Genomic DNA, 72,089 nt, shown 5'->3' with positions numbered 1-72,089 from the left:
CACTCAGAAAGGGATTCCTACTACAGAGCAAAAGGGGCACAGGTGGATCGGAATACAGCGTAAAACATTAAACAGCAAAATCCAGTTTTCTCTCATAGTTAAAACTGCGAGTTCACTGAGATTATGAAGTATATCCAGCAGTTGCTGGGGATGTGGAAGAGCCTCGGTCTGAATTATGGCTCTAAGTTTTCATTGCGAGACAGGAGACCTTCATGAGATTCAAGTCTCTTGGGCCTTTACCCTATGAAGACAAGTCCAGATGACTCTCTGTCATTGTTATGGCCGCAAGGAAAGTGATGAGAAGGTGGCAAGCTGGCCTTGAAGGTGTCTCCACAACAGCTGGGACAGAAGATTCCTCCTGATTGATTTCTTTTTGAACTGAACTAGATGGCTGTATGTGACTTTTGCTCGGCCATTTTTTCTTTCTTGCAGTTACTCGTTGCCTCGAGAAATTAAACATCACACATTTTTTGTCATGTGCCTGCCAGTTTGTTCAAAGCATTACCCTCCTTTGGAAAGTCCAGCCCCTAGGCCTGTGGTGAACTAGGCCATCCTTCCTGCCATGTCTCTGGGGACCAGCAGAGAGTCTGATCCCCAGTACCTTGTGCGAAGAAGATTCTAGTACAAGGTTTCCAGCGCAGCCCGAAGGCTTTGGATCACTGTGGATCAAACGCAAAAACACAGAAAGCGCGTAACTCTGATTTGTACATTTCAGAGTTCTGGTTACTCACACCCTCCACCAGATCTACGCCCCTGTGTTAGCGCAGTGTTACACGACCGGTGTCCTAGTGATGTTAGGTATAGGGTGCAGCCAAGTGTGCAGAACACCTGAAAGGTCTTTGTTTAACTCAGAGTCTCGTCGAATAAGTGCTGCTGTTGTTTAACGCGAGGAGGGTCTTACCATCCTACAAAACATCAAATGGGTGTTTGAAGGGTGTCTCTGATAGTGATGACTGTTATATGTTAGGGTCTAAAAGCAGGACAAAAATAATTGGCCTTTCACTTAATTTCGCATGATTAAAAAAGCTGTATTGGAAACGTCCATACATTTAATAAATAATGCATTATTCTGTAGCCACAGGAGGGCAAATGAAACTTCATAAATAAGCTTCAAAGACAACCATAATTTGTGTCATACCTCATGATAAAGGTTCCTTCTTTAAGGCCATTCTTACTAGTTGCGACTTTGTTCTGGTAGTCACAGTATATAATCACAGGCAATTGTATGTATGCATTTATCTAATTAACGTGTGACACATACTGAGAGTCAAATGAAAGTCACTGTAGGATACCACTGATGAGACAAAGAACAAAGTCATCTCTGAGCACACACAGTTTGAATGGAAATACATTTTTAACACAATTTTTGGTTTTGTTTGTACAGAAAGCACTGTAATTTTCCATTTATTGACGGATACTGAGCAATAGCCCCTCTCCGTTTTGTGGCTGCTTTCTGGGATTGAAACTGCTGCTTTTACTCAGACTGTTTGACGGAGAGCACCCAGATGGCAAAATGTAATGGAATACTCACAGAAATCATTTAATTTCAACTAAAGCTGGGTTGTTTTCTGAGCCAATTTAAGAATTAATAGGATTAATTAAATATGTAAAAAATTCTTGCTATATATTCATTATTATGCCAGTCATTAATTTATTATGGAGTCACTGTTATTTCGAAAATAACACCATTTAAATATTAGTATGAACTGTAGTCCAGTTCTGGGAAGTTATTGTGATGCAGAATCTCGAGTGTAGTGGAAAAGCAAACTTTTAAATATACTCCCTTTACCCAGCTGAAGGAATCTAACAAATGTAAATAGGAAAATACTTCTCTTGCCCAATGTGTCACCTTTTTGTGTTGAAACGACTCTTTCAGAACAAGAATAGCTGTTAAAATCCCAGACGGTGTTCAGAAGACTGACACCTTGCACTGTACGGTGGGAGGACCAGCATTCTTTGACAGGCGTGGTTCTTCTTTTCCGTGCAAGTTCTGTCACTGACTCCAGTGTCACTACAGCTAGCAAAAAGGAAAGCAAAGCAAGTCACTCACAGGAACTCTGCCCTCATTTTGAAGTCCTGAATGAGAAAGACAAACATCATTCTCAGGAAATATTTTGATTAAAAAAATCACAAAATTCTATCTAGTTATTGTAAAAAATAAAATAGAGATAAAATGGCACAAAAAAGGGACCTTTCAGTGTACACCTTTGATCTTTTCCTCTATAATAATAATAATAATAATAATAATAATAATAATAATAATAATATTGACGCTGATATTGTTATTACTGCTTCATCATTTGAGCGTTATTACTCACTAGGGCACATACCATAGCTGTGTGAGTGCAGAGAGAAGCCCCAGGGGTGTGAGTCTGGGCCCCTCTTGCACTGTGGGGTGCTGTGCGGTCTGAATCGTCATTAAGCAATGATTAAAAAGGAATAGGCCAGGAACAAATGTATAACCCACCATAGCTGTCTCTTCCAAAGGGTTAGTGATCCAAATGCTCCCCATCCTGCATTGCAGAGGCACACAAGAAAAGGTTTAAAAGAAAGAGAAGGTGGGATATTACCTAAAATATATCACTCTGAGCTCATGCAAAGCAGAAATCTATTATGTAACCTATTGCAGTCCACATCAAAAGTTCACTCTGAATAAAAATGAATATTCGCTACCTCCTCTTTTATAGGATCATAAAAATTATACTGTTGTACTTAAATTTTTTAATAAAGTGACACAGAACATTTATTAAGACTGGCATATGTTAATAATATAGTGAGCTTCGTAGGGTCTTAAAATCCAAATAAGGCTATTTCTAGGCCTCAGCTACCAATGCAACTGAAAGGTCAATAGTATTTTTATAATAAGAATCTAATGGGCTTTCATTTCTGCTGGGAAGGTCTTTAAATCCTGCTGGGTGGCTAATTTAGTCACCAGCACAGAAAGTGAAAATGGACAGAGAATATAACATAAAAGTGTAAAAAAAGAAGGCATTTCTTTTTTACAGTCTGAGCAAAAAAGAAGAAGGAAACATACAGTATTTCTATTGTAATCGATGTACATATGAAATTCTGGATGCTGTATGGATGAGGCATGCAGTATGATGAAGGATATATAACTAAAGGCTGTTTCCGCAACTCGCACAAGAGCGGTAAAGTTACTTTGCTCACAGCTTATAAAATGTTTTAGACCCCTTTAGACAGCCTGTAGAACTGTTAGAAAACTGGAAAAACTGCAAGAATTTAGTTCAAGTATGATAACTGAAGTTTGTGTATCCAATGGGTGGAGTGGTGGTTTTTTCCATACCACGGGACAAGTGGAGAAGAAGTGCCAATAGGGACTATCTGGATCTCCTACTCAAACTGGGACCAGCTTGTTAGGAGACCCCTGTTCCACCAAATTGTCTCCTGCTCCTCTTAATTGGATCCATATAAACAGAACCTGTCATTCAAGGACACTCAGACAAAACACTCCTATGTGCACTATAAACCCCATAAGTGCAAGAGTACAATTAGTTCAATGGTCACTTTTGCAACGACATGCTATATGTTACTCAACACAGTACTGTCCCGTTCAAAATAGATTTGGTGCTGAAACATATGGTGACATAAAAAGCGACCTGCTCCTCTTGGTTCTCTATGATATGCAAACTTGTTTTGAATGAGGGTAACGTATGCCTTTACTCATCAAATACCAAACAACATCCAAATGAGGAACTCCTGATTGACATAGTGCAGCCAGTAATGCTGCTCTGTAGGTACATACTATTTTGTAGTGAAAACGTGGTGATTTGTACACCATTAAGGCATGTAGGCAATTTTGTCTACAGAATGGGACTGTATGAAACTTCTGGCATACTCTGCAAAACTACCTATAAAAGCAAGTGGGACTTGCTGGTACTTACTTGCTGGCGTTTTTAGTATAAGAGCGTGGTGGTCGTGGTAAAGGCAGCACACTAATTCCTAGGTACTGACACCTTTTCAATTTGCAACTAGATAGGCAAAAGTTCTTATTTTGCCTGGTCCTAGATCTGTGCTTCTGGCCCAATAGTGGCTCACCTGTGGGACTCTGAGGCTGCAATCTTCTGAACTAGCTGCCATCCTCCAGTCACGACAAAACTCCACTCTGGCTCTGACAAGATCCTACCCCGGTAAGGTCAGGCTCAACAGAATGTCAAAGATGATGCCGCTTTATTTTTTTATTTTATTAATCCGCCTATTTCTCTCTTTTATATTCCACCCTTGTGTCAGTGTCAGGGCTCTGTCTTTGACATGGGGGGAAAGGCTATAGAACCAACAGCAAGACCACAGACCCATGCATGGCTGGCTGCAAATTGCAGTGGAGATAAGATCTGACTGAGGATACAGATTTGGAGGCCTTAAGAATGGTCTTCCGGTTGTAAGAACTATTGTTAACTTTCTATTTGAACATGTAATGTTTTTTCATTCCTTTTCCTCCAAATTTTGTCATGGCCAGTTATCAGGTTCTTATGTCTCTCACTGAATCATTATACCCATGTCAACTCAGGAGGGGTTTCTCTGAGCCACCCACTTTTTTCCACTGTATGGAACACATGCTTAATTGGGTAATGTTCACTCAATTCTATCCAGAGCCCTGTAGACATCTGGCAGACCCCAGGTGTCCCTATGAGATACAAGGTAGTGAGAACCCTGGCCATCTCCCCCACCCAGTAGAACACGGATCAAGCTGTATTGTGAGTGTTACGATTTTGCCATCATAGGGTGCTTGAGAATTTGCTTACAACCACTGTAACTGGAACTGTAACGTCAAAAATGCAATGCGACTGGATAAAACAATCAGTGGTGGTACATTTATGAGCATCATAAAAGTGTTGAGGCTTTATAAGGCATTAGTTTGCAAATGAATTCAAAACAGTACCATTGAATCTTAAACTGTACAGCTGATTGATCAGCTGTAAGATCGACTGTTTCAACTAGGCTGTGAACTGAAGAAACACATTAAGCTGTTTGGAATTACTATTACCGCATGAGTCCCATCCTTTAATATTTTAAACCAATGATTTTCATAAGGGATGAGTCATCGAAGTGAAGGTTTGACAGCTAACCACTTTGGGGGTTTTGAAAATCCACAATCCAAGTTGGTTATGTTGAAAAATTTCACCTTTGAATTGTGAGCTGCTGGAGGTCAGCCCAATGTGAAAAAATGACCTTGATGGAGCAAATCACCCTGGATCCAATTTAAAGAATGCCATCAGGTTTATCACCTCATTTGACTCATAATGATATGAATGGTTGAGTAACATAGCCAGGAGTCACCGACTCAACCTGGAAAGGCTTTGTATGAGGGATAATGAACAACTCTAATGCAATTTCATAAATTTAACCATATCTTTTAAATTAACAAGGTGAAACACTGGCAAATGTATATGTGTCACAAATCTATTTTCACAATCTATAAGGCTAAAATTCCAAAGGTATTTTTGACAGCTACCATTGTCATCCATAAGAATGAGTTCTCTCAGTTAAAAACAACTTGCATCTTCGGATCAGTCTGTACAACTATTAAAAGCACTCTGATGTAGCAAACTGTGTGTTTATAATTAAAACCTAATAAAAATTACCCCAAAATTAAATGAGTCCACATAGCCTGATATCAACGATTTTGTTTCCATGTCTCAGACACACAACTCTGAACACAGGCTGTACTGCTCTTTCAACTAAATCTAGTACACATATCAAAACCACTGCGCATTAAGCTTTTACAAACTGAACTGCAGGATTTGACATTATACATTATGAATTTTATTCATGGTCATGTTAATTCTGATAATTTTATAATGGTCCGAGGCACCTCAGGATTCCATTTGTGTCAATACCTTTTATTTGAGTCTTCATAAGAACTGCGAGACTCACTTCATGCTGGTACATTTCTGATCTTTGTTGTGTTTTAAATTTAGACATACGAAGTCTACAACCGCTTGTCCCGAGTGGGGTCGCGGCGAACCGGAGCCTAACCCAGCAACAGAGGTTGCAAGGCCGGAGGGGGAAGGGACACACATCAGACGGGACGCCAGTGCGCCACAAGGCACCCCAAGCAGAACCCGAACCCTCGACCCACCAGAGAGCAGGCCCTGGCCAAACCCGCTGCACCACTGCATCCCCCGCCGCATGCCCCCGCATCCCCCCGCATCCCCCCTCTTGAAATGTACTATAATTTAAATAATTTACAACCATTCCTTTAATTGTTCATTTATATAATTTCTTTAAATGACTATATAATGTGGTGAAAATATATTATTCACTAATTTTTTACATTATTCTTGTATTAATTATGCACTCATTTTCCGCTTCCTGTTTTGTTTCCACCCATCTTCATATTTTTGGCTGACAAGTCCAAAACATTATGAATAAAAATATGAAAAAAAGCATCATTATAAAAAATTCCTCTTGCCCTTGACAGTAACATCTACCGATTAGCGCCTTAGGGTGACAGAAGTTGCTGTGATTCTGATATTGTGCCCCGAGCTAAAGGCTGAGGGCCCGGCTGTACGTTGGAGGTGTCTCCTGTCACCCACAGGCAATAGTTTCAGGCAACAGCAACAGCAACAATAAAGACAAAGCACTCACGTGTTGCCTTGTTACAGGCCTTACTTTCCGCCCTTTCATCATCTTAAAAAAAGAAGAGTGACTGAAAGGAAGGAGAAAAGCAAGAAAGAAGAATGCAAACAGTTTCAGAATCATAGATGAGTCTAACCCTAAAGATGGGCTTAGCGGTGCATTCATAATTTCTATGCACTGCATATACTGTGTATGCTTTGATCCCATTTTATGTCTTACCGTACGCTAATGTTGCCTCTAAGGGTACCGATTATGCTGGGCATAAAATTGCATAAACGATAACCTTATCTCTAAACAACAGTCTGCTTGAAAGTCTTCTTATAAGCGTGATTTTGTTTTATATACTCGTATAAGTCCATATTGCAGGCTAGTTGTAAAGCTGGTGTATACATATGATGAGGTTGTTCTATTCATTAAATTCCACATTTTTCTATTTATGATTCATAGGTCTGTTAAAATACGTTTGTTTGTTTCAAATGTTCTCTGGTAATGTGGGCACCACAAGATCTGCTTTGCTTATTAAGTGATGTTACCATATGGAGGGGAGGACAGACGGTAAAGCAAACCAGCATCAAAGAGACATTTCAGGGGAGACTGTTAGCATATTTCTTTGCCATTGTTTTTAGTTTGTTTTGCCCCTTTTCATATTCAGCTGTCTTCCTCTCTTGACCTTGCCAATCACATGAACTTTGCACATTCCTGTAGTGCCCCTCTCCTGAGAGCAATAAGGGTGAAAAAACCCTTGACACAAAAATAAAGATCCATTGGCAAACAAATGTAGCCTCTCAGGTGGGCTGCTCCTGGATGAATAATTTCAGATACATTTATTCAAAAATTTGTGCGCGTTTATGTCTGTGTGTTGAGGCTCCGGCCACCATAGCCAAGGAAGTGTCACAGTGTCATGACAACTTTAGCGACTACGGCATGAGATCTGACCCCGGCAAGAGAGGGGCTGCGTTCCCCACCCCCCCGCTTCCGGATTCTGACAGATGTCATATACCTCCCTCCATGGGCGCCGTATGGTTCCTGCTCACCTTCCTGCCGTCTCATATGGCAGGGGTCCGCACGACGCTGTGTCTGCCATCACCCCCGCCGTTCTCATGCTACGTGGTCACGTTCGCTATGGCCCGACCCTCTCCCATTCATGTCTCGTTCGCAGGTCTTTCTGCCCTTAAAACCGAATAAAGACAGAAACCAAGAATGTGAAATTTTCATTTGTGCTTGAAAAAAATTCATTTTGAGCGAGGTGAAGTGGCAAGATGTCGTGATCGGATGTGCCCAACAACCGGCAATTTTACCGCAGTTCAGTATCAGCATGAGTGCCACATATCAGCAAACACAGAGTCCGGTTTACCAATACAAAGTATTCGGACGTAAATCACATTCTTCTTTCACTTACCTGTGTCAAGGGCTGGTGGAACTGCTGCACCTCAGTGACATGGAAATAATCAAAGGCAAAATATTTACTTCTTAAAAACATTTGCGTTCGCATTTTCTCGGTATGCCAGTGTGCTTCAGTCCCACAATCTCGCAGGGCTCAGAAGTCGCAACTACTCCAAAAGAAAGTGATCAGTTCAAACGTGGCAACAAGCAAATAAACAAACAGAAGCATCTCCCCTGTCGTTACTTTAAGCCCTTCACAGAACAATTTCCAGGCAAGTCATTTTGCGGGATCTTCTCTAGTTAGTATGCTCTAGCTCTTCTCTGGATAGCATGTCTGTATAAGCAGACTATTGTTTCGGCTTACAGCTGATATTTCATAAAACGCCTGAAACATGTTACTGTTCAAAAAACAAAAAAAAAAAAAGATGTGTTAATTAATCCATTCTGCAAAATTGTTTAGTCAATTTTTATTTTAAAGCATCAATTTGTCTCTGTCAGTAGATCTTGATGCTGGGTAAGTTGTGGAGGAGACCAGTCTATGGAGGGAGTCCCAGAGCTTCCAGGCAGGGGGTGGGATGCTGGGTTACAATATGCCTGTGCATGCAAGACTGGATCAAATCACTTAACTGAGGAAGATACATACACTTCAAACACAGAAGCGTTTCATGTAGGACCCATCAATCACCCTGGCAATGTCGCGGAGAGATAAATATTCTAATTTCAGCATAACAATGGCACTGAAGACATTTGGTGGGAGAATTAATGGATAGGCTTTTTCCATTAAACAAAAGACAGTTTAACCCACTCCAGCCCACAGTGAAAACACACAGCGCTCGCAACCCACTTCCAACATATACACTGATATGCACATTTTTTACCTTTCTTTACACTGAACTTTCAGTTGGAAAGGGATTGGGAAATTTGTACTAAATTCATTCAGGCCAAAAGATGTCTGCTATGGTATCATTTTAAAAAGATGTCTCTCTGGTTACCTAATGATCAAAATAATGACAACTTCATCATTCTAGCTTATGTACGCAGTTTAATGGCCAGTGAAAAGGATGTGGTTTTTCCTCTGTCTTTGCAACACTACACTTCCAATGGATTCTAAGCAAACATCTCACTTTTTCCTTCATTTCGCACACAGGGAAGGCTAAACAATTTCACTGTACTAATTGGCCAATGTCAATCCTGACGGGAAGATAAACAAACGGAGCACCGGAAAGCTGCGACAAATGTTAGCTAATTAAGCTGATGGAGGAGAAAAAACTGACAAAAAAAAAATTTTAACAAAAATCTTCCCAGTGTAGAAAGCGCGGTTCCTGTTTTGAACATTCACCACGTTTAATTAGACTTCATTCACTGCATTGGACAAACAGAGCAAACTTCCCTAGGTTGAAATCACTGAACACTTAACTGCGAAAAAAGAATTCAGGAAGAAAAAAATATTTTGTTACATATTTAGTAATTTGGCAGGAGAGCAAAAATTAGGCTAATGATTTAACTTCATCCACTAGCTAGCACTTTCAGACACTCTTTCCCTTGCAAAACACCCTTCAAAGTTCTTTAAATGAAACTTTATAGCTATCAAAATATGTTGTGAGATACTATCATGCATATATAAATGAGTGTGGTGACGCTGCTACAAATTTAGAACTGACTATGTTTTAACGGTCTCTGGGGTGCGTTTCGTCCACACACCCACACACACACACACACAGTTGCTGAAGCTGCTTGTCCCAAGCGGGGTCGCGGCAAGCCAGGGCCTACCCCAACAACACAGGGAGCAAGGCTGGAGGGGGAGGGTATACACCCAGGACGGGGCGCCAGTCCATCGCAAGGCAGCCCAAGCAGGACTCGAACCCCAGACCTGCCAGAGAGTAAGACCCGGCAAACCCGCTGCGCCACCGTGCCCCCCAAGTCAAATATAATTGTATGGAAAAAAATACATACACACACACCTTCAGAGCCGCTTGTCCCATACAGGGTCGCAGGGAGCCAGAGCCTAACCCGGCAACACAGGGCGTAAGGCCGGAGGGGGAGGGGACACACCCAGGACGGGACGCCAGTCCGTCGCAAGGCACCCCAAGCAGGACTTGAACTCCAGACCCACCGGAGAGCAGGACCCGGTCCAACCCACTGCGCCACCACAGACCACTCTGTAAAAAAGTAGCACAACATAAATTGTTACGATTGAGGATCACATCTTGTGTTTCAATCTCCAAGAACAGCTAGAGGACAGTGGATCGCCTCATCTGTGTTTCTACCTATGCTTATGCTCTGTGCTTGGGTCAGGTGCCTACAGATTGCACGGCTTTGCACAAGTACTCTGAGAGGCTGCACAGTGGGTCAACTTTTCATGAATTCCTTTTATTCCTCTTTCCATTTCCTGCAGACTATCTGTCAGAAGCAGTTTATGGACCCTTGTTTTCTGTCCTGATCACCACTGCCACTGAGTGCTTCCATTACAGATACTCCTTGATAAATGACGTCCACCCAGACGCTCACAGATACAGCTGTCCTTGGCTGTCGTGGCATCTGCTGGGGGGAAACAGGAAAGGTTCCGGGTGAGATGGGTGGACCCATCTGTCGATTAGAGGCTGGACTTAATATCTCAGTTCAAATGCCAGCAAGTCAGTTTCATATTCACATATTCACAACAAAATAGAAAGGAGTATAACTTTCAGTTTAAAGGCTTTGCAGGTATGTTGTTGCATGAGTAGAAACCCTTGCAGCTCTGAAGTGATGAAGATTCACAAATGGGGCTAAGAACCACAGATGACCCTTAAGACAGCAGTGGGAAAATGTCTGGTTTAGCATGACATGCATGAAACATGTGGCTTTTTGTGCCAAGAAAATAATTGGCCTCAGTCTGATGCACTGCCATAGAAGACACTCACCCAGAAGCTGGCAGCCACCACTCTGGAAGGTGGAGATCAGCAAACAACACTTCTATTGCTGGCAAATAGCTTTACGTTGATACAGCTTAATATTTGTACTCAGGTCAGTCAGGTCAAGTACCTTTCTCAGGAGTACAACCTCAAGGTCTCTCTAGGGACCTGATGCTGAAACCTTTTGGTCATAGGTCACGTACAAAGGTTTGGTTACATTGAATACATACTAAGACACTAATAAACACTATAGATTTATTTGAATAGCTTGCTGTGATCAGGCTTAACTGAAAGCTTACTAGCAAATTGATAAATGCAAGGCAAAGAAAATAATTTGATAATATATACTGTTTTAAGGCTGGGGAAGTGTCAAATCAGTTTCTTTTTTTTTTTTTTTTTTTTTTTTGTCTGTTGAAGGGTTTTTTTTTTTTCCATCCCTCCTCATCTTGTCATGCTGCACAGTTTTCTAGAGAAGGAGGGGAGCTGATGATGAATTTCTAAGATCACCCTGATAATTGTATTTCAGAATTGTCATTTGTGGGAAGAGTGTCCACAGAGGTGTTGGGGCTCCAAGGAGCTATTTGTGTTCACGTGTCTACCTTGGCACAGCCTTCAATAAAGTGCAGACCGCTGGGGAAATTCTTAAATCTTCTGCAAGGATTATTAAACTGAAAGGGAATTTATGGGATGACATTTTATAACAATTAATCAAGATGTTGATTAATAAAGATCCCCCTCCGCCTTGCCAATTTCAACAAAGTGTGCGTAGGTCCCATTATTAGTGTAGGTATTGCGTGTGAAAAAAAAATAAAGTAAAGATGCTCACAGTAGCAGACATACATGAAAATGTATTCTAAATATTGAGTGATCTTTGGAACCCAGTTCAGAACAGTTAACCTTGACAGCGTTTTGGACTGTACACAGGGTGTGAGGAGGGGGAGGTGGGAATTGCAGTGGGGATTAAAAAAACAAATTGGAGATTTTGGAGAATGTCACCTCCTCAACCCTGTCACAGTGATTGGGCTGCTGTGATTAATTAGTTTAGTTAGATTTAGCAATTAGGTCAGGAATGGTGTATGAGGAGGGGGCAGTGGGCTGGGGGGGTTGTTGAGTAGTTCCATGGTATGACTCTGGTGTGTGGTCTGGTGTGCACAGTGACATTCACTCACGAGGAGAATGAATGTTAACAGGATGCCAGGCTATCCGTAGGCCTACTGGCTTTCACCGGGCAGCAACACATTGTGACAGCCTGAGATACACTGGCATCTGCAAGTAACGGAGGGCCTGGTGCCAATGCTGGCCACTAGCAGGCCTGGATGGAGGGCGAGGACGAGCACCTTGCTGCCCACGCGCTCTCGTGTAGTGACGTCAGTACGCTTGGCAGCAAAGTTGAGTGCTTTATAGAGCTGAGAGCAAAGGAAAATTGTAGCATGTTGTCATTCAAAAGTCCCTGAAAATGTAAAATATGTATACATTGAGGTATATATTTCATTAATATGCTATAATACACACACACACGCACATTTTCTGAACCGCTTGTCCCATACGGGGTCGCGGGGAACCGGAGCCTACCCGGTAACACAGGGAGTAAGGCCGGAGGGGGAGGGGACACACCTAGGACGGGACGCCAGTCCGTCGCAAGGCACCACAAGCGGGACTCGAACCCCAGACCCACAGGAGAGTGGGACCCGGTCCAACCCATTATCTTCAATTCATTTGAAAAGAATTAATCCGAAAAAAGACAAACCTCAAAAAAAAAAAAAATGAAACAATGTCATAAATGCTGACAATCCTTAATATGTTGATTATCAAATTTCAATGACAAGCTTTTCGGTTAAACAATGGTTTTGATTCCCTCTGCATATTTTTCAAACTAAAGAGATTATAGCAAGATTGGGATTTAGTCTTGCAAAACCTTTGAACGGAATTGTTCATAAAACAATTTATGTACTTACAATATTACTGACTTTGCTTAATATACATAGTATACAGTACGTGTATGTTTCTGCAGAAATCCTCTTTGGTTACAACAAAAACTAATGAACTTTGTAACTATAGGAGGTATTTTATAATCAGCGACTGTTAGGGGCCTTCAGGCATATAAATACATTTTAGATCAAAGAGTGTTTAAAGCTGATTCTGCTGTTTTTGCTCATTATGCTGCGGCTAATTTTACACATTTAAAGATTTCTGTAGTTTATAACAATGACATCCCACCTTCTACTCTTAGGACTCAATTTCCTTAGGTGTTTGTGAGGCTGAAAAGGTGAAGTTTGAAATTGCATCATGGGAGGCAGTAAGTTACACACCAGCTAAATGTCTATTGCTAGACAAGTTACAGGAGTAAAACTGCAGAAACAGGAAGCCGGGAATATAGGTCCCCGAGGCCATCATCTGCCCCAAATGGAACCATTCATCCGCTTTCCAGCCTCTCGCACTTGTAAACATGCACAATAAAAACTTTCTGCTCTTTGCAAATGAGCCACTAAACAAAGTCCTGGAGAGCAACTGAGGGGCCCCGCTGGAACCGGAGGAGAAGCATGTAGTGAGTGGTCCAGCGGCAATGATGGGACACTAAAGGTAGAGCAAAGGTTTAAAGCTGTGACTGGAGATTTCATGGAGTCTGTTAGCCACAGGCTACTACCCTTTTGGGCTTACATCTGATTTGGATACAGAATCACACATGCAGCAAATCATTCAGCAGCACTTGAAATGCCAACTTGGAGAAAGAAATGAAATGTTCGCTCCAAATCACACCCCCCGCCCAAATAAAACACATGTGGTCTTTAATTACCTTAACTGCCATGAAGGCTGGATGTTTTATTGGTTAGACATTATAATTTTATTATGTTTTTTTACCTAAATTCCATTACAGAACCTTGTTTAAAACAATAAACACTTTAATATTAATTTTCATGTCTTCTTAGAAATAGAGATTAATAATGTACTTCCCTTACCTGACAATGAGCCAGATACCATCGTGATGACAAAACTGCTAAAAAAGACTTGCATTACAGTGCCCTTTTGTCTGCCTTATTAACTCACACACACACTAGCTGAAGCCGCTTGTCCCGAGCAGAGTTGCAGCAAACTGGAGCCTAACCTGGTAACACAAGGCGCAAGGCTGGAGGGGTAGGGGACACACCCAGGACGGGACGCCAGTCCATCACAAAGCACCCCAAGCAGGACTCGAACCCCAAACCCACCAACGAGCAGGACCCAGCCAAACCCACTGCAGCACCACAGACCCCAGCTTATTGACGGAAAATACTAATTGGATGCAGACATGAAAAACAGAAAATATAGGGTACGTTCAGATGTGTAGAGTTATTGTGAGAAGTGAAATATTAACTTCCAGCTTGGCATGGAGCCCTTTCCTATACCTGTCCAAAAACACATCCTTATGTTAATCGGGAGGTTATCATCAGTATCCAGGAAGGTGGGCATCAGCTCAAAATCCTGACTGACGCTCATTTTTTAAAATCTACCTGGTTACCTTAGACTGTTAATGATGAAATGTGAATTCATTAATGAGACACTGCATTTTGGAATCACCTCTAAACAAAAACACATCCTACTTTCAAACAGGTTCATAATTCTCCTGCTGGTTGAAAAAAGTGTTTAAGTGTTTTTTTATCAACAAAAATAACTGTGGCAAATAAGCAGTGCAAAATAACTTGAAACTCCAATCTTGGGGATAGGAAGATTGATTATGTGAGTTTAGTTTTTGTCAGCGCCAAATGTTAAATGCAAAAGAGAACTTTAAATATCAACTAGAAAAGAAATAAAAATGATGACATGTGAACAACATTATACTCAGAAAAATGCATACTCTGTTAAAATGTGCAACTGATTGAAAACATTATGTTATATGTATAAATATATAGTTACAGCCTCCTTAATCAAGTGTAACACCCATTTGTTATTTGGTAAATAGTAAAATGATATCTTGAAAAATTGCAGTGCCCTTTGAAAACGATTTTCTACCGACTTTGCTATACAGTTTATTGTATGTAACAAGGAAAAATTAAACTGAAGCTTTTTCATTAACAGACTCAAGGTCTTTGTTGTCATAAGAATGAAACATTCAAGGTTTTGTCATTTATATTACTTATGAGCATGAATTAAGTTCTATATATGATTTACCCCAACTTACTGGACACATTTTATCACTGTATAAATAAGTATTTATAGTAACTTACCAAAAGTTGGCATCAACCAAAAGCGTAAGAAAAGAGAATGATTTATGATATTTTATTTATGTATGTTTTCTTCTACTATCATTGAAGGCTTCAGATTACTTTCTTCATCAATATTTTGATCAAATTCACATAAAAGTGATAACGAGTTTGTTATATGAAGCTCATCTAAGTTCCACATCCCTACGTACAAAAATGACATCTTAATTATATTTCCCTATCTGATGAGATACTTGAGATATTTTGTGAGACAATAAAAATCTGCTTCTTTATTATTTTTATTATATATTATTCTATTTAGGCTGTCAGTGAGTATACTTTAAAAAGTGTGTGCGAATATATAAAAAGTTTCCATCTAAAAGAATAATTTACTCTTATGCCACCAATCTTTATTGCTCAACTTTTGAAACAACTTGAAATATCATTTACTTTTTGATTAAAAAAAACACTTTCTATTTCAATGGACTTGAAAAAACAAAGATCAAGTTGAATACACAAAATTAAAGTCGTAAAAACATGTTTTATTCTCTCAAATCATATTTGAATAATAAAAATAATAATATCACACATTCATATTAGCCTGGGTGGGGGTTGGTATTATAGCCTGGACCTGTAGAGAACATCACTGGTGTAGCAGGGCCAAAGGAGGATTTCTCAGAGCAGAAAATGCTGAGTCTGTGTGTGTAAATCTTGAACTTCTGTCCACGGCAGATCCAGCACTGAAAAGCAACAGAAAAACAATATATTATAACAACTGAAATAACTGCTGGATAGGAAATTATTTGACCCTAGCAGAGGCTAACCTGGTTAGGTGATCGGTGGATATTGTTATTACCCTATTATTACACATGTAATTCTTTCTGTTTATTGTGTGTTTCTTAATGTCTCTATCTAGCTTCACTGTCGCTTTCAAGCCATTCCTTACAAACTCTTCGAAAACGCAAAACAAGTATCACGCTGAGCATTTATCTGTACCTGTGGACTAGGTAAATTCTTCTCTGTCCGAGTTGTTTCTGCGTTGTGAGAAAGCAGTATGAAGACTTTGTTAGAGTTTGTCATTAATTTTCGCTAAATACTTAATGTAGCCGAGAGCCACCTAAATACTAAGAAAGGACCAATGCTGTGGTGAAAAAGAGTTTAGACCATTCCCTGTAGTATATTGTACAGGAGTTATGAGTCAACTTATCTTTGCAGTTAACATTTCGTCAGGAAAAACTAAGAACAATTCAATACTGCGTTAAAATACATGTCTACTAAATAAGTAGATTTTTTTGTGCCTGTTTGGTTGCAATTTACTTCAAGTGAGGCTGGGGATTTTCATTTTTACTCTACAAAAATTGCACTGTGGTCCTCTCAAAAAATACCACCTGTCCACTGTCTTTTCCACAGTACGCTCCACTATGGTAAAGCAATAAACCAACGTGCACTGGTCTGCGTCAACAGGGCTTCTGCCTTTGATGTTCTGCCACGCAACGGTCCAAGCTATCGAACCACCCTATAATTTGTGAAGAAACCAGTGGCGATCTGCCAACCGGTTGTTATGACTGCGACATCGTGGTGCTCCACGAATAAGAAGCTCAAGCAGATCTTTAGTCGGAAGGTGGACAGACAGCTTGGTCACAATGCATCCTTAAGACCACTCCTCCGGGATAAAAAAGCACAGACTTGTAAGATGGCACATGGCCTTCTCACCACCCCGAGTGTTGACTACTCAGCGATGAAGCCAGTCATTGTGGTTGTGGAACGCAGTCTGCTAGGCGCAATATGGAATATGGCTTCAGATATGTGCAATGGCATGGCACAAGGTACCTTTAATACCGGTGTATGTTGCAAATGCCCTTTTGCCTCTGCAGCCCACTGAACAGCTGTCACCAGTACTCGCTCAGGCCAAGTCTGCCTGCCTCATCTCTGCTTTCAAGCCAGACTGAAAATTTGCTTAACTGATGGAATGCAACAAACCTTTGAACTAAATGCAGTATGAAATTTAATGGTACTAACAAAAATGGAGAAAGACAAAATATGTGCATAAGCTGGTTCACACATTGAAAATAAGCATTCAGACACATAAGGAAAAACTGTTTAAGTGACATGAAATTTAAGTCAACACATTGTCATTGTGCCAGTTAAAAAGGCATCAAATATGCAAAGAAAAATGGAAGTTGTTGAAGTTTTTTTGAAATTCCTTATGGAGAAGCACTTCAATTTGCTTAGTGTGCATTACGACTTCTCTTCCTTCACTCCATCTCCACTTTGCTAGTGCTTCTCACTCCCTTGGAAATTTCATGATGCAATTTTGGCTCGCAAGGGTCGCATCAAAACAAAAGGCATCGCATGTCATAACTCATTGTGCACGAAGGCACAAAGTATAAAATGCACTTTTTTAGTCTTGTACTGAATGTGTCTTTGGTAAGCTGTCTTATTACAAACTGTCATCCTAGATACAAATGTGTGCATGGCTGGAGATTTATGCAGTTTTTTTTTTTTCAAATTTATTTTGTTCTTTGGAATCGGCACTGTGACATCTGTGTATGACAAACGTACAAAGCAGGAAAAAGAAATAAATATATAAATAAAGTAAATAATGACAACCAGCATTTGTTGATGTTAAAATATCCCAATTAAAGCAGGGAAAATTTCACATATTACGTGTCGCTTCAGTCATTCTTTGCAGGTTAAACTTCTCTGACCATTAATGTGATGTGAATTTTAAGTTACTGAAATTGATTTCAAGTTTTGCACACAAGTGAATCAGGCAAGTAAAATTACAGCAGCAAGACATCAAACAATTTCTGCAAATACATTATACTGCGGGAGGCAAAAAAATCACCGGTACGGAATATTTTTAAAACATAACAACAGACCTACAAAGGGGGCCTCCGGTACCAGTTAAATTGGAAGACCATGCAAATAGCCTCTGTTTAAAAAATGCTTTTGAAATGTTTATAAATACTGAATGCATGATAGTATTTTAATGAACAGTTAAACTGTATCTGTAATAATTAATTATTATTAGTTTTTTTTTTTTTTTTTAAATCTGCCACTACACCTATGTTCACTTCTAATAAAACATGAATCACTCAAATGCCCCAAGCTCTGAAGGGAGCCTTCTATTAGAGCAGAAATGAATAATTGGGTATAAACTGTTTCAGACCTTAGCGCTCAACACACAACTTATGGTACAAAATGTCTTTTAAATATGTCAAGAGCATTTGCATTCTTTTTGCTTTTTAGGGTACCTGATGTATCATAGATAGATTATAAAGAGTAGGACCTGCCTTATATGAAGAGGTGAATATGAAAATACCACATCTTCAAAAAAAGAAGTTAGTGTGTATTCATTTTGTATAGCGTTATACACTTTGTTATTGCAAATGCTCAAAATTTCATAATTTCAGTTCATTCCATTATCGTTGTTATGACTGTTATTATTTGGAGAACTGTATGTTATATCATTTCAAAGAATTTTTTAATAAAAAATATAGAGAACATTAGAGTCTCCTTGCCTCCGTACAAGGTAAAGGGCACTGGAAACACTCAAATATTTGTTCAGCACATTTCATTGCTGAAGCAAGTAAGCACAAAAATCTTATTTGCTGAGAAAAATACAAAAACAGGATAGAGAGTGAGCACTTACACATATATCGTGTGTACAGTATGTGGAATTTTGTATTGCTGCGGCGCTGTAGACGCAGCCAGCGTGTGAGGCCTCCCTGGAGAGCAGCCCTGTAGGCATGTCCTCCGACTTGGTCCACATGTCAGGGTTCAAGCGCTCGGTCCGGCCAGTAAGCCAGACTCACATGAGACCCAAAGAGAGACAGTCGAAAGAGGGTTTTCAGCCTTTGTACAACGCAAAGCTCTACTTATGTCAGCCAAAAAAAAAAAAACAAAAACCAAAAAAAAACTCAAAGTTCACCTCTGTCCTGTTCCTTCATTGGTATTTTGTGCCACAACAGTAAGAACTGCTGTACAGGTCCACCACTGGGGCATAAATATGAAACAAAGACACCTACGGAAACCCACCTGTCCAAAATCACTAAAATCGACCAGAATATATATATAACACACGCATGTATATATATATATAAACCCCTCCCCAATAAATAATACAGCTGTTACTGATCTCCGCGCCTTCAGAATTTTTCCCTTAAGACCTGAAGTATCATATAAGAAATAATATAATTGATTGAAAATGCAGTGTATTAAAAAACTTTAGAGCTATAGGGTGACAAATACACACTGACTGACGCAGCGGTGCTTCTTTCTCTAGTTTTCATGAAGCGGATCTAAACAAGAGAGGGGACAGGGTTGGAGAAAGCGATCCACGACAAAAGCGGAGCGCATGTAAGGAGGCGCCGCGAGGCCAGCCGGAGAGGGGGCCGTCAGTCCGTCCGTCAGTCCGTCCGCACCGAGAGTGGCGTCGCGGGGCCACCGGACTCCATCCAGACTCGCTGAAAGTGGCGCTTCGCTGCGCCCTCGGACACACTCGTTCGCGCTCCGCAAACGCGCATCATTCTGCGGGCGTCTTCCTCCGACTCGTGCGTTATCGCCGCGGTCCTGACTCCTGGCGTCCCCACGGGATTACACATGATAATACTGCTCGAGTTGTGGACGTGGAAGATCCCGAACTCTCTCTCTGGGTCTCTTTCCGCGCAGCAGGGTTTCGTCCGCTGCGATGGACGACGTCTCCGTTGTTTGTGGACGTTATTCCTGCACACAGACACACTCAAGTTCAGCGTTGAATGGGTAAGACAGAAAGAAAAGAAAAGAAAGAAAGAAAGAAAGAAAGAAAGAAATAAAGAAAGAAACACTAGACACAGTGACACACCACCAAGTGACATCTCATGTGCACTTATTTATACTGTATAATATCGTGTGCGGACTGCCTCCTTTGCACTCACACTAGACACAGGTCAGTATGGATCTCAGATGGAAACGCTCTTAAAACTGCACCTTGAGAAACTTTTTTTTTTTTTTTTTTTGTAAAATAACGTTGAAGCTTTTAATGCCAACAAGGTAGGATAAACACAGTCGCACAGATCTTTTACACTGAAGGCAAGTCCCACGCGTCGTATAACTCGAAAAGAGAACTCGTTTTGAAGCAAAACATATAAAAAATAACAAATAAGAAATAAAACGCTTCTGTGATGTTGTTCTTGAAACGACTGGGCTGCTTTAATCGGGAGAAGGAAGGGACGAGATTGCCTGTGAAAAGTAGTTTGTCTCTCGGTCCCAGAGCCCGTTTTTCGCACGTTTAAAGCACTTTGTAGCAGAACAAATGTCCTGTATACGAGGTATAATAAAGAGAAACCCCTGATCACGACCCCAGTGCTTCTTCAGATCCTTCCTTTTAACTCCCAGAAGGTGGAACAAAGGTTATAACACTTTATATAAAGAGCCAGAGCTTTGATTACACTCCTTTTAATTGCTACAACGACTAATTCCCACTAATTCTTAAATAAACCGGATTTATATTCCATCTTTGCAATTTTATGGTAATTATAATCCTTTGAATTCCTTAGACACTTTATCTTATTAAAATGTATTTAAGAACGGGCAGCACATTTTTACGCGCCTCCGAGGACCAGCTGTACTTCTCATGTGTAAATACATCGAACTGTAACTCCGTGCGTTTTTGTGAAATAATACAAGGCATCGTTTTATGAGCGCCACGTTAGCAATACGGGTAATATTTCTGAAACATGATCATGTGCAACCAACATCATGCTTGAAACGTTAAGAGAAAAACATCCAACTTTCGATAGATCACTGACCGTTACTATTTTGACCCTCATGATACATTTCTCATTTTACTCTCCGCGATTTCACACGTTGCGAAACCTTAGCAGTAACTGCCATAATTAGAAGACAAAAGAAATAAGTAAACTGCAGCTCTAGTTCTAGGTTGTGCTGAGCGAACGAAAACTTGAGAAGCGATGATTTATGAAATAATGGACAAGTGACAATAAATAAAATGGTTTATTGCACGCCGACACCAAACTGGAGATGTTAAGGGAGATATTATTTTGTTTCAAATTGCACTAAGTAGGGGAGAAAGCCAGAGGCTCAGGGACATTACCCTGTAATGTCTTTGCGGGAGAAGGTTAATGGAGCCCGGTATATTGCGTTTTCCTGCAGTACAAATACTAAAAAGAGCCATTTCTCAGCAGCATCGTCCTTCAGAGCCCAGATCTGCATCCTGCAGAGTTTCTCATGGCAGGTTAGTGACGTAAGGAGACATCAGGAGAGACAGGCAGCTCCGAACACATGCATCCCGGGATGGATGGATAGATAGATGGATGGATGGATGGACAGATGTTGGGGCGGAACTTGGAAATATTTCCACATTATTAGCTCCCTCCAACAGCCATTCTGCATAAATGATCGCTTTGATTGCAGCTGGCAATAACTCAGGAATGCACTGCGATGGAAAGAGGCAAGGATTTTATTTCTCAAGACGCACTGCAATAATATAAGGTAAATATTCTCCAGCATTCATAACAGAAAATCAACCTTATGTCATACATGCAAACTATATACATCTGACTGACTTATTGTATAGTGCACAATCATAAGGTTTCAAAACTCACCACATTCTAATGGGGGTCCCCATCGCCAGGTGAACCGTTAGCAGGGATTGCCTGTGAAAATTTCACTAAACCTGGTCACGAGCAGCCTTTTTTTTCGTGTGTAGCCTAGGTGGTGTAGGAGAACCTTAAAAAAAAAAAAAAAAAAAAATCCCAGAAGTGGGTGGAGTGCGAGAAGTGTACGAGGGGATCTACGGAACGAGTGCGGCGTCCCAAAAAGTGTGCGTCTCCACATTCCGCATTCCTCACCCGACGGCAGAGAACAATCCAGCTAAACTAAAAAAGGGGGGCAAGGGCAATTACACCCTGACTGCACCAGTAAACAGATAGGGCGATACAAAAAAAGGCAAAGCTAACTGTGCAACGACTCCGTGCTCGCCGGGCTAGACATTGTGGCTTTAAAAATAAATCCTAGTTTTGTTTTGTCCGTGTCAGTGAGTGGGGGGGGGGGAGAAAAAAAAGCTTAATCGCTTTACAGCGGAGCGTTCCAGTATTACTGGCTCTTTTGCAGTAGTTCGGTAAGTCGCGCGCGAGGATGCGGAGCGCGCCGATGCGCTGCGCGCGGACACGCTTCGGGAGTCCCTCCCCTTCCCGTACGAAACGTTCACTTCCTCAGGAAGGTGTAACGAATCAATCCACACTTTCCAGCGGCGCTCGGCGAGCAGCGCGCCAGTAGCGCGCCGAAAAGCGAGTGTCGTTTCTGTGTCTGCGCGGCCAGTTTGCACGGGCGTATCTTGTGAACACAAGCACACAGTGTCCCCATTGTTTGTCCGTCTATGAACGCGGCGGCCACTGACGGGCTCCCATCCCGTACTATAGTAAAAGCAGTGCGTGGCAGGAGCGTACGAACTGTGTTACGCGGTGTCGTGCCAGCTGAGGTACACATAAACGCCGATAACGGTGTAAAGTGATGGAGAAAATGATGAATGCGCTGGCTTTCCAGAGCTATGATGGGGATTGCGTTTGATAATTATTAGTATTTTTAATTTCCGGCGGGCACATGGCTTGTGCATCACTCATTTTTACTTAACACTTACCCAGACGCCATTGCCTTGCACTTAAACAGTATGTTTGCCTCAGAAAAAGGTAACCCAAAACTAGTGTGTTTTGTTTATTTTCGTTCATTCATTCTTCTATCATTGCTACTGTTGCAGTTACTATTCTGTCAAAATTAGTAACTGAATTACCTCACTACTAGTCTTCCTAGCTTCTGTTTAACTAAGCGCTATTCACGTAAACACGCGGTTAATGTTAATTCTCCTGTCATTTCAGCCCAAATTATTGTCAAGGGAAGTAAACAGAATGTGTTTCAACCGTTGTTATTTATTTATGGCTTCGACAAGCGAACACGTTGCACGAGCGGTCTGGCTGGGCTCTTCCTTTTGTCGGACATTTCAGTTTCAAGGAAAAAACAGAACAATTAAAAAGATTGACAGGTAGCTCTGACTGTCAGAGTGACGCTCGTGGCGAGGGGTGGAGTAAAAGTGGGGCAGGAAAAGCGACTCGATGTGTCTGTCTATCAGTTGAGGCTGTCTGAGGCGCTCCCGCGTTCCCGACGCGCGCTACCTTCTCCGCGCGAGGGAGACGGAGCCGAGACCCCGCGTCGCTCCTCCGGAGTTTGAAATAAGAGTTAATACTTTCGCGTCCATCTCCCCGCAGCGCAGTGGACGTCCCGTGTTTTGTTTCCTTCTTTTTTAATTATTATTTTTATTTGTAGTGCGTGCCACGCCGCATCAAGGACCCCCGCGTGTACCTGGAACAGAGGGGGCGAACGTTATTGTTATTATCGCTGTTTCTTTTTTTTTTTTTTAATTTTTTTTTTATAAACCGAGTGTCGGTAGAAATGTAAAAAGCCGAAGCGCGTGCAGTCCGGTCGCGTGAGCGAAGACCGAAAAGTATCCGCCCGATCGCGCCCGCGAGGCTGTTTGATCTCTCCTCATCAGCGCGAGCGAGAGAGCGAGCGGGTGAGGAGTGACTGACTGACTGACTGACGGACTGAAGGTTGGCCGTCTGACGCCCGTCCGTTTTTTCCTCTCCATTTTTCCAGAGCTTCGTCTGAGGCGGAAATACAATGTAAAGCCGGGTGGGGTTCCCATGTGGAAGTTTTTTTTTTCCCCTTTTTTTTTTTTTTTTTTTTCTTTGCTGTGTGATACTAGTTTATCGCCTTCTTTCCCGAAAGGAGACGCCGACTGTGAAGAGTGTTGCTGCGAGATCCGAGCTCCTCCGATGGAAACCGAGGGAGTGACTGAAACTCGCCGTCGACGACCGCCTGCCTTTCTGCCATGAAACTGACGAGCGGAGATGTGTTTCTTCTTGGCCGAAACGCTGAGAGTTGGCCAAGTCTTCGCATTGTAGGTTTCTACTGATATCACCAGGCGCTATTTTCATTTTTTTTCCCCCCCTCTAAACCTTTACGTGAACACTTATTAACGGGAGAAACATTTTTGTTCCACTTGCATCGACTGACGGACTTCGCGCTACTAACCCTTTTTAAACTGAGAAAGACGAGTCAACAGACACTGATTTAATACCAACTCCAAGAAACGCCAGTCTTTTTTTTTTTTTTTTTTTTTTTTTTTCTCGTTAAAGTTCCTGTTCTCTGTTTTAAATTTTTACTTTGATTTCCACCGTCAGACGCCCTTTATTTCGAGCTTGCTGTATGAAAAGTCCGGTGGAAAGTGTCGAGCAGCAGCAGCATGCCGAGGAGAAAGCAGCAAGCGCCCAGGCGGTCTGCAGGTAACACCGGCCGCCCTCAGCCCGGGAGCGCGCGTCGGCGCGCGCCACTCGCCCCGCGTCTCGCACGGCGCCCAGGCATCCGCCTTTCACTTTTACTTACTCTTATATTCAACATATTAATAAGGAGGCAGAGTAGCGGTAACCCTTCTCGGTGCTTTAAATCCTCACTTCTACAGCGGGCGGCTTTAAAAAATAAAGCCCAGCACTGCAGGCTGTTGCAAGAAGCCGTCACTCAAACTTAGATATAACTATTACTTTTCGTATGAAAGGTGTGGATTCTGGTGTGTGGGGTTACTCTGTCTCTTCGATTACTTCTATGTTTTCCCATAGACAAACTTTGGAAAAGGTAAACTTGGAGGAAATATTGAGATCAGCCTTTAGTCCCAGTCCAGTCTTGGATACCGAGGAGAAAACCTCTTGACTTGGGGAAACATAAATGAACTGTGGCAAGAAAGGATTTTCTCTGCCCTCTTTTTTTTTTTTTTTTTTTTTTTTTAAAAAAAGGCCGTCATCTGGTTTGATGTGTCACTAGTTTTTGTATCATCTGGCAGCCTTTTATCACTTTAATGGTGAAAAATTTGTAAATAAAGTATGAAAACAGGTATCCTCTTCTAAAGTATAGGACTTTCTCCATCTCTTTGGGGGAATAAAAAGAGCGAAGTTTCTAAGAATTTTGTTTATCATATCACTTGCTTAGGAATAAAGTATTTTGAGGGAGAGTCAATCAGTGAAGGTAATTCCCAAATACACGCATTGTCTGTTCTTCCCTTACTCTGCCCTGGACTTCCTGCATGCTTTTGCTGTTGTCCTGGCTGCAGATTTTTTTTTTTTTTTTGGAACTTGCTTTGATCCACACCCATTTTATGTAATGAATACTTTGACAGATATATATGGGGAGGACTGCAGAAATTTGGGAAGAGGTTTTTCTGTTTGCTCATTTTAAAAAAATCAAATACAGGTTTTGAGCTTCCCCCACCTCTACAGGTGAATGATTAATATTCAGAAAAAGTTTAGAGATGGTTAAGGATTAAGTGATCTGGACGTAGACATTGAGTGTTTTTTTTGCTTTTTTCCCCTACAAATGTAAATGACTGACAGGGATTTGTAGGTCTGAACTAATGAGCCACTGCCTTTGAAGTTTAGGCGTTAACAAGTGGAGTTGAACAAAAGACAGTAATAGAATTTTAAACAGATTTTGTAATATGAGATGTAAGCAGACCTAACACAAGGCCAAGAAAAAAGACTTTGAACTTGGCAGGTTTATAATTTGACAGTAGCGAACAGGCAAGGGTTAAAACAAAAAAATCAGGTTTTAAATGTTTTCTTAAATTATATGTACGCGCACACACACAGTATACATTTTTTTTTACTGGAAAATAACTTATAGAAAGAATAGGAAAAAATAATGCTGTAAGCAGTAGACATTAAAGTGAAACGGTAGGTGTTAGATAAAATTAAACTGCAAATCTTTTTCTTGCTTTAAAAAGTATATTTTATAACCTATTTTATAGAAGGTTTCAAGTTTGACAGAGGCGTGATGGTGCATGGTAATCTGACCTGGCAGCTACTACATGAAAACAAGCCGTCAAGGCAACCTCCCCCCTTCACCATATTGATTTAATTGTCTCTCTTTTGACAGGCATATACATCATTGGCTTTAATGGTCAATCAAAAGTTGGCAGGCCCAGTTTTTCCATTATTTCCTCTACACCACATTTAGCATACATAATCAAATCCCTACAAAAAGTGGAAGCTGAGAGGGTAAAACAGTAACGAAAAAGCATCTCGAAAGAGCAGCGTCTAGCTCATAGAACGTATGCGAAGCAGGTGGCGTTGGTGCTACCCTGCAGTCAACTGGTATCTTTGTATCTTTTCCAGGGTGTGTACCCCCCCCAACTTGTCCAATGCTTCCGGTATAGACTCTGGATCACCATGGTTCTGCTCAGGACAAGCCGTTATTGAAATTGGGTGAATGGCTGCTAATGTTGATAGCCGTCCAAAGGATCCGAAGGGTCACTGCGGGAACAAAGCGAATGTGAGAATTCATCTATGCCGAATGTGCCATCTACCTTAAGTAAAGACGTTCTCGTGTGGTACCAGAAGATCTCAGCGGATGGGTTCGGGGTGAGGGTGAAGGCTGTTACTGAGGTAGCGATTTCTGTGTCTATTATGTTGTGTCGGTTAGTTTCCCTGCATCTGTCTCGCACCCATGCCCAGTTAGATGCTTGGTTTGGCTGTGCCACTTGGTGCAGTCGAATGTAGCCCTGGCTGTTACGTGCTGCAGTCATTTGTTTAAACAGGATGCTTACACAGTGTGTCTGTCCTCTGTAGGTTACAGGGCTCTGGGGCCTTGTTTCTTTCACATGTACGTTAGCCACACACACACTGCCGTTTCCCTAGACCCACTTCCCTCCTCTGTGATAGTTTTTAAAATGCATGTGAGCAGTTTAAGTATAAAGAACTCACCGCTGAGGACAGGAAACCATTTTTGTGTATTGTGTGTTTTTTTTTTTTTTTTTTGCTCCTCTCCCCACTTTACTGATGATGGGTGTGCTTTTTATACTTCTAAATACAATGGTTGTTTATGCCTTACAGGCTCCTTAATTATCAGGGAAAAGGTAAGGTTGTTGCACCAGCTTCATTATAAGGCCCCAATTAACGGTAAATCTGATGGATTTGTGACAAGCCTATCGATTAATGCTGACAAATTCAGTAAGGTGTCAAGTCTGCAGCTGCTTTGATGTAATCAACTTGATATTACACAGTCCCCATAGCCCATAGTGCAGTATTAACTTAATTTGCCAGTTCAGGTGACAAATGGACTTTTCTACCTGACTAATCATGTCACAAAGATGGTGCTACCTAATGACCTTGGTAATCCTTGGTTTATCAGGACATTAAAGCTGGGATGCCAAAAAATGAGCTGTGTTGTCACTTTCTCCCTGCCTTAAAAAAAATTTCTGCTATTAATTTCAGTATTCACCTTTATTTTTAGTTTCATTCTTTAAATTTTGTGCTTTACATATGCTTTATTCCAATGTACTGTAAAAAAGCATTCCATATAAAAAATAACACATTAACTTTGAGTACATGGACATTAGCCTTTCGCTTACGTTTTATCAACACTGCTTCAGTGTAGCTGATGTTTAGAAATGTGGTTGGTTGATTTTCCTGCTTTCAAAGGAAGAGGGATAAAAAAATCTAACATGCTATCACTGTTCTGCCATATATACTGTTTTATAGACGAAATTAAACATTTTTAATTAATTTGAAGAAATTTAAAGTACAGATGTTATAGAGACTTCTGTTTCTATTTTAAACTATGTTTTTGTTTTTTGGTCCAGTAGAAAAAGTAGTAATGATTTTTGTACAAGTTGTACCTAAAAGGCACAGGTTTGGCGGAGAAGTGCTCTCTGTGCTGCATCACGTTTGCCCGCAGAGGGTACAATAGAGACAGTGTGAGAGGGACCAAAAGAGTAAAATGAAATGTTCAAATGATCGTTCTTATAATGTGAGGCTTTGGGCTGGTCGTGCATATCAGTTCTGTTTTTGATTGCCCAGCACAGGTTGTCTGGGATTTTTTAGTGGTGCTTTAACCATCAGTTTAGCGTTGGGCCTATGACATTTTGATTGCAAACTTTTCCATTCATTAAGAATTACTACTTTCTGATGATATTGCAATATGAAAAGATGCAACAATGTTATATATGTAACAAGTCATTTTAAATGCTGGCCAAGAGCTCATTTAAATCAGGATGCTTTGTCATTAACAGGTGATGTTGACCCATTTAGTAAGTAGTCAGGCTTACCCTTACACCTTAAAACTAATCGTTCAATTTACATTTGGAAACTGTCCAGTTACATACAGGAAATCAGTTCAGGCATGAATCTCTCCCTTATTCCAGTTTTATAACCCCCACACATCTTGGATAGGAGATGCAGGGGACACATAAAGATTGATTTGGTGGTTTTATAGAGAAATATGGATCTAAATGAATTGAAAATGTCTATTTCAACTTTGCCAAGAGTATGGCTGTGTATAGTAGTATATTGCTGTAGTAAAAACTATCTTTATTTGTCTTTATACATCCATTTGCTGCTTGGTTTACAGCCTGGCTAGAACTCTCCATTATCGAGCTTTCACCTGAACACTTAAATGCAAAGTTATTAGTATGCTGGTCGTGGGAAATTTGCAAATGAATATTTTTTTCGGTAGCTTCACATATCAAAGTAAATATAGGATACCTGAAATATCGTTAGAATAGATATGAGTGCTGCAAGACGTTTTTTTAATATTTAATTTTTGTGCAATATTTCTTTAGATTGAGTGTGGGGAGGGAGGAATGTCTCAGCTTCTTGGCTCCAAGCTGTATGTGTAAGAGACGACTAAAGAGACAAAGATGATCACTGCTGGGTACATATTCTCTGTTACTTATGTGTGGTTCCTGCTAGGGATCTTTACCCAAACATGTTGTACGTGTGTAGGAGTGGGGCCTGAATGACGTACCACTATGCCGTTAAATTCAAGTTTTGCGCTGAATTATCTTGCGTTTCCTGCCCCATAGTCCTAGAGTGCTGAGTCAAAGTGTATACTTTCCCTGCAGATCAGTTTTCAGCAGCTTTCCAAGTCAAACCTAATTGGAACAACTGACAATTTTAAATGGCATTTTTACAAAATTGTGTAGTGTTTAAGTTTGTTACGTAATTGTGTAATATATTCACTCATTTAATATACTCGTGTGCCTTCTTTGTAGACTTTCCCAGGGAAATGTTACAAAAATCATACTCTTAGAATGCTGTAGTCGATGACATTCCTTAACTGTCGTTTTGCTGTACGGCCTTCGGTTGTCTTGCCAAAGTCTTCAGAGGTGTATAGCTGTGTTTTATATGCCTTAACTTTATTTTTTGCTAATTTATGCCCTACAGATTTCTTACAAATAATAGTAGAAATAATGTTCTCTACGTTCCTTATAAGGATGGTTTCAGTAGATTAGCCGCTAAGGGCGTGGTGAATAGAAACTTTGAGCAAAGAGAATTAAAGCTGACAGAGGAACAGGATGAGGGACAAATTCTCCTGCAGCAGCTGTGACTGCGCCCATTAACTTGACAGGTGTCAATTAAGAATTACTGCCTGCTGGAGTTATTTTTCCTGCCCAGCTGTCTGTGTGTGAAAGAAATAACACTTTACCCTTGTCACTTTGTTAGTTCTTAGCTATAGCCTCAAAATGAGCGTTGGGGCACTAATCGATAACCAGTGTATTAGCAATTATTTTGCACATTGATTTATGAAGGGGAATGACTCCTACTGTGCCGTTATTAGCCACTGATTAGAAGTGCCCGCACCCTTCGGTATCTGGGTGAATATATGTTCCCTGAGAGGCCTAGGTCTAGAACAATCTACCGCCAGGCTCCGCTACTCCTCTCAACCTCTCCATCACCACTCGCCGTTAACAAGACAGGCCTCGCTTATCCTGGGGGGGGAGCCCCCTACACCTCTGCAGGGTGTGCGGCACAAGGAGGGAGGGCAGCGGGGGGGAGGGATGAAATATGGTCCCATCTTGGCCAGGGCCCCAATGTACGTTGATGTAGATGGGGTTTAGGCCTGTGGAAGGAAGCAGTATTACCCAAAGACTGGTATGCTGGTCCAGAGGTGGCCTTACCTGCACTGTGTGGCAAAAGGAGAAATGGGTGAAGCTGTCAAGATCGCGTGGAAATTAATTTGTGTGTTGGTACTTTTATTTGGTTAAATGTTTTCATAATTGTGCAGGCTGTTGGGGTTTCAGTTTTTGTGAAGCTGTTGTGATTTTTTGTAAATTTTGGGGGCAATTAAATATCTCAATTTAGAAATGACTTAATATTCACCCAGCCTATTATAGTTTTTTTTGGTTATATCAATGTGACAGTATAATGGTTTTTCTAGAAAAAAAGGGACATGCTGTTGAATCAACTTCATCCTTAGATGTTGTTGTAAGACTGGCTAGAAATACAGTATGGGTAAGGAAGAGCCAACAAAGTGTGTTGACAGAGCCATCAGACTTTTTTTTTTTTTTTTTTTTCCTTTTGTGTGTGTGCACAGAAATGTGTTCCGTAATGCTCTGAACTGCAGTAGGTACAAAAGATGTCCTGGATCTTTATGGGATATTTTTCCATTACGTTGTAAAGGTGCACTTAAAATGTTTCATTGCCATGCCGTTTGCCTTTCTCTCTTGTAGTGGACGGTCCGTATTTCTCCAAGCAGCGTGATATAAATCCCAGCATTTAGGGTCCATGTACAGCTTGTCACTACTCAAGGCAAATAAAAAGTACTTTTTCTTCGCCCTGTCTGTGTGTAGAAAATGGAAAGTTGAAAACATGGGGACACTGGGCATGTGTGGTGGGGGACTTGGGGGGTGTGTGGGACTTTTTATTATCCCAGTGATAAAAGCTTGTGTCCCCAGAATGAAATAAAGAGGGGAAACTGGATCGGATGAGTGGTACGCTGTGCCTGTAATTTTCAACCTCCTGAAAGGCATTTATTTAGCTGATAACATTTTGAAAGGCAATGAAAATAATTTTTTTGGACAACAGTTTACCAGGCAGATAAGATATCTTGGATTGTATATAGCGGCTGTTGATTGTTCGTCCTTGAGACGGACACCAGGCAGGTTGCCCTCCGCATTGGTAAAGCGCAATATCTGTCCCCTTCTCTCTGATACAAAACGAATGCCAATGACTTAACTGTCCATGGGTGTCTTAGTAAATAATTCTAGGATTATATTGAGAGAATTTCCATTTATTTCAAATGGCTTAAATGGAAACTTATTTTAGCCACTAGTCATCGGTTGTGAATTGACTGCACCCCGCTTTATTCTGTGCTAAAATGTAATGAATCTACTAAGAAGATCTAATAAATCAACCTGCTACAAATTTATATAGTTGTATCATTTCACATATACTTCATCAGGTTTTTGAGGGAAGTTCTTTGCCCAGCAATTGGTTTATTCCGCTGCTTTACTTTGGTATAGTAATATTTTTCAGCAGTCACACAAAGCAAAAAAAATGAATACAAAGATGATGAAAACGAGACACACGTTTCCCGCCTCCTGAAATAGTCACATTACACACAATCATACTCTAGAAAGCCTTTGTACTACATCTTTGGCATCATCCAGAATTTTTTTTTTTTTAAATAAAAAAATAAGACCACGGCAGTATTTTTCCTTTGAACACTTTGGGTCTCCCACACTGGATTTTTATGGATGTTTAAAGCATATGGCACAATATAATTCAAATGCCAGGTGGCCCCATGTTCATGGAATGTTAAAGCTGGGTTTTAGACAGTATGGGCACAGACATTGTCCTTCCCTTGGCTAAGCCTCTGTTCTTAGCAGCCTGTCTGCCTTCGGGGGCCTTTAAATGCGCAGCCCTCTGTGTGAGGGAGTCCTCTGTCCAGGCAAATCGCTGCTTCCTTCCAGCCGCAGCCTCTCCTACATCCATGCTAATCATTCCTGGTTCCTATCCGCTTTATGAGCACGTCTAATAAAGGTAAACAATATCGAAACTGGAATAATCATGTGTCAGAGATAGAGGCTAGACAGATCCTAGGATTAGATAAGAATTCCACTCATCTGATTCTGAGGCCCTGTTGTTACATATTGCGCAAGCCTAGCAGAACAGACGCCGGTCGCTGAGCCCGTGCTGTTTGTGTGCGCAGATGTTTAGCTCCTCTTCCACCTGCAGGTTACAAATACTAAAGTTGAAGCTGGGGGGGGGGGATCAGTGCTGAAACTAGAGATTTTGACTGCAAGATGTTCTCAGCTGAAAATGCTTTGTTACGGTGGTTTGTGGTGGGGAAGGAACATTGCAGCATTACTGTTTGATATAATTTGAAGTGAGTGTGGAGAAAGCTTTTTTTTTTTTTTTTCCTTTTTTTCTGGGCACAGAAATCCTTTCAGATGTCTTTAAATGCTTATCTCAGTATCTGAGGAGCATAAGTTTTCATATTGATTGCATCTACAGGCATGGCTCTGTAGACCACCGAAGGCTTGTTTGCCTTTATTTGGTGCAAGATGTAAGTTTAAAAAAGGGGGTGGACGAAGTACCCTACATGCATACAAACTACAGAAGCATACTTACTCAAGTTACTTTGTTTCAAAGTGTTTACCTGTGTATTGCAGCAGGTGAGTTTTTTTTCTTAAAATTTATTTAATAATAAAAAAAAAAAAACACACATATACCATCCTCTCTTTAATCTGGTTGATAATAGCAATGGGTGGAATGTTATCCAATTAATCTGGCCTGGAGCTGGATGGGACTTTGCGTGGGTGTGGGGTGGGGAGAGATATTAGGAGGTTTCTATCCTGTGACTAAACACACCCCTTTTATGGAGTGTTGCTGCTAATAAAGGGCTGCTTATTGCCCAGGCAAAACCCAGAGCCTGGAGGAGGTCAACCATGGCTGCCACTCATCACTCACCCCTAATGATACTTTTTTTTTTTTTTTTTCCTTCCCCCCCGCCCCTTCCCCTGCCGCCTTCTGAGGGATCTCAAGCAGAGTGCAAATCGAACGGGGTCATCTGCAGTTCACGACCCCCAGGTGGCGACTCCTCTCCCAGGTCCTCGTGGCAACGGCCTCCTTGTCCTTGTTGCTTTCCATCTGCTCCTGGCTATTTAGCATGATTTTTAAAAGTTTTTGGTCTTTCTTTCTCAATTTATTAGATCTCTTAATGTTTGGTACGTTCAAACACGTTTCCAGCTCATCTTTGTGTCATCACAAAATACTTAAAGTAGTTTGTATTGAATAATCGTCATTGATTTCCCCCCCCCCCCCCCCCCACCCTTTCCTTTTTTTGGGCACTAAAAGAGACTCAGTACCCATGGCAACATATTGTTGTTAAGTCTTAATGTTAATACGCTTCAGTGGACTGTCCGCTTATATACAGCAACATCTTTCTCATGGGTGTGTAGATCTAGTATGGGTGTGTTTTTTTTTTTTTTTTTTTTTTTTTAAAGAATTTAGATGACCAGTTATTTTTAGCATCTATAGTCCCATGTATAAAATGTGAATTTCAAAGAACTGGTGTTCAAATGAGGGGAATTGTTTCAAAGGGTTCATGTGATCTCATTTGTCCAAGTAGGATTCATTTAATGTAGAGAAGTTAATGTATGGTTTTGATAGAGGTTTTACTTTCTTTGGCAAAAAGAATTGCATCTTTGTTCTCTCTTGTATGTTTGTGTGAGGATCAGCTGGTGATGAGCAACGTGTTGTTGGACTTGGATCTGCTCTGGAACACCATGTGGCTTCGCTTCTCGGCTCTGCGCATCAACGGGGCAGCGTGCTCTGCGAGCCATCAAAATGCAAAGCCGAGCTTATTTGTGTTTGACCTCGTAGCCTGAAAAGGGAAGCTATTAATTCGATGTGTGTTTAGTGTGTATTGTGGATGACATTTTGGTTTGCTGGAATGTGGGGTGAATTTGAAGAGGAATAGAACACCTTTCCATACTGGCTAGCAGTGTAATGTTGGAACAAGAACCCTGTCTTAGTGCGATGGTGCAAATTCATGCATCTCTGATTTCCAAAGTTAGCATCACATGCCCTTGTGCTTTGTTAGGTATCTTCTTCTCTAGGACTGTTTGCGTGTTTGGCGCTTTCACCACCTCTGTCTCGTCCCAGTACTACCGTGCTGTAAGGTGCCTTACAGATGGGTTGCATTCCCCTAGTATAATTTGCCTCTTGCTTCAGCATTTTTTTTTTTTTTTTTTTTTCTTCCCGGCTTTGTAGCTTTAACATCGTCTTTTGTAACAAAGGCTTTTTTTTTTTTTTTTAAACACAGATAACATACAGAAGTTGTTACATATAGGGCATTACTATTCCTTTGCACTGTGGGTGGTGGTGAGGGGCAACAGTCTAAAAGAAATCAGAATCTTTTATATAAAGGGCACAAACTCAGTCCTGGCCAAAAAAGTTGATTTCCTTTTTCAGTGCAGTCATACATCAACGGGCCTCCCAGCTGCAGTGTCACAGCCTGACAGAATGACATGTGTCATTTATCAAAGAGGCCAGGCCTTGGGAAACGTACATGACAAAGCCTGAGAGAGTTCATTCCGTACAGTCCCCTCCCACCCCTTTTTGCCGTGCCTGTTGCCAAAAAAAAAGCGGCCTGTAATGTTTCTGTCATCCCAACACCAACGCACCCCCCGCCCCCCCCCCCCCTTAACTGTTTGTGTGCTGGTGTGGTTTTGTCTCTTTTTCACTTACATAACCATCTGTCCAGTTCTCTTTTGCCACCACTTTTTTTGTTAAAGCTCAAACGAAAAAATAAATGCAGCTATTCTTAGTGTAATACCTGCTTCGAAAGGCAATAAACTAAAGTTTTTATTGCTTAAAAGATTTTTTCTTTGTATGTTTTATTTTAGAACTTATAGTTGTATGATTTCAGTGGATCCTGAGTTTGGTCCATAGCATGAACATGGTTGGAAGGCCAATATAAAATGTAAACTGTGTAAATCCCTAAATTGTTGGGGCAGTGTAGGGCAGGTTGTGGAGGTGGGGTTGACTTGAGAGAGACTCCTGAATGTTGGCCCTCACTTTGCTCACCCCCCCTTTCCATTTAAAGATCCTACACATCATTAAGGGGTGTATTCAATCTTGCATTCCTGTGAGAAAATAGCTCAGGCAGGTCAGAAATAGTTCAGCCTGAGTGCTCTACAAGAATGCAAGATGTTGCTGATGGCTCCTATGTTTTCTGTTCCACCTAGGCCTGGGATTCGGCAGGTTTCCATCAGCATTTCCCATGTAATGAAAACAAATGATTAGCGAGTGAAGGACAGAGGGGTAAAGGGAGAAAAGTCATCATGCAGTTGATCTGTTGTGCAGCACCATTGGTACTTCAACAGGGAAGCCCCCCCCATTCTGGTGTGTGCACCTCCCTCCATCCCTCGCTCTTCTCTAACATCCCTGGCTCGCTTCCTCTACATGGCAGGACGGGCCTTTTCATTTGTCTTCATAAGCCTAATTTATTTTTGCAGCAAGATGTGAGCTGACAGGCATCACTCAGAGCTGCCTTCTCCCCCACTGTTAGGAGGTCAGCAAAACAGTCACGTTCCCCCATTTTACTGAATCCCCCATCAACATTATTGAAGATGGATGTGTCTTTAAAGCAGAGATTGATTGTGGATATCAGAGTTATGGTGTCATTTATCATGGTGAATATTATTTAGACCCAGGGTCTGAGCAAGGTGGTGTAAACTGAGAGCATGTCTTGGAACAGATAATTTGAAAGCTGTGAAAGTTTAATGGATTGGGAAGGGCTTTCTTTAACAAAAATGTTTCCTCATCTAAAATTTTTTTTTCTTGGATTTTTTTTTAGTGATGGTTTCTTTGTTTTATGAAGTGTAGTTTCATGTTTTATCTAGTACCTGCAGAGATTTTTTTCTTTTCCCTCCCCCATCTGTTCTATGTTTTATATAGCATTGTGTATTTTTTTTTCCCCCCCTTAATTCATTCACTTCCCTGCAATTTTACATGCATTTGCCTCTTACAATTGAGTTGTTGCTGCTGTCGCTAAGGAGAGTAGGCATGGTTGTCAGTATTTTACTCACTTGCCTGTGACACCCATAGAATATAATTTTAATGTACATATTCATTACTTAGAATAATAGGTTTGTTCTCGTTTAATGTTTTGATGAAGTAATGCTGGAGGTTTTATTGATGTCTTCTGTAATTTATGCTTCCTGTTTTTTTCATATAAATTGGAATGCACACACAAGAGATTATTTCAAAACCAGGACACCTTTCATAAATGAGAATGGTAAGAATGTGATGTCAGTCGTGTAGACATTAAGAAGTAATCACGCCTGCTCTTGCTACTTATGTCGTCATTTTATGATCGAGTTGGTTATAAATATAAAACGAATACTTACCAGAAAAAGATTTTATTATCCAGATATGCCATTTGAGTTACTGTCTCACTCAAAGGATTACTGCAAATTATACAAGAGGGGAAAAAATGATACCCCCCCACCCCTCATATTTTCCGTCCAAGTGGAAGGAAGCATTTTAGACTTGACAGCTTGTGCCACTGCTACAGTGTTAAGACAGCTGATATTCGGTGGGATTTAGTAAAAACAAATCCTGATAATGTATGTGAAATGGGCTCAGACACTCTCCAATTTATGTTGGAGCCTCAGCGTAGAAATGGCGCTTGTTCTCCTGCAATTTTCATAGTTCTGGGAGAAAATCATTGGTCATTCAGAGCAAGCTGGTAGTTCCCATTGAGGTGTAGGATATGCAAAAATAATACTTCGAATTTGCTTACTAAAGATGATGCTAGACTGTTTGGCACAGTTATGTCCTGGATTTTATTTGTGAAAGAGTCCAGTCACTGATGACAAGGAGCAAAAGTTGGTTTTTATTTCCGGTACATAGGCTCATCTCAGCGGAAGCATCTTCATAGCTCGTCGTCACCTGTTACTTGCTGAGTTTGTTGTATCTTCAGATGAAAAACATCTAAAACTGTTTAATCGTATACATACTCATGGTTCAGTAAAGTTTGTAAACATGTAAAACTAGTAGACATCGTTCTGAAAGCCAGTCTGAGACATTTATTGTGTACTGTGGACAAAAGGATGTTGTATAGTCGAGAGTTTTTAATGAATAAAAGACTTAGTTTTCAAAAACTCAGATATTTCATTCAGCCTTACTTTATGTGCCCTATACATGTTTCTGAAATTTGGTATTTTTGTGTTTTAACAGCTTTTGAACAATAACATTGCAGCACTTCGATCACTAAACATATATAGCAATTAATCCTCCAATAATTTCTCAAGTTACATAATTATGGTACATGTCGGCGCCTGATCGGAGGTTAGGCATTTCGGGAAGTTCGTTTGGCTTCTTGGTGTTTTTAGATCGAGGGTTTTCTCCCGGTGGCGTACGTGCCAAGAGATCTCTCGGATGATGGCTGGGATGATGCTACATGGAAAGCTTGATTGATAGTTTATTGTGCAACCAAGACACAGCCAGACAGAACTGGTGAGGTCACGGCCTTTGCGAAGGCGGGGGGGGGGGGGGGCGGTTTATCCCTCCATAGCTGTGTGTCTCCTCTGCTCACACTGTTTTGCCTTTATTTTCTGCAGTCACATGGTTGTTTGTGCTGCTCTTTCTATACTTTTGCTTTACTCTCTATACTTTCTCTGTACTTTCCAAGTTCTTCACTTTTTAACCTTGGCTTTATTGTTTCTATTTGTTTTATGTAGGTAAACCCGCACCGTATCATTTCGTGGAAACTACGGAAGTTTTTGTTTTTATTAAAGTCGGCGATACAGTAATGCTGTGTATTGTAGCGTACACGGTGAAGTTTTCATCTCTGGTCCTTTTTTAGAAGTAGACAAAATGTAAATGGAGCTCGATTAGATGATGGCTTAGTTCATGACTGTAACTGCCTGAATACTTCTTTGATATTATTGGGATGTAACTAAATAACCTGGACTCGGGTGCCTCAGCTCTTTCTGCGGAGGAGGCAGGGAGGGAGAAACTAGCAGCTGTGTAAATCCAGTGAGTTTTGTGTTGTGTGTTTTTTTTTTCCCTCCAATATAATTTTTTATTTCGGTAAAGTGCCGAATTGGCTCTTTTTTTTTTTTTTGCCCGACTTTAAACAACGTCCTTTTAATATCAGTTCTGTTGGATCGCATCCATATGCATTTGTGTGCTTTGGAAATGCGATGTGTGTAGAACGGTAAAATTTTGTTTTTCATTCCCCCACCTCCGCAGATGAACGCGAAGCGAAATCGTGACGCCGAGACACATTCTGACATTAGGACAAACAAAATGGAGGGACAAGGAGGAGATGGCTAACACCTGTTCTTCTGTCAGTCTATCACTGCGGCGTTAGACGCCTGTTGGGATGCTCAAGTGTGAGCAAAGCGAGCAGAAATGCCACATTTACCGCTTAGAGTTAGTGACTTCAGTTTCTTTCCTTTTCAAGCTTTCTTTTTTTTCTCCCCGGTTACTACTTGCTACCTAATTAACCTGTGCGTTTCGTGTGTTGCGTACCTCTGGCGTACGCGCCGGAGGGAAGGGGGGGGGGGGTTCTCATCAGGCATTTGTGTATGTGCGAAGGGGTGGGCTCGCGAACCTCGGACAGGAGACGAGTGACCCGCGCCGAGGGAGCCCGAAGTATCCGATTACAGCGCCGAGCTCCCAGCCTCTCGGGGAAAGGCAGGGTTCATCGAGGTGCTTTACCACAGGCACAGCCAGCAACACCTCTTTGTTTTTCACCTCTCTTCCTGCCTCCTGTCTCCTTGCAAGCTTCTGACTGAGGGTGATTTATGGTAATTATCCATCTTTAGGGTCATCTATCAACTTGTAGTTGCTAGGCAATGGAAGCAGCTGCTATTTGTGTTGATTTCAGCTGCTAAGTTGTCTGTCAGGGGCTGCACACAGGTGACGTTCTGGGTGAATAGTGAGGAAGGAGGATTTAAAGGGACATGAAGTTTTTTTTTTTTTTGTTTTTTTTTTTGTTTTTTTTTTTTTGAAACGCGTCGTGCGGCGGTCAAACGGCTCCGTTGAATCGATGGTCTTTGTGAGCTGAATCAACGCTGCGTTTAAGCTCCAGTTTCGCTTTAGTGTTTTTCGCAAGCCTTGTGAACATGGCATGCCTTTGGAGTACGTAGCGGAGTAGGAGCAGACGATTCTCGTTTTTGATCTTAAAATGGACACCGTTTTTTTCCGGAGACGTCGGCGTTGAGACTTTTTTTCCCATAGTAAAACGTTTGTAACGCATATAGGTTTCAAGAGCGCGTGAAACGAGACGGAAGTCGATTTCTAATACCGAGAGGCTCCTGTTAGATCGCAGCTGACTAATGAGCTCTGCCCATTGTTAGCTGGCCTTCAGCCGCGATGTTTGGTTTACAGCTACGGACAATTTGAGCACGGTGGATGCTCCGTTTGGTCTCTGTAAGGGTATGACTTCTCACAGTTTGCTTGAGTCAGAACTCTGAGATTTGGTTCTACGAATCTGAAAACGTTCAGGCCGGTTTTTGTTGAAAGATAAATAAGTAATTCTTCTGTGTAAAACATGCGTGTATGTTTTACATTATATCAACTGTTTTCCTTGAACAAGGAGAGCGGCAGATCGGTCTTGAACGATGAAGCATGATAAAGGTCAAACGGAGTTAAAAATGAGAAGTACACATGCGGGCGAGTCTTTGCTTTGTCGCAACCTTGTGGAGGTCTGCTCCAGAGAGTTCTCGCCTGGCCTCCACCCCAGCGGTCTTGTGTGTTCAAGCCCAGCTCAGGAACCCGCACCCATGGAACCTTTTGTGACAGGTGCTTTTTTTTTCTTTTTTTTTTTCCTCTCTCTCTCTCTCTCTCTCTCTCTCCCCTTTTCACTTCTGCGAAAGTGGTTCCACATAAAAGAGCAGATGGGGCCTGGACTGCAGTGCTTATGATATAATAGCCATTGTCTCATTGTTGAGCAGCTCTGCTCTGACAGTGGGGAAAGGTGATTTATGGAGTGTGCCTGTCGCGATGGCGGCTCAGAGCTGGCTGCCGGGGAGGCCAGACAAACAGGCCTGCGACGGGGGGTGGGGTGGAAGAGTGCTGCATTGCAGGAGTTGGTAGCAGGACGATGGCTGGGAGCGAAAGTTTCTCTAACTTTGTTTTAGCCGTTGCTTCCTTTCTACGGCGATGTTCCGATTAACGATTTCAGACGGTAAGGGAAGCGCCAGAGTTTACGCAGCAGCTGCGAAACAAATGGTTTCGCATCGTCCGTGGTCTCAGTTAGCAGCACAGACATCGTGCGGAACAGAGTTTTTGACTCTGTTATTGGCCCCTTCATCCTGGCAATTAGCTGTGTCAGTGTGACGTGCCCTCACGCGCTCCAGGGCACTGGCATTGACAGCGCATCGGTCCTTCGGCTTCACAAATCGTGGACAACTCTCATTTGTTCAGTCTTTGTTTTGAATCCCCCAAAACCTGCTCGGCTTATGACTGACACCTCAGCGTGGTACAAGTAAAATCGGAGCCCGCAAAGGGTTTGAGTGCTGTAATTGTTCTCCTGTATTTTAAAGCGTAAGACTCTAAAGCGAGATATGGGAAATTAAGACTATGCCATTAGCTAATTAAATCTTGCCGAGGATTTCCTTGTGAATAACTGCTAATCTCTTCACTGTCATAATGCATTGTATAAACAGCACGCAACCACCCTCCTCTACAGCCCTAATTACAATCCGTAATTATTTGTCATGCTATTAAGGTGAAGATTGAAATGCTCTCTCCAAATTAATCTTAACTCTGTAGTTTAATTAACTAACCTGTGTTAATTGGTCCTTATTTGTTGGCATTTCATTTAACTGATCCATAACCGGCCTTTTCCAAACACCGTATTGAACTTTTAATACAAGGTAATTGTTCAACATCTTTTTTTTTTTTTTAAGTTTTTGTTTCCTTGTGTGGTCATAAATTTTAAATATTTAGACTCTTTTTTTAATTACCTTTTTTCCTGAATTACCTTACCAGGGTGATTATTCATGTTTCTGGAGGAAAAAATCTTGCACATTATTGTTCTTTTCAACTGGGCCTAGGTGTCTACCTCTCAAGCGGGTTACATTCATCTCTACTTTCCACCAACTCAAGCCCCTCAAACCCTAAAAGTCTGCCTAGAACTGTAGTAATTTATCGCTTCCATTATTGTTTTCAAATTGTTTCCCAAATATTGCAAATATACTGTAAAGATGACAAAGGTTTGCCCATACAATATTCCTACAACTTGACGGAGCCTCCTGGCTTCTGTGAGGGAGAAGGTCTCTTTGTCCGAGAGAGAGAGAGAGAGAGAGAGAGAGGGCAAAAGTAATGCAGACAGACATTGCCACATCGCCCGTCCCACACATCTATGATGTGTGGAGTGGACTATCACAGTGTTGTCTCGGCCTTCGCCCACCAGGCGTTACGTTGATCTGATCATTCTGGAGGATATAAATAGCCCATCTCCATCTCCATAAATAAAGCAGGCTTCTCTTGCCGTCTCTCAGGGCCAGTTAGGGCTTCGGTGGAGAAAATGTGCCTGTATAAGTGGACAGAGTAAACCAAACATGGTGTGAACTGTCCCTGTCACTCTGAAATTGAGTGGTGTGGCTAAATGGTAACACAGAGACACACATCCATACTGCACAAAGGCAATCACCATTTACTATACTATTTTGTGTGCATGTGGCTGGATGTGTGTTTATATACACTGTGTGTGTGTGTGTGTGTGTGTGTGTGTGTGTGTGTGTGTGTGTGTGTGTGCGCGTATGGTAATTGGGATATTTGTTAGCTTTAGTTGGTGATTTGTTTTGGACTTATCACAAAGCTGTAAGACAGCTCTTCACTCAGCTTTGGGGATGTTATTTCAAGAACTTATGTGATGCCGTGTTGATTGAGTTACGATTTGATCTTGGTCGAGAGAGAATTATACTGCTGCATGGATTGTGGCGTAACGGGCAGTGTACTGCACAGGGAGAGTAAAGTCACCAACTCAAACAAGTCTCTGTGTATAAACATTGTTGTTACAACTTGTATGTTGGGGAGGGGAAAAATCCACCATGATCTTTCTTCCCAGATAGTTGGAAAAAGTAACGCTTGGTATTTCACCTTTGGGACACCTGAAAATACTGTAGTAGGAAATACTACATTTTTTTATGCCATTTTTGAAAAACCGTTTAGACATGCGGCAATCGGGTGACCTTGCAATTAGTAAACACTCGTTTCAATTTTCAGCATTAAAAACCCAATTTTTTTTTTTTGCACTTTCATATGTATGTAATTAAATACTTCAAATTTGTACAAATTACGCCAGCGGTTCAACATTACCATGTTATAGCGCTACAGTTTGTGCCATAATCAGTTAGCTGTTTGAATGTCAATACTTGTACCTGTGTTTTGTACTTCTCTTAATTTGACAAGATTTAAACAGGCTAGTTTTGGTAGTGCTTTATTACTTCATAGGTAGGCACGCTGTATGCAAAGTCCGGAGGGATTAATTTGCCCACAGACGAATGTAAGGGTACAGTTTGTAGGACATTCAACTATATTGCTTAGTGCTTTCAGAAATTCCCCAAACAGCTGTGGAGCACATCTTAGCTTGACCCTTTCAAATCACAGCCCGAATTCTCCACACTGCACAGTGAGAATGAGGCACTTAACAGAGCACGGGGATACCCAGAGGTAGATAATCTGTTATTCAACTATCCATATTTGTTTAAACTACTTGTAATAAGTTGATTTAGCCCATTAATTATTTGTTTCATAAGATTCCAGCGGTGTCACTTCTGAAAGCCGCAATCAACCATGCATTAAGTTCAACCCTACCGTTAGGGTTTGGGTTCTTGCCTCACGTGGTTGTCTTCTACTAAAGTGTCTAACGGCAGCACGAGATGGGCTGCTCCGTGCTCTCCTCGTGCTGTCACTTCCCTTCGCTCCTTCCTCCCCATTGTTTGACATTGTTGTAAAATGCATTGTCTATCTGACCCATTTCAGGAACCCATTAACATAATTTGGCTGTCACATGGCCGGTGAGTTAATGTACTTGCAAATGATGGCGAAAGTGTGTTATACGACCTTAGGGTTTTTAAAAAATAAATGATGAAGTAGGCTGTATTTTGCATAAGTAGCCTGTAGAGCTTGTGTGGGTTGTCTGTGTTTAAAATTGTATTACTCTCCAAAGTGTAAAAAATAAATCCAAATCGCTCATCTAACATATAATTCTGTAGTTGTAAATTTTACTTTTATCGAAAAACCGTATGACATTGTGATCCCCATTTTATATGTACTGCAAATGACTGGAACACGACTTGTTGAATAAGTCGAGAGTATAGGTCTGTTAACAGTTCACCAATATTTGTAGGAAAACTTTGGGCACCTGATAATGACTTGCTGATGCAGATTAGGAATTTGTAGGTCCAGCAAAAATGAGAAATCCTCAGATAATTATTCTCCAAAGATCACTTTAACTAGTTTAAAATTCCACTCAGTTGTGGTATTTCATTCTAGTAGCATTTACTATGTAAAGCCTTGGATGGCATTTTCTGTGCTGCCAGATGTATTTACAGAGCAGCTTCTGGTCTGCATGTGCCGATACGGTTTTGTGTTACCGGAAGTTTTTAAGCCACAAAGATAAATTTGTATTGCAAGCAGGAATGCCGCACCAGTTATTTTCAGCCCTGGAGGTATTCTGCCATATGGTGGATTATTCCACAAGGGGAAGGGAACGGGAAGCAGGGTGGGTTGACTTTTGCAAGAGTTCTTAAGGAGATATATATATATAATGCTAATGTGCAGGTACTACGTTGCAATATAAACATCTTTTTTTTTTTTTTTGTTTTGCAAAGCAGTGAGGCCTGAGCATACAGAAATCTCCACAATATACTTGTAAGGGTTTAAAAAAAAAAAAAATAAACTAAAGTGACCATGTGGAAGGTAGTGACAAAGCACTCCATCTGAAATTGAGTTTGCATGGAATTAAAAAGGTTTTGTTTGTGGTGTGTGATATACATTAGATAGAAAATCTGACAGAGTGGTTTGTTGACCAACACAAAAAAAGCAGTCATAATGTCAGATGAACGTTTTCCACACTTTTTTGTTTCTAACGGTGTTTTTGTCGTTTCTCTACAGAACGCAATGACCATAAAACGGTCTGCTGGAAATGGTACGCTTTTTGCTTCCTGCGGAGGCATAATACAGTAGGGCTGTGTAATGTGGGAGTGCGTATGTGAGCCCAGGCAGACGGTGCCAGGTGTTGGGAGCAGCGCTGCCTTCTGCAGCTCGTGAGCCGCCAAGGCCGGCTGCATCGCGGCAGCAAAGCCTTGCATTAGCTGCCCCAGAAACGATTGCTGTATTTCCACTGACATGCAGTGCATTACCATAATTGGCTTTTCTACATGATAGGACAGAGGAAATAATAATGTCATTTTATTTACAGCCAGAGTATCCCTCCGTGAGCCTCCTCCAAGTTTCTGCCATGCTGTGTAGGTCAAATGACATCTTTTGATCAGCCCTGTCCAAAGACATCAAAGCTGAGTGGCATGTAATGGAGACCTAGTGACAAACCAAATCTAGGAAAGAAATAAGACTGCCAGTTTCCCATTAAAATGCCTGCTTAACAGCTCAGCCTCCCTCTGCCTGCTCCAAAACCACTCTGACCACCTAAATCAGGAGAATGAAGGCAGGCTGAATTGGACATTAGCACCACAAATGACTGCTCTGATTGCCCTCTTCCAAAACGAAGGAAGTAAATAAATAAATAAACGCTCAGGTCGGCCAGCAACCTTGTGAGTTACAGTTTGAATGGTCTCATCTCATAGCGTTTCCCCCCCCCCACCTCTCCTGCTATTTTTCTGATCTGGTTTATTTAGGCTTGACACCATCCAAATGGTGTAGCAATATGAGTCCGACAGATATTTTTTTTTTATTGATTTAATAACCAGCAGACCCTCAAGAAGAAAACAAAGCTGACAGGACAACTTTTCTCTGAAACACTTGTTGTTTTACAGTAATTTTTTTTAATTCTTTATCATTCTTTTTTCTCTTTCCCATTGAAATCCCATTTGCATGTTTCATTGTGAGAACGCATTAAGGCACAGAAAATTTGACTGACTGGGTTAATTTCGGTGTATTTTGCATAGCAGTCAACAAGGTCTGTCATGCGTGTGGAAGAAGATGCTGCATCCGCAGAGGCTAGTTCCTCCACAAGTGGCCGTAGCACAAACAGAGCTGTGTCCTGTAACCTCAGCCTCTATAATAAGCAGCATGAACATTAACTTTCCCCACATTTATTCCCATCAGGCACTTCATACCACCAAGATAGAAGCATTAAAAACATGTTCTTTGAATTTATCTGGTCATTCTCCTCGACTAGTCTATGTGAGCATGAATTTAATTTTAATTTAAAATATCGGTTTTATTTAGTGTTCCTTATGTCTCCTTTAAATTTGTATAGTATACATATTTTGAAACAGATAAGCATAATATCTCCGTTATCTTTTAGCGAGGAAAAGAATGGTGCAGAACCAGTGCAGCGATGCCCTCTCCTCTGTATGTCGGAGGTCTGTGTCAGGGTGGGCGGATGGCTGACCCAGCTAGTTTGTCGGACTGATTTCTGGGGCTTGTGACAGTGAGGCCTGGTCGTGTCCTGCCGGGGTGTCACCTGTCTGGCTCAACCCTGACCGTCGCAACCCGAAGTGACAGCCGCTTTTGGGACGCAGATGGCCGCACTCTGCCACCCCAGCCGTCGCCGGGCCCATGGCGGTAACAATTGCCTCTCGCCTCCCCCCTTACGCTGCCTGCTAAGGCCTGATGCAGCAGCTTATTCTACATTTGCATTTCTGCAATTTTATTTTCTTGTTGAAATTTACAAAGACCTTTTTTTTTTTTTTTTTTTGCCTTTTTCCCCTGCCCCTCGTAAGTTTATTACAGCTTATTATTTTGGATTATTGGCCATTACTGCATTGTTATGTATTGTGTCCAATTCTGTTTTGTTCAAAAGCAGTTCAGATACAATACCTTAAGTGTTCTGTTGCAGGGCACCTCTTGAGACTTTAACCAAGCAACCTTCAGGTTAAGCCACAGTTCACTCTCCTGCACTTTAGTGGCACTGTAGCTTCACTTAACAGAAGTGATTTTTTTTTTTTTTCCCCCCCCTCCTTCTGATGCTTTCAAGCTGTTATCACGTGTTCAGTGCTCAAATTTCCAATTGGTTGTTAAAGTAAGATGCTGCATTAATATGGTGATATCATTGATCCAGTAGTTGTGCAGAGATCTATTTTCCCATCGGATGTGGATTCTGACACAGAGGAACAATCGCCCGTCAGATTTTATGACTCTAGTTTTGGTGTCAGCTCTTCCCAATTATAGCAAAGCCAGCGCTAGAACTGTTCTTTTTCATAGTTGCTTATCTTCAGTGTTGTCATGAATTATGGGTAGATAAGTGTATACAGTATATTTTTTGTTGTTTAAAGATTACAATGATAAATATGGTGTGACTAATATGGTTTGAGGTGTTTTTTTTTTGGAAAATAGGAATCAGCCTTTCCAGGGTGGTAAAAGACATCCACTTTTGGATTCAGAACCATTTTGTGATGGCTGACTTATTTAGAAGAGGTTGGCACATAAGACTTGTGAACACACGCAGAAGTGATGCGCTGGAACACAAGTCAGCCGCAGCAGCTTAGCGCTTTTTTCTTAGCTTTTCCCAGGCTCCCTCAGAATGTTGCCCTGCAAATATCAGGTAATACGTCCACTTAGATTAGGACATGACGGGTTTCCGCACTGTCTGAAGCTGACAGCACATCTGTTTCATCAGGAGAGGCTGTACTGCCATCCCTGGACACCAGTCTTATGGTGGGGGTTGCAAGGGAGGTGCTGGCTCCCATTTTTATTCTGTTCACCATAGTGTCGTAATCCTTATTTGTAACTTTTCCTTTTGTCTGAATGTTTCTCTTAAATTGGCCCTTTTTTTCCCCCTTGTCTTTCACACGCCTCTTAGGAAGTGTTATGGTAACGGTAATTAGATGTGCAATGCACCAACATTTAGCTCCCACCCTCCCCCTCTCCTCTGTCTTTCCCCTCCCTCTCTTTTTAATCACAGCATCTGATTGTGTTTCTCAGAGCAATAAGAATCCAGCCAGGGGCTGGAGGGTTTGTTTTGAACACATTTGTGATCTGCTTTTATTGCTCTCTTTGTGATGGTGGTGGTGTTTTATGTCCAGTCCATCTTCAGTAAAAGATCAGAAGCATGTGGTAGGTCTGTGGGAATGTAAGGCACTTAGTACTCGGATATTTCTGATTATGCAAATCACTTGTTTATTTTGTGGCAAGTAATCATTTGCTGTGTTGTCTGCTGCTATGCCTTAGATGGCAAGAATTTCAAGCAATCTCTTGTTTTCTATTAACACGTAGATCTTCCTTTACATAGTGTACTTCTGCTGTTTTTATCTTTGTCCTTGTGAAATCGCTCTGAAATTGTCTTCTAGGTTTCTTCAGAGGTTTCAACAAAATAAACATCCATGTACCTTCCTTTTCATGAATTTTGTAAAAGTAGTGCGCTTTAAGCATTTCGGAATGTGGATTTTTTTAAAAACGTGTTAGCACCATAATTTAATTTTCAGTGTGAAAAGGAAATGGAGCTTCAGTATGAAATCTGACAAACGGATGGGACCTAACAGTATGTGCAAATAAAGAGACAGATGGACAGACATCAACAGAATGAGAGGGTAATGTGCTCACAGATCACACATGGGTAGACAGACTCTAAAGGTAAAATGCCGGTTCCCCTCCCTCTTTTCCATCTACCAGTGAACACTTGACGCTTTTGCGATTTAGTACAGCATGGACCGTGACAACATGACATGTCATTTCCACTTAAATTTCTGTGCGACACGCTGAGAGAACTTTCCCTTCCATCGCCAACTCAACTTCTGTAAGCAGAGTCCCACATATCTGGCAATAATTCACTGGTCTTTGTGAGCACCACAGTGGGAAAGGAGAATGGATCAAAGTCAGTCTAATGCTGTGGCCTCTTTCTGTAACTAAAAATGAACATTGGCTGATACAGTAAGTTTCAGGTCTAAAGTCTGAGTATATTTTGAATCCATTCATTTTCTGCTTGAGATTCTTTTTTCTGTATCTAGATATGAGGTTAATTTGAGGGCTGGTTTTCTAGTATACACTTCTGTATATGAAGGCCTTCAAAGCAGCTTAGCCAGCAAAGGCCCTTTTCCCAAGCAGATGGAGTCCTACAGTTTAGGCTGCGGTTCATGTCTGAGCAATGTTATCTGCTGGTTGTGACCGAACGTTTGGCAGCAGAGAAAGATAATTAGCATTGTTCTGCTGGGAGGGTTTCTGTTGGTTGGGTATTTGGCTGTTGTACAACTGACTCCAGACCTGTTTTTAAAAAAAAAAAAAATAGTTTACCTTTTTTCAATATTTCAGACCAAAAAAAAAACTGTTAGATGTTGGAGGCCTTTTCCCCCCTCTTGCATCTCTCTTGCATCACTTGCAATTTAATACTGGATAGCTTCGTGCGTGCAAAGTACTTGACCGGGTAATTACATCAGGACATGTATGAATTTGTGAGGGTGTTTCATACCCACATTATGAAAAACAACTGTGAATGATTACCACAGAGGGACAGGTGAGAGGTTGATAAGAAACACTTAACATTAATATTTTATGACATTTGGTTGAGAGGATAATTCATTATTCATTTAAGACATTTAACTGTTTTAAGGCAATATTGTGCTTGCATCAGCAACATTGGACTGTGCTTTCAACCACACCATTCAAAACAGTAATAGTTCACTGAAGTTGCACCTTTGTTTAATGTGCATACCTTTTGACAGAGCTAGTTATTGCTTATTTTTATACAAATACTCTGCAGTAGGTTCCCCGTTTAAAATTTTGTGTTGCATCTTAAGTTTATCGTACATTTCATTTTATCTCCTTGTGTGGCATAACGTCCCACCCGTATTTTCACGTTGAAGGGAGGAACTGATGTTTCTTTCTGCACACCTCTACCTTTGCTGAGCTGCGATGTTCAATACCATTGCAACTCTCACCAGTTAAGGGCACAATCTGTCATAATCAAGATATGGATATTTGCTGCTTTATAATTGCAAACAGTGTCCCCTGTAAAGACTATTGACAAATCTCCTTAGAATCATTAAACACACACAGACACCAAAGGCCTCTGTACACAAGTTATTTGGACTACTACTTTTATGACACTTTCTCAACTGTTCAACCTTGTGTGTTCTTTTCCAGCTTACATGCCTGAGGATGAGCTCAAGGCAGCTAAGATTGATGATGAGCAGCTGCAGGACGACGGCCTGTCCCTTGACGGCCAGGACGCAGATTTCCTTTACAACGAAGAGGAGGAGGGCAAAGAACAGCCCAGCTACCAGAACTCTCCACTCAGCAACACAACTAACCCAGATGCTGGCTATGGCTCACCCTTCAGCGATGCCAGTGATCAGCTGGCTGACTTCAGAAGCACCTCCTCAAAGGAAGGTCAAGACAAAGAGGAAACCAGGGGCACTGACAACGATCTTGCTATACAGGACAGCCTGGCAAAAATGAAAGCAGTCTATGCAAACCTGATCTCGGACGCTTCCTGGTCCAGCATTACCATGGACATCATGAAAGCCAAGCAGGCCAGCGCCAGTACCAGCAGGAGTGGCAGCGGCAGCAACATTGGAAGTGGCAACATCACCAGTAGCCTCATTAACAGCAGCAGTGCCAATGCCACCACGACTGCCACCACTGCTAGCAGCAGCAACAGTACCACTAGCAATGGTAGTGGTGTTGCCTATGACTGGCATCAGGCTGCTTTAGCTAAAACCTTACAGCATACCCCTTACCATCTTCTCCCTGAGCCCAGCCTCTTCAGCACCGTGCAGTTGTATAGGCAAAACAATAAACTCTATGGCCCTGTGTTCACTGGTGCCAGCAAGTTCCGTTGCAAGGACTGCAGTGCTGCCTATGACACACTTGTGGGCCTCACTGTCCACATGAATGAGACAGGTCACTACCGTGATGACAACAAGGATAAAGATGATGACAGGGGAAAAAAGTGGTCTAAGCCCAGGAAGCGGTCACTGATGGAGATGGAAGGCAAAGAGGATGCACAGAAAGTGCTGAAGTGCATGTACTGCGGACATTCATTTGAATCTCTGCAAGACCTGAGTGTCCATATGATTAAAACAAAACATTACCAGAAAGTGCCTCTCAAAGAACCAGTCCCGGCTCTTGCCTCCAAGCTGGTTCCCGCTACCAAAAAACGAGCCTTCCAAGATTTGGTCTCCCCCTGCTCCCCAGAGTCCATTAACAGCACACCTGGTGTCCCCTTAGGTGAGGCCACAAAAGACTCAAAGCTGGCAAATCCTTATGTGACAGCTAACAATCGCTATGGTTATCAGAATGGTGCCAGCTACACTTGGCAATTTGAGGCACGCAAGGCACAAATATTGAAGTGCATGGAGTGTGGAAGTTCTCATGATACCTTGCAACAGCTGACTGCCCATATGATGGTCACAGGACATTTTCTTAAAGTAACCAATTCTGCTTCAAAAAAGGGTAAGCAGCTGGTTTTTGATCCTGTGGTGGAAGAAAAGATTCAGTCGATCCCTCTTCCCCCCACTACTACTCGGCTTCCCGTTTCCAATATCAAATCTCAGCCTGACTCTCCAATACACTCTTCAGGTTCTGAAGAGAAGAAGGAGCCAGAAGAAGAGAAAATGGAGGTGACCATACCTGAGAAAGTGATCAAAGAGGAGAAGGAGGAGCCTGGTGAAAAAACAGAAACAAATACTTCCTATAAGTACCTGAGAGAGGAGGACTTGGAGGAAACCCCAAAAGGGGGGATTGATATCCTGAAGTCCCTTGAAAACACAGTGTCCAGTGCAATCAGCAAGGCCCAGACTGGCACACCTACTTGGGGTGGCTATCCTAGTATCCACGCTGCTTATCAGCTCCAGGGCCCGGTGAAATCCTCCTTACCAGTTGTGCAAAGTGTCCAAGTGCAACCATCATTCAACAGCAGCATGAAATCTCTGGCGTCTGATGCAAGTACAGCAATCCACACTCCTGATAGCCCATCCCCTCCTCCTCACCACAGAAGCAATGTTTCAGCCATGGAGGAACTGGTAGAAAAGGTGACAGGGAAAATCTCTGTGAAGAAGGAAGAGAAGGTTTCTGACAAGTGCAAACCCATCTCAACAAAGTCTCCTTCACCCATGCCGAAAGAGAAGAAGGAGTCAAGCAAGCCAGATGACCTCAGCATGAAGCCGACAAAAAACGGTAGCGCTAGCGCAGACCTGGAGTCAGTCAACAAGAGGGATGCCAAAGAGAGCCAGGTTGATAACCTCATAAAGAATGGTACCGATGCACTAAAATCACCTGTTAGCAATGGCTGTAACAGTTTGGGAATCATTACAGACCATTCACCAGAGCAACCGTTTGTCAATCCTCTCAGCGCCTTGCAGTCCATAATGAACACACATTTAGGCAAGGCATTAAAACCTGTTAGCCCTCTATTGGACCCCCTGACAATGCTGTACAAAATCAGCAACAGCATGATGGAAAAGCCAATGTATAATCCAACTCAGGTTAAGCAAACAGAATCCATTAACAGATACTATTACGATAATGATGACCAGCCTATGGATTTGACAAAATCCAAAAACACGAGCAGTACAGCCAACAGTTCCTCTACTCCAGCCAACAACAGCAGCAATAGCAGCAGTGGGAACAGCAGCAAGCCCATCTTGCCTAGTTTGTCTGAACCAGTTTCATCTCCTCTGAGGGAAAATGCATTGATGGACATTTCTGACATGGTAAAGAACCTCACTGGCCGCTTGACACCGAAATCCTCCACTCCCTCCTCTATTTCAGAGAGGTCGGATGCAGACGGCAGCGCATTTGAAGACGGCCTAGAGGAGCTGTCCCCTATCCAGAAGAGGAAAGGCCGACAGTCCAACTGGAATCCCCAGCACCTCCTTATCCTCCAAGCTCAGTTTGCCTCAAGTTTGCGGGAGACTTCAGAGGGCAAGTTCATCATGACTGACCTGGGTCCCCAGGAACGGGTACACATCTGCAAGTTCACTGGTCTTTCCATGACCACCATTTCTCATTGGCTGGCTAATGTAAAATACCAACTGAGGCGGACAGGTGGGACCAAGTTCCTGAAGAACATAGACTCTGGCCAGCCGGTGTTCCTGTGCAATGATTGTGCATCACAGTTCAGGACTCCTTCCACGTATATTAACCACTTAGAGTCACACTTAGGCTTCAGCCTAAAGGACCTCTCCAAACTGTCAATAGACCTCATAAGGGAGCAGCAGGCTGTTTCTAAAGTCATAACTGACAAGACATTCGGGGTTCTTGGCCTGACTGAGGATGAGACCGGCTCCATATTCCAGTGCAAGCTGTGTAATCGGACCTTCGTCAGCAAGCACGCAGTCAAACTGCACCTCAGCAAAACTCACGGCAAGTCCCCAGAGGACCACCTGATCTATGTCACTGAACTAGAAAAGTTAGAGAAACTCTAAGAACTGGGGTGTGGAGCAGCTGTGTATGACTGATTAAATCGTTGCACTAAATCACAGTACTGCACTGGGCCTGAACTGAGCCTTTGAAATCAGTCTTAATTCTCCTGTAAAACTGCCTAACTGGACCATGACTTTTTTGCTTATTTTGATTCCCTTTTTATTTTTGTCACTTATTTTGTAATATATTTATATGATCTCTGTCCAAATTGTGCATGTAATTTGTAAATCCAGATTTAACATGCAGTTCAACTTGTTCCATGCTCTACAGAAGTTTTTTTTTTTTTTTTTTTTTTCTTTTCTTTCTCTTCCTCTTCTCCTCCTTGAAAAGTAATGGTTCCCAAGGCAAACATAGAAGGCTATGTAAAATAAGTGAGTTTAAATTATCTGTATAGTTTAAAAAAAGGAAAAAAAAAAAAAAAAAAAAAAGCATGGGCCAGCTCTTTTGATGAAGACTGAAGTAGCATTTCTGCACTTTAAAAAGTGACAGTTTATTTTGTAAGGAGTTTTTATTTAGTGTGCATCACTTCGATTTAATTTTAGCTTTTAATTTAACAGGGCTTACTGGCATTCTGTTACATTTAAGTTCCATGGTCAGTTTAGTTCTGCAAATGAACTTTTGACTGTAACGTACTGAATAAAAAAAAAAGATACTCTAAACCTTTTAGAAAGAAAAGATATTTAAATTGACCATTTTGGTTCAGTAAATCTACTTAAGGAAGGACAAAGTATGCAAGATCTTTTTTTAATGTTCATAATACCATTGAATTTCATTGTAAAGTATCACTTTATAGTAATTTGCAAATATATGCTTTGGTACAAGTTTATCTTTCTATAGTGTGCTGCTTCAGTTTCAACCTGTTTAAAAAAAAAAAAAAAAAAAAAAGGAAAATTTAAAATCTTGGTTTTATATATACATATATAAAATCAGCAACATTGTCTAAAACTACATCTGATATCTTTCCATTTGCAACAACTCAGCATTCTTTCTGCTGTGTGCATTTAACTTTTATATTGTCATTTTATATATAGGAAACAAAAGTGTGTGTGTGTATGTATGTATATATATATGTATACAACAGAGCCACAAGATGTCCTTTTTGTTTTCAATAACAAAGTAGGTCCTCAAGCTTGGTTTACAAAATGAATTTAAATATGCGTGCATCTGTTTTGATGCATGATATGTGAAAATATAAGAGCAATGCACAATGGGTTATACATTTCAATGTTTTATCAGTAATAGTGTAAGAAATAAAAGCATTGGCTTGCTCATTTTCCCCTCAGTTGTAAAATAAATTCTAAAGCAATTCTTGATTAATTGCTTTTTATTCCCTTAACTGATTTGTCCGAGATGCATTGAGTTTTTAACCTGGTTTTTATATATAGTCCTGTACACATACATTCACTACTTTCAGAAAGTTGTAAATCGTCTTGAATGGGTTCACATGATTTTGCTGTACACTACATTCAAAATACCTGGAAATCATATGTTTCCCCTTCATTGACAAATTGAACATATTTTGTCAGTTTTCCCCTGAAAAGGAATGTTCACCAATAGAAAAGGGATTGGTGCCCCTCCAAATCATTATTTCTGAGCTTGGCCTTTGGCAGTAGTTGCAGCTTCACAGGTGGGTATGGGCTCAGCACATTCACATGTTGGATGAATTTTTTTTTTTGTTTTGTTTTGTTTTTTCCTTTATTTTGTCCACCTTTGCTGAGTTGGAGTATTGGTGGACTACAGTTTTCAGCTCTTACCAGCATTTCTGTGGTACTCAAGCCTGGGCATTGGTGTTCCCATTCAAAAATGCTCACCTTCCACTGTTTCTTTAGAGGTCTTGCTGTATGTTTAGGGTCATTGTCCTCTTGCACCTTTTTTCCTCCCCAAATCTCACAGGTAATGTTGAATGAATGACTAGAATTTTTCCTATAGTATTTGCCTGTATTTGGATTTTTCACCTATCATATCAGTTACATTGCATAGATTAATTTAGCTGATGCCTTTCTATAAAGTGACTTTTAATGTTAACCTCATAATTATGAGATTAAAATTATTTACACATTTATACAGCTGGATAATATTACTGGAGCAATTTAGGGTAAGCACCTTGCTCAAGGGTACTACAGCTGGAGGTGGAGATCAAGCCTCTGACCTTTGGGTTCAAAGACAGCAGCCCTAACCACTACGCTACCAGCTGTCTGCCGGTTCTTCCTCTTTCTATAAAAATAAGTCAGTCCTTTTGGTTAAGGATAGCTGGAGTGTTTCCTGGGTGATGGGCTGTTTAGTTTACACTGAGCATAAAACTGCTGCATCTGATATCACAGAATCTAGTGTTGAGGTTACTGATGTTTATCACAAGACTTTGGCTTGAGTAGTCTTGATGCAATTTTCATTTTGAAATATTAGTCTTCACGATTAATGCATAATGGAGCGTAGTGTGACTCCACATAGGTTCTGGGCTTGGAGTAAATGTACGAACAGTCATGTACCACACCAAAAATAAAAGTATAACCTTAAAAATGTCAGCAACGTTAATCTATTTAGTGGACAAGAGTCAATTATATCTCTGTCACGTTAGCCCAAAGACATATCTCATTTGAGAGCTAATTCTTCCAGTTGGATGTACAAATCTGACAGCTGTATATTTTTCCAGCAGAAGAAGTTTAAGAATTGTAATATGTATTTGTCAGACGCATGGCAAAAGAGTAAGTTTTGGCAAACCTGAACCGTTAAAGGCATTTATAATTCTGTTTCTACAGCATCAGTTTGGAAGTCTCACCTTTTGTCTATACCCCATGCTTACTAACTGCTGCCATCAGATGCCATTAACTGTAAAATATACATGGTATATGAGAAGGACAAAAGATTTTTCAGTAGCTGCTCTTTTACACTAGTATCACAACAAGTCAGACTGACTCCCCACCGCTCACCGAGGCCTTTATGGAAAACGTTAACACAGTTCCAGTGTATGTTCTATGTAAATTACAGTAATCGGGACAAATAAAACACCGTTAGCACCTGCAGTGCAAACAGAGACCCTGGGAGACAGATGCTGTTTAAGCAGATTTGCATAGGGTTTTGTAGTGCACACAAATGTATTCCTTGTGATACAATGGGTATTGTGAAGCACTTGCTGGTTAAATATGCGTTCTGTCATTGCTGGAGACATCACAAGCTTTCTGACTTCAACTCAATTATGAGTCCCCTTATGTAGTGGACACAAGTGGATGTGTACGTCTCAGAGTTTCATAGAAGTTCTTTCAAAATGTCTTGTATGCAGTGCTCTCCTTTTGATGCTTTTGCAAGAATATTACATTGCCAGTGTATTTTTATTTTCATATTCATTAATCACTTATCCTGCTAAGGGTCACAGGGGTCTGTAGCCTATTCCAGAATCCCTAAGGCAGAGATGATAGACCCTGGATGGGATTCCGGTTCATTGCAGGAGATACAGTATGTATTTATATATATTGTGTGTGTGTGTGTGTGTGTGTGTGTGTGCGAGCGAGCGAGCGAGCAGGCACAGATTTGAGTTAAATATTTGTAAATCATTCCAAACCCCCTAAATTATACAAATGCTGTATATACCAAAACAGAATAGGTTTCTTACTAAATTTGCATAGGCTTTAAGAAAAGCCAGGCTGTATCTGGAGCTTTTATAGGAGTTACAACTAAAGAATCTGCAGGCACCTTAAACGCTGCTCTCCTGAATCAGGAGGTCCTGCACTTCCTCTGTAAGGTCAAGCTGTCACAGAGCCATGACATTTCCTCATACCAAAGTGGATCAAGTGCAAGTTTTATCTGTCAGGAGGGAAAACTACTTTAAATCCTTTCCTTTTCATAGTTTCAGACAAAAATGTTTCAGTTCTTACATCTGTCAGATTCTTCAAAATATTTCCCCGGTACTTTTGTGCATATTTCAACGACATCCACCTCATTCGATTTAAACACACTGATTTGTACCCTGTTTATAGCAATTGCTTCATTTAGCAAAAACTGTTGTTCATAAAACTAATATTTGTTTCAACAAAGGGGGGGAGGAAAAGTCCATTGAAATGCACAAATCCATTGTTAAGAGTTCCTTTGTGGAGGGCCTTGGACACACAAGGTGTAAACTTAGCTGTAATGACCTGGCCAAGCAGGTTGTGTAGGAATGTGTGTGCTGATTTGCCTTCTTGCAGGTTTCAACACTAACACCGGGGGGTGACTCCTTGAGAAATGGCAAGGGGCTTCTCTACGCTTCACAGCGTGTTCTTACCACCCGCACATCTCAACGTCCTTTCGAGGGAGGGATTTGATCCTAAAGACGAAGTGAAGTGCAGACAAAGTAAACCTGCAGTCTGAAGCCATGTGACACATACAGGTGTAAAATGAGCAGAGCAGAGCACAGGATGGCCGTTTGTTCTGCACATGAACACCCCACCTCCCCCAAAAACAAATCTTGGAACACTAAGTTAATTGTTCACACGGCCATATAAATCGGACAATAATGACTGCACAGTAGGTTGTGGAGCACCCATGCTCAATGTTTAAAAAGCTTTCCGATTATTCAAATAAAGACATTTACCACTGAAAAAGCTACAAGAAAGTAACTGAATGGGAATTAAAGTGATAGCATTGTAAAGTAAGTTCTGAATGGTAAAAACAAGTGGGAGAAGTTAAATCAAAAGTGTAATGACTTCATTAGACTTGCTACTGCTGTATTCCAAAAAGGAAAAAAAAATTGCAATATTTCTCATATTTTAAATATTGCAATTAATGTTTTGTTGCATCTTAAACTAGGCGGTTATTTTTTTTGTCCTAAGGTGGGGTTTAGGGCTTAGAAGCCAGTCCAGTGTGTTTGGTTGGAATTTTTAGGTTTTATGAGAGTGCAAGTTTCAGATGTAATGGTCTGATAGTGATTTTTTTTTTTTTTTTTTTTTTTTTTTTTTTTTTTTTTTTGGGTGGACTTGCATTATTTGCTCTCACAATGGATGATGACTATTGGTGCCTGTTTTTTTTGAGTATCAGAATTTAAAAGTAATTTTACCTAACATACATTATCGCTGTCCTAAATTGGTCAAGGAAAAATGTAGCCTGTATGAGATCACAATAAGATACAGCTATTGCAACCCTGCCTTGTTTTAGCGAAGTGATTGGCTAAGTAGTAGGTGTGTTAAAATGCTATTTTGACATGCAAAATGTCTGTTCTGTGGGACAGCTTGGCTCTGTCAAATAAGCTTTAAAGTAAAGTATAAAAAGACAAAGTGACTTGGTTTCATCACTATTACCAGACCCTTTCAGACATAGACGCAATTCGATGAAAATGCTCTCTGTATTATTTATAAAACTGCAAATGCAGTATTCTTGGGCTGAGAGCATCAATGAAATGTTAAATGCAGCACTAATTTGTACCCATCGCCAGCATATTTGAAACAATAAATCAAAAGATATTCAAGTATTTTCCATTTTGGAGCAATAAAATGAAGGAGCGGGGAATTAGCAAAATAGTTTACATTCGAGCTGTATGACCCTTGGGTCACTTCTTTCTAACACTGGACTTTTATAGGAAAAAAAAGCTAAAATAAGTCTTAACTCCATATTTGTTTTCAGTAACATATTATGTGGCAATATGATAAGATGGTATCTTAACTGTGATGTCCATGAAGAAAATGAATTTATTCCGGAGAGGGTGTGAGACAAGAATTGAAACAGTGCATTGCATTGGCTATTATTTATGACAATTATATGACTCCGGTAATGAAAATATGAAGCTGCCATAACTCGAGTGACTTTCTAGAAAGTTTGTAATTGTTTATTAATGCATTCAAGTCAGAAATTAAGTAAATCAACATATGTTGAACACAAAACAAGGACATCACTATCAAAGCAAGAAGTAGAATTATTCGATGTGATACCCTGAAGAGTGCAATGTTATCTATTTAAACTCAGCATGACACTGGAAACATTTGAAAGGTCTCTTGTAGAACAGTGTGTTACTGTCAAAGTCAGCAATGTCTTAGATTGGATGTTTCAGTTATTCATCAATTTGAAACTGCACTTGTGAGAAGAAGAAAAAAAAACGGAGAGGTGGAAAAATCTTTCTTTAAGGAAAAATGATGGCTGACAACAAAGGTGATGAATGCAATGCAATGTTTTAATCTCCGCAAAGCTGATGCTGTCGATCCCAGTTGCTTTGTACAAGGTCTACAGGTGTAACATGACAGCAGGTGTCAATGCCTTCCCATTGAATTACAAAACAAAAAATCCTGAAAACATTCTGCCAGAGAACTTTTTCCATTTGTTTTTTTTTTTTTTTTTTTTTCCTTTTCTTTTCAGTATTCTGTGTGTCAAAAAAACAGAGCAAATCCATAGAGTCTACCATCTGCGCGAGTGTGACCCAGACTTTCCTATAACGAGGAATGGGAAAAGTAATTTAAAGCATCGAATTAATAAATTCCAGCCATCTTTGGACAAGCTTGTACTGGTTAAAAGTAGAAGTTTCTTTGTGTTCTGGAATGAATGATTGAATTTTAACCGGGCTAAAGTCTATTTGCACAACCCAGTAATTGCACAGAGGCACATAGTGAAGCAAAGCGTTTGCTGCTGCTGTTGTGGGATTTCATACCTTTGCTGTCTTAAATTCATAACGGAAAAAAAACATTTGAAAATTAGCGAATTAGCGATAACCGAAATTGCTCCGTGTGGAGAATCATAAATTTCATGTGACAGTCTTGAACAGTTTGGAAGCATGCTAAGAAAGCGAAATGTTTTAAAACGGTGTAAATGTTTAACAAATTACATAAGATTTTACTTTAAGGAGGTAAGACTTTAAAGGTAAGACTGACCGCAGAGTAACATTGCTGTGATTTAGTTACACCACTCAGTATTAGAACTTATTGATTGCCATATATGTTAATATTACTTCATTTGGCAGATGCTTTTCTCCAAAGCGACTTCCAATGAACTCTATGTAGTGTAATCAGCCCATACACCTTATTCGCCAAGGTGACTTACACTGCTAGATACACTATTTACAATGGGTCACTCATCCATATGTCAGTGAAACACTCTCTCTCACACACACTACAGGTGACTTAAAGTCACCAATCTACCCGAGCAGCATGTCTTTGGACAGTGGGACGAAATCCACACAGACGCGGGGAGAACGTGTAGACTCCACACAGGCTGAGCAGCAGCAATACTTGCTGTACCACCATGCTGCCTGATATGTAAAACTAATGCCAAAGTGTTGATTGTTTTTGCGTTAAATAGTGTCTGCATATACAGAAAATGTTATACTCTGTTAATGTAAAATTACAGGAGTCGTGCACATAAGTTGTATTTCAAGTACCAATGATGATTTACAGCTCAGTACACGTTAGTAAGACATTCCCGTTCAAAATGTGAAATCTGTTACAGTTCTGTGAAACGGTTCAACCGAGCTCGGTCTGTGCGGAGTTTTTATGTTCACCCCATGCTTGAGTGTGTGCTCTGGTTTCCCCCCACAGTGCAAAGACATGTTGCAGGCAGATTTTTGACTTTAAACTGCCCTCAGAGTGTGTGTGTGTGAGTGTGTGTGTGAGAGAGAGAAAGAATAAGTGAATGAGTATGTGCGATTGGCATCGTGTCCAAGGTGTACCCCGAGTTATGGGCTGTGATTTTTGGGATGGGTTTCAGACATCCATGTTCCTGTGTTGGATAAGCAGTTTCTCAAGATGAATAAATGGATGAAGTTTTATCAAATGCTGAATATGAAAAAAAAAAAAACACAAAAGTTGCTCCTTTGACAATCCCTTTTACATTTATGGTTTAGACATTCTGGCTGGACAATGTTGGACAACATTTTATGTTGACCTTATGGTTCATTAGTCAATGTTAGCTCGTTGCCAAATGAAATGAAACTTGTACTGGCCTTCACACATATCTGTGATTTATACATCCAGTACTGCATTAGCTTCACAAACTGTATTTCTCGGTTGCTGAACTGAATGACCAAAGTATAAAATAAATGGATTATGATATTAATCTTAAGCCTGTTCATAAAGAGGCCTACTCATGTACCCCAACAGAACATCACAGACCACAACATAACTCTCTTTTGTGAATCTTTCTTGACATTTATGCTCAAACTGTAGTCTTTTATATATAACCAGCCCAAGTGACTTCCTGCCAGCTTAAAAAATTTGGCTTGGATATGTGGGTACGCTAATAGTAACAGTTACTTATCATGAGTCCATAGGTGACTATCATTTAAGTGCGATTTACCCATGAGCTGATCAAGTAAGTAGGCTTGAGTGCCTGTATCTTAACTGTCAACATTAAAAGTCTGACCGATGAAAAACAAAGGTTATAACAGTCAGCCAAATTTGTTTACCAGGTACCGGCTTACATTTTAAAAACCGAATTAACAGAAATGATAGCAAAAATAAAAAAATCATAATCGTTATTGCCAAATCATGATTATTGCATGGCTGCTAAATCATGTTTTTCATCACAAATAAATAAATCCCAATAATATACACTTGTTTATGCTAAAATATACTAATGTCACTATATATGTGTGTGTGTGTGTGTGTGTGTGTGTGTGTGTGTGTGTATATGTACTGTATGTATGCTGTGGCCAAATAATAATATGGCTACCCAAAAGAGCTAAGAATGCCACATATTACTAGTAATATTTACTTATTAATATAAAAGAGGTTCCCTTAGGTTAAGAAACAAATGATGATATACATTTTTGAACAGTTTATGTAGATGATTTGCACCACTGCTTTTGGCTTATTGAACCATTATGACATTTTTGCAGCAGAAATGCTTTGCACTGCTGTACAGCAATTCTGTTTTTTCATCATTACATGAGTGCTTTATCACTTTATTAATGTTCGGATTAAACCAACTGAAGGCATTAATGCAGTAGCAACCTACATGACCAGAGATTAGATCTTATATTGTGTATCACAATTTACTTAAGGCATTTCCTAATGTATATACAAGCCTGCTAATTTGCTGCTTGTACAGATATGCAAAGATAAACATGCACATTTATTTTATGAATATAAGAAAATTGCAAAACAAAGTTTGCTTTTTTTTTTAAAATTAGAAATCAAGTTATAGATCACAATTATAAAGCAGACAGTTCTGAAGAAGAAGCCTACTTTTCCGGTGACAGGGGAAGCGGGTACCTCCAATCAAATGCCAAAATACTCATTTCTCAGCCAGAGAGGCTGTGTTAACAAATATGATGATAAAGGGGCTAAAGCAGGTCAAATATTTTAAAAAAGACAAGGATTAACAAAACATGGCAAATACAGAATAAAAAAGGCATTGTGTTCATTTGCAGAGAAATTGCTTTGAATAATATTCATTACAGCCGAAATGTAATGCAATACTCTTCCCAGATAACCAATTTGCATTTGCTAACCCAATCTTGCATGTGGAGCAGATGATTTTGACTGAATTTGCACACTGACACTCGCAATGTCTGAGCAAAGGCCCGGGCTGCTTTTGATAAAGGATGGCCTGGGTTTCCCTGATGCAATAATCATTTAGTTCTTATTGAGTAAAGAGGTACGGCATGGGATACCTCGGATTAATTGCGTGGCGGGTCAGGAGATGCAGACAGACAAACAGATTGAAATGAATGCTCCCATTTACCCGGACAGTGATGGACCGCTCTGCTTGCACCGTGCCTGGGAAAGTAACGCGGTGCGGTGCGCAGCTGAGGCTGAAATGTGTGTACACAAATTTATGGCCTGACATGCAAAGTTGAGCTCGAAATAAGCAGGGGCAAAACTCTAAGCAAGTGGGTCCTTCTTGATGGGGACGTTTGGCAAATATGGCAGAGGAGAACAGAAACTTTCTACCTTCTCTTCTCCCATGTATACATACCAGGTTTGTTATAGCACTGTCAGCAACTATACAATGTAACACATGAGGGGATTAGTTTATTTGAATAACTGATTACATTTACATTTATTCACTCAGCAGACGCTTTTCTCCAAAGCGACTTACAAGGGCTACTATGTAGTGTTATCAGCCCCTCTATAGTATTTAATTATACTATATGCTTCATAGGGGTGCAGTGGTGTGGCGGATTGATCAGTGCCCACGGTGTGGTGGTGTCTGGGGTTCGAGCCCTGCTTGGGGTGCCTTGTGATAGACTGGCACGGTGTCCTGGGTGTCACGGTGTCACGGCCTTGCACCCTGTACTGCCAAGTAGGCTCCGGCTTGCCGTGAACCCATTTGGGCCAAGCGGTTGCAGCCATTGTGTGTGTGTAGATGCTTTGTGAGTTTCACTCTAATATAATCTTTTCATGTATGACTGTAAGGTAAGAGTAGCAAGAGAAAAACCGTGATGTGCAAGCTTGCCACTGCTTGCTGACATCATAGGTAACAACAACAATAATATAATTCCAGGCATGTGTTGTCTAAAAATAACTAATTTCAATTAACTATCTGTAAAATACAGTATATGCTTTACAATAACCTGAGAATAAGAAAACATCTATTTGTTTGTTTGTTTATTATTTTTTAACGATACCTTTAATTGCGCATACTCTTCACTGATAATTCCAATACTTATGCTAAACTTGGCTTGGTCTGAGCAGATCTGCACGATGCATACCGAGGACCAAATGCAGTGCTCATTAATTTTGAATGGGGGACAATAAAAAAAACAAGTAACAGTCCAGACAGCTAATCCAGGCAAATAAGACATTATTTGCATAAGAGAGAAAAAACATAAATAAAAAATGTTCCTCTCTGATGATGGAGTGCAGATGGGAAGGGCAGAATTAAAAGGAAACATTGTCATGTCACATCTGTGACTTACTTCTTCAGGCGTTACAAGCCCCATGTTAACATAGCTAGGCCTGCCACTCGTTTTCTCTCCCAAATAGCAAGCAAGTCCTTCGCAGAAGTGACATGTCCTCTAACATATGTGGAAGGGAGGGACGATGGATGCGCAGTGTGATGTCATTAGCATGTAGCGTGTGCCCCTCTGACATATGCCTCCATAAGCGTGCCAAGCCTACAGAGACACCATGCCATTTAACATGTTGGGAGTGGCATGAGCTTCATGAAGGATCTCCCTGTCAAGAGGGAAGAAGGTACAAATGGGGAGTCCAGAGCATACAAGAACAGAACCTCCTTCAGGGACAGCAGGTCACACTACTGGGAAAAAACACGGGAGGCATAGGACTGCTACCTAAACTCAGCAACAGACCCTCAAGTTTTGATCTGTCCTATAGCAACATGGCTGTCCCTTGGAATACCACTTACATTTAGCAAAGTATTGTGGTGGTAGGTCTGCAGGTTGTTTGAATACATAATAAAAACACAATAATCTATTGAATCTGTTGTTGCAAATGCAACACATAGCAGGATAATGCCTCTGAGACCCATAAACATTCACTGGATCAACTTGTACATTAATTTTCTCATCTCCTACACAACACTAGTCATATAAAGACGTGCTTAATGCTGCTCCCTTGTGCCATGGTATTAATATTAAGGAGAGAGTATGTGTTTCAGTGGTACCACAGGGCAGGGGTGCCACAATGGGGTACATTATTCGGGGCCCAGGCCTATGGGGCTGCTCAAGGGAGACCCACAGCAGCAGGTTAAATGGGGGCCTGAGGGACTCGAACATCAAGATCTGTTCCAAGCCCTGGGATTCTTTCTGACACCAGTGCCAGGGGGCCTAAGCCTAACCTCAGCAGAGCTCCTCATAGGAGCTGACAAGAGCAGGCTGCCTGGGAGTGAACCAGTGGCTGATGTTGATGCCTGAGAACTTGGCTTCAGACACCAAGTCATTGCACTGTTGTACTCGAACACTATTTCACCCGGACTTCCATGACACTCTTATTTCGAGAATGGCGGACATCCATTATCTCATACTTTCCGTTGTTTAGCTGCAATAATATAATGCGTTGATGCTTGTTGAAGTCCTTTACGGAGAACACACAGAACACCTCGGCTAAATATTGCACGGTCCGACACCGCTGTCTAGTGTGTAAAGATAACAGATATCCGTAGATAGCTTTAATTATCATAATATTTTATTCTAAAAGTGCATTTTCCAAAACAGAGGGATGCGCAGAAGTGAAGATGTTTGACTTGTGGACAGTGGACTCACCAGTACGGTGGAGTGCTCCGGGAGCTGTTGTTTAGAGTCTATTAATTTTACTGTGCTATTCGGAATTATCCATCTGTTTAAAGGTTAACTGCCGCCTTGCTTGTGAAATGAGCCTTTCCTGCACATGCTGGTGTTCTACATGAGCAACAGCATCTCCGACAAGCGAACACTGGTTCCTTCAGTCCAGAGGAGAAAAAACAGGACAATGTCAATAAACCTCTGGCCCAGTATCATGTGTAATGTTAACAAAAGAGGGGTAACTTGAAAAGCTACATTAAAATGCACAAAATCAACTTAAAGCTCAAAGTGAGAGCAAAAGTAGTTTTTTCGGGGTTCGCAATGAGCCTTGATTTCACAGCACACAGCCAACGGCTGATTTAGTGCATTGAATGACATTTCTTTATCCCCTTTTGCTGTGTAATCTCTCCGTCAGCTGTCAAAGGGGCAGGGTTCATATTAGCAATAACTTTAAATGCACTGAAGTGTGCTCACTCATGAATATAGAAGTAAATGGATGAATTAAGGACCCGGTAGCTGCTGTGGCCTGCCATTTATTTTAGCAAACTCCGCTAAGTGTAGCTTTAGTCCAGGGGCCCACAAAGGAGCTTTCCAGGAAATACCGGTCCAACCGAAATAGTTCTTAATGCAGTCGTGTCAGCGTTTTGATTTGCATGTCAGAATGTTGTAGATTTTACAAAAGATTATTGTCGGAGTCATTTGTTTATTGCATTTAGCTAGTTGAAAAGACCCGAGAAGGTCGTGTTAAGCAGACTGATGACATAGTTCAGGTTTATTTATGGATGTGAAACAAGTGGTCCAGCGCATCTCATCGTACAGGTACCCAAGTTTCACTCCATTCTCTATTAATGCCAAACACCAGAGCGGTAGCCTGCAGAAGGACAGGAAGGGTAATTCATCCTTTGCATATGGCATTTGCTCCTCACAGGGAATTGTGGTGTGTGACACAGCGATACTGTCACGAGAGAGTGGAGGCAGGTTCTCGTCCAACTGTTTTATTGCTGCTTTAAGCCAGCCCTGCTGCCAGGAACAGAGATTGAGGGACGGGGTGGGGGGTGGCTGCGACACACACCAAAGCTGCTCCGATGTGTGTGTTTTGACAATCGCGGCCTGTCATCACGCATGGATCAGGACTGTCACTGACACATGAATCAAAAGAATGACAGCGAAAATCCACACTTTCCCCACAACAATGACAGAAATGTCACACAGTATAAGATGAAAAGCCCCTAAAATGAAATGACACAAATATAATAGCAGAAATGTTGAACAACTTTTTTAAAAAGTATATTAATATATTAGTATTGCAATGGAAGTATAGCTGGTCATAGACCACAAACACATAAGATCTTAGGAGACAGGTAGACAATGCAGGTAGACATCGCAGAGCTAAAGTAACAAAAATAGAAAGAACACTGCACTGAAGAACTTATTGTTTCTGTAAATAAATTAAAATACTGGGCTCAAGACAAGTGTGAATTTTACTTGATTTTTTTTCAGTTTGCAGAAGCAATCCCTATATAGAGTCTGTGCATGTGTGTCTCTATGACATATGTATATCTATATATGTGTGTATGTATGTACATAAGAATATTTGGAAGCAGTTTTATGAATTTTTCTATTTTATGAATATTTCTGTTGTCGGTACAGTGACTCGTGCAGTTCCATAAAGATCACCATGCTTTAATCTTTTATATTAAAAATTACTGTGCGTATGTGTTATACAAACTATCCAGGTGGTTCTGCGTTTTATACTTTTACCTCAACGGTGTCTTTTGTAAAACTATTTCAGCTGGATTAAGGTGTGCAAAAATAATAAAAAAAAGTAGTGAAAACAGCCCTAAGCTGTTGTTTGAATGGCAGAACATCAGGCCTGCAATCATGACATGGTGAGAGAGTCAAAACGGGAAGCCATGCTATTATAAGTGTATAACCATCGTCTTCACAGCACCCCAAAGTAAGACAAAAATTTCTTTACAATTATTATTCTTTTATGAAAATAAAAAAAATAAAAAGAAAATCTTATGGAAATCCAAAGTGTATCGCTTGCTCCATGTTAGTGGGGGGCTTGTGGAGGTTAGACTGAGATAGGTGACCATCATACTCATTTAATGACAACTTCACAGAACACTAAAATGTTATGCTTAAGATTCAGCTGAAAGAAGAAAATAGGAAAATTAATCCCCGGACCTTCTGCTGAGGTTTTAAACGCAAATCAAAGACAATGCTGCCTTAGGGTAGATTGACTGATTGAATTAGATACCAGTCACTGTCGGATGCAACATTTTCATGGTCCTGGTGTATAGGTAATGAGATTAGTCTGAAAGTATATTTGGATGCTCTACATTACAACTAAAATGCTGCCAACTTGATGAATTTTTAACACCATTTGAACATAAAACTAAGTTCAATTTATGGGGCAGCAGGTGCCGTCATGATTAGGGCTGTTGCCTTGTAATCAAAGGACATCGGTTCAAATCCAAAGCTGCAGTAGCCTTGAACAAGGTACTTACCCTGAATTTCTCTTGTAAAAATGATCAAGCTATATAAACAATTGTAAGTAACTTAGTGCACAAACCTAACATTGTTAGTCGTTATGGGCAAAGGAGTAATTTGAATGAATAACTGTAAATAAAAAAAACTTCATGGGTATATCTGAAACATAAACCCGGGCAAAGTTTTTGGCCGTGACTTTGCAAAGAAGAGCCTAGGCCTCTGAAATGGATGAGCAGATACATTTCCTTTATTTTTTACACATAGATGAGTATCTGTCTGCGTCGTACAAATTCCTACTCACCAGAATATGGACCTTGTGTCCGCTGCTGGCAGGAACAATACAGCAACAGAAATAATTTATTTTGATCTCTTTCCAGATGAATTGGAAGCAAAGCTCGCACGATTGCAGAACACCTACAGAACAGAGCGTCAATCTGTCAGTGCTGCCAGCTTGTCCGATGTATTTGCTGAATGGAGGGTTGTGATCAGCATGTGTCAAACGTAAGGTTATGTGCCAAGCTGCTGTATACTAGAGGTATTAGCAATATGAAAATTAATATTTAGATGTTTTTATTTCAGCACAGTTGTTCCGCAAAACTGAAAGCGCAACAGAACCACTTGGCCATGGATTTTTAACACATGCCCTGGAAATCACTGCTCTCTCACTATTGTTTGAGCGCAAACGGTTGCTTCCATCCTCATCCAGAGGTATATAAAATGTTTATCCACTCAGAATGACAGTAAACGGGTGGCTTTAATTAACAGAGTGTCACATTACCCTTTCATATCGAGCAACGTCTTTTTAAAGCGGCTGTCTTGATTTGTGTGGAATAATTAAAATCAGATGGCAATTCCGCTTGGCTTTTTAATTATCCGCTTAAGATGTAAAAGGGATACACTTGCATATACTACATGCGAACGCAAACAAGTGGCTTTATTAATAATTTTTCATCCTCTTGACTTTCTATCTTTGATGTGAATAGACTAACTTGAAAGATTGAAAAGAAAACACCTCCCACACATTCACCAGTCCTACATGTCTTGGCATGCTGTAAAATTCACACTTTTGGCAAAGTTATAATGAAAAAAATGAAAACAATAAAAAAGCAGGTTGCCTCTGTTCATAATGAAGTGTTTTGTAAGTCAAGTGACGATCTGCATGTGATACCTAATTAATGTGTAAGTTCTGAAAACAATACTTCAGATTTATGAATATGCAAATTAGCACTCTTGTCTGTTGCCAATTTATAAAACAGTGATAACCACACAGTGTTAATCTTCTCTCCTTTAAACCCTGATTTACTTTATCCACCGTAACAAACAAACACAAATAATAATCCTATTATTGTCTTAATGATGTGTTTTCTTTACAGACTGTTTGAGCGAGATTCTGTGCTAAATATGATCTTTATTGAAACTGACAAACTTTAAATCAATTTTGATTCTTAAGTGGTTCATTTTTGCTTTTTCATTTTTCTCTCTTTCTGTTTTTGGGTCTTTGTCTTTCTTTTTTTGTACATAAAAATTATAGTATTGACTCGACAGCTCTTCCTCTGAAGACGAACAATGACAATGTGCGGAGGAATTTAATTAAGTAGCTTAACAGGAAATTGTCACATCTTTCCTATGGTTGCCATTCAATATTAAGGAGGGGGGAAATATTCATAAACAAAATACTGTATATTGTCAGGTTCTTTTCATTCAGCAGCCTTAATAATATTATTTGGCTAGGAGTATTGTTTTTTTTAGTCTTGAGAATTTTAAACACAAAATATATGCATAGAATATAAGAAATATTATATATATATATATATTTAGGGGGGTGCGGTGGCGCAGTGGGTTGGACCGGGTCCTGCTCTCCAGTGGGTCTGGGATTCGAGTCCTGCTTGGGGTGTCTTGTGACAGACTGGCGTCCCGTCCTGGGTGTGTCCCCTCCCCCTCCGGCCCTACGCCCTGTGTTGTCGGGTAGGCTCCGGTTCCCCGCGACCCCGTATGGGACAAGCGGTTTCAGAAAATGTGTGTGTGTGTATATATATGTTTATATATATATCAGACAGATTAAACAGGCTTGTACTTTTGTAGAGAACACAATGCAAATTTTACTGCTGTAGTGTATCAAGTGGTATACAGTTGTGAATTTTTTATTAGTCCTAATTAAATTGTTATTAAAACCCATTTCATTGTATTGTAGCAAACAAGAAGCATATTTTGTATCCAAAAACAAAATTATTTGCTTTGGAATGAATGTTTTACATCTTATTTAGTGTTTTTGTACTATTATCACTATTGAAAATCCTATAGAGTGCTCATACTGGAGTAGTGTGTTTTTTTTTTTTTTTTTTTCAAGCGAAAATGCGTTTAAATTGTTGGTTTACATTTTATGAATAACTTCCAAACAATGGTGAAAAGTGAAGGAGTATGGATTATTGCTGCAGTATGTTGTCATTTGCCAAATCTTGGCTCATTGCTGATTCTTGCAAACATAAAATGATACTTTTTCACATACTTGGAAAGTTATTTACAATATTTTGAATATATGAACATAGATTTTAATACATTTAAGTGAATAAGAGCCATTTACAACATTCAGACTACTACCATTACTTATTCACTTGTGAAATTTGGGCTTTCATCTAATTGAAAACAACATTTACAAAATGAGCTGTCCGTACATTCATGGAATATTTGGAATTCTTGACAGCTCTGATTAACAACAGATTACCAGCAGGTATGTTGATGTTATTACTACCAGGCATGTAGATACATACATAGCCATTGTCATCAAAGTGTTTATATCACAGAGGTATGTTTGCATCCCCTCTCTCCTCCACTGTTTCTCCAAAAGACTCTGAAATTTTGCCAGACCTTTGTGCTCCCAGGAGTTGCTGAGTTGATACAGTGCTATTATTAGGTCTTAGCTGCAGCCCAGTTGGGCCTTTGGGGACTTTTGCAGAAAGAATGAGTGGTTTCATTTTGACACCCTTACGTCTTTCTGGTGGATTTGCCTTTTAGAGTACGTAGCAAAGTGCACACTTGATTGATGTGTGACAGGTGCATTTATTCTTGTTGTGCTTGTTCTGTAGGAATCCATGTTTTAGAATAGCAAAAGTGTGTGCAGAACATGCTGTATTTGCCTTCCTGCCCTGCATGGCTCATTGCTGTCTGCTGGTATTCAAGGGTGTACAAAAAGGATGGATCAGCAACACAATAAACATAAAAGTAAATAGTGAAGTGTTTTATGGTGAAAGCTTTAGAGAGTACAGTAATTGCCCAAGAGTCTTTCAACCGATGGTAAAATAAGTTTTTCCTGTTTGTTTTATTATTGCTTTAAATGAAATATTGTTTATGATGAGATATTGCAGTGATAAACTTACTCTATTTTCACTTTTTCATATCAAGTTCTTAATGTTTTCCTCCGTTACTGATTTTCGAGGAAAATGGCTGTGAGCTGATGAACTCCCCGTCTGAAATTTCACGACACTCATCTAAATAGTATAGAAACCAAAGTGTCCGCTGTCTTTGCGGAGTTATGACTGGGAGGTACCACAACGTGAGCTGTGGCATACGAGGTAGGGTAGGAGAATTCAGGAAGTTGGTGTGGGAGTGAATGAAGACATGAGGGAGGCTCATTAACAAGGAGTCACTGACCGTAAACATTGCCATGGCCACACTGTCTAATGAGTCACACGATTCCAAATGGCAAAGTGAGACTGATGACATAGAGGAACCATTTAGGTGACAGCAAGATCACATGATGCCCAGAAGTATTTTATTTTATTATTTTTTTCCTTCAGCTAGGTTTGAAGAAGTGCTGTTTAAATTGCGTATTTTTTCCCCCTCTGTACAAATGACCGTTCATGTTTATATTCAATATTACAGTGGCAGTCGGAGCTTGGGGAGTATGACAGGCCTCTGTGAAGTTCAGCACCCTTGTCTGTATTGACAGCTTGAGCTATTAAGGTAGAGGTGGTGCTGGACCCCTGCGGTGAAATTACTCCAGGATGAAAAGTGCTTGGTTGTCACAGATATCCCTCTGTACAACCCTCATCTGTCTTATCTTATGGTCATATGACTATTACTGTAAAGACAGGCCTGTATGTAAGAAGGACGAGCAGAAACGAGTAAATGGAGAAAGAAAGAGGTTTGCTCCTCTGTGAACTGTGCTTTCCACAAAGACATTCTGCGCTGTTGCCCTTCTAGCGTGTCTATCGGCTCAAACCGGGCACTGGCTTTGGAGCCCAGTGGCACATAGGAGCAGCTCTGTAAAGCCCGCCAGACATGTGAGACAGCAAACGGGAAGGTGAGCATGTTCACGCAACACACATACAAATTCTCTTTGTGGGCAAATGAAGGTTCCATCTGTCTATACATGCCAGTCTTTTTAAGGCTCAGCATAACGCATGCTTATCAGAGTTTATCAGAGTCAGAGTTTTGAAGAGATCTCCATATGCTCAAATAGCTATATTAGAGATTACTGTAGGGAGCATCTAATTAGAGTTACGATGACGAAAAGTGACAACTAATATGTTCTTGCCAACGCTCAGATATTGTGTTTGAAACGATTCACTTCTCTAGTTTATGGCCATAATATGCCAAAGGCAACTTCAAATATGGAAAACTAAATGCAATCTAAAATGAAAAGAAAGTTAAAAATTATATAAATACGGCACAGATGAATACATCAGCATTTCCATTGTTCGTGGGGTTTATCAGATTGATGCAGAGCCACTGCGTTTGTCTTACCCTGAGATGTGAAAATAATAATAAATACAGAAAAATAAAGCTGTGAAGCACGTAGCGTATGCATTTCGTAAGAATCCAAGCAGATCAAATCTAATGAAACATTCGGGTCAAAAAAAAAAAGGTTTCATTAAATAGCTACTCCATCTATGTTAGTTATCCCCAAAAGACCTTGAGGTTATATGATATTGTGACACTGAAGAAAGATCAAAGCTGCTTCACACTTTCAAGGAGGACAAATGCGCTTAGGAAAGAAGAAACTGTCTCTGGTGAT

At 40.7% G+C, this 72,089-nt stretch overlaps 1 protein-coding gene across 1 annotated transcript; it reads left to right on the top strand.

Annotated features, from left to right (window-relative positions):
• Positions 1–23,152: 23,152 nt before the first annotated feature.
• Positions 23,153–53,194, top strand: tshz1 (teashirt zinc finger homeobox 1). The gene is made up of 3 exons (XM_018750284.2): positions 23,153–24,005; positions 24,289–24,390; positions 49,165–53,194. Exons 2-3 carry the CDS (start codon positions 24,351–24,353, stop codon positions 52,446–52,448), a joined length of 3,324 nt encoding a protein of 1,107 aa, XP_018605800.1. The 5' UTR covers positions 23,153–24,005; positions 24,289–24,350; the 3' UTR covers positions 52,449–53,194.
• The last annotated feature ends 18,895 nt before the right edge of the window (positions 53,195–72,089 follow it).

Source organism: Scleropages formosus, chromosome 23, assembly GCF_900964775.1.
Source record: "Scleropages formosus chromosome 23, fSclFor1.1, whole genome shotgun sequence".
NCBI lineage: Eukaryota > Metazoa > Chordata > Actinopteri > Osteoglossiformes > Osteoglossidae > Scleropages > Scleropages formosus.
Note: the sequence above shows the minus strand (reverse complement) of the source record. Positions and strands in the feature narration are given on the sequence as shown.

Bases quoted from the DNA above. Each gene is read 5' to 3' on its own strand.
- tshz1 (XM_018750284.2), top strand. From the start codon at position 24,351: ATGCCGAGGAGAAAGCAGCAAGCGCCCAGGCGGTCTGCAG. The intron at 24,391-49,164 runs GTAACACCGGCC...GTTCTTTTCCAG, and splicing joins AGCGCCCAGGCGGTCTGCAG to CTTACATGCCTGAGGATGAG.